General features: G+C 36.5%; 1 protein-coding gene and 1 pseudogene across 8 annotated transcripts; one reads left to right on the top strand and one right to left on the bottom strand.

Annotated features, from left to right (window-relative positions):
* Positions 1–38,543: 38,543 nt before the first annotated feature.
* LOC149851212 (auxin efflux carrier component 2-like) lies at positions 38,544–42,352 on the bottom strand. Of its 8 annotated transcripts, none has more exons than XM_090014193.1 (6): positions 41,125–42,352; positions 40,756–41,053; positions 40,321–40,406; positions 39,760–39,917; positions 38,845–38,921; positions 38,544–38,716 (listed from the first exon to the last, which is right to left on the bottom strand). In XM_090014193.1, the coding sequence occupies exons 1-6, from the start codon at positions 42,350–42,352 to the stop codon at positions 38,650–38,652; spliced, it is 1,914 nt and encodes a 637-aa protein (XP_089870319.1). In that variant the 3' UTR covers positions 38,544–38,649. The 8 variants fall into 8 exon arrangements, with proteins under 8 accessions (XP_089870319.1, XP_089870328.1, XP_089870337.1 ...); XM_090014202.1 differs by having other exon boundaries at positions 40,756–41,050; XM_090014211.1 differs by having other exon boundaries at positions 40,756–41,044.
* A 4,877-nt stretch (positions 42,353–47,229) lies between these two features.
* Positions 47,230–50,027, top strand: LOC149851211 (protein argonaute 9-like; annotated as a pseudogene).
* The last annotated feature ends 22,062 nt before the right edge of the window (positions 50,028–72,089 follow it).

The following is a 72,089-nucleotide window of genomic DNA, read 5'->3' as shown; positions in this document are numbered from 1 at the left end:
TACTTTTTGACACAGGTCAGTGTGGGGCCTCTTTAAGGAGACACCACGTGTCTTCAGTCAGCTTCTTTATTTCATGCCATGTGTCATATATCCACTCCCTTTGTTCTCTCTCACTTTCCACATGGCACTGTAGGGCCACCCTGAGGTGGTGCCACATGGCTATTCCCCATTCCTCCATAATCAAACAAGTTTAAAATTCAAATGAGCCCTGAGGTGGCGCCATCTGAGATGCCTCCTTCTGCAACTGACACATGTCAGTATGGAGCCACCATGAGGTGGCGTCACATGTCTAGCTCTCCCTTCTCCAGGAAAAGTAGAATTCCCCCCCTGAGGTGGCGCCATTTTTGAAAAAGAGCTTTCCACAAAAATAGCTCTGCAGCTTGATTTTAGGAAAAAGCAAAAAAACCAAAATTCAAAAACCCCTGAGGTGGCGCCATATGCTTCCTCTGCTTCTCCACTCTGACACATGGCAGTGTAGAGACACCCTGAGTTGATGCCACATGTCCATCTCTGCTTCCTCCAGAAAAAGCAAAAGTTCAAGATTTCAATCTCCACATTGAGGTGGCGCAAATCTAGAATTTTTCTCTTTAATCTTTATTTTTTAGTTGCTTTACAAAATAATAAAGTGGGCCCACACATAGGTGGTGCCACACTAGAGCTCTCTGCAGAGAAAATCAAGCCAACTCCTTTTCAAAAATTTTTGAACTTTGCTGAGTTATCTTATTTACAAAATTTGCATTTTATTTATTTCAAAAATTCCAAAGTAGCATCCTCTAAGATGGCGCCACATGGAGAGTCCAGATTTATTCTGTTTAAATTTCAAAAATCTCTAGAAAATCTATAAATACCCTAACCCATGCCTCGTTAGAGGGGGAGCTCTTTTTTTTAGATCTGAACTTCAATTTAAATTCCACATTTTTTTTAGCTTCTTTGGTTTTCCTCTGAATTCACGCCCTCTCTGGAGTCCATTCTCAAGGAGCCATCCCGTAGTCGCCCGTCTCTGAGGTTTCAAAACAGCAAAAGAACACAAGGTAAGCTCCCATTCGAGTTGATGCTATTGAAATAATATTTTTGTTTCAATTTACATACTGAATCCCATGGATTTTTCATTTTAAAGAAAGGGTTTGTCCGAATGATGGATCGAACCATTCCCATAAAATGACATATATTAAGTACAATCATGCTTCCTTGATGATTTTCTAGCATTCATGCATTAATTAGATTTAATTCGTGTTTTATTTCGTTAATTTAGCATATTTTAGGAATTAGTTAGATTTTCTTTAGCATTTATTTCAATTTTGTTTAGTTTCTGTAATTCTCTGTTTTTTCAGTCAGTCCACTCGTTATTTTATATTTTTATTTTTATTCAAAAATTACAAAAAAATCATATTACGTGACCATAGATGTCCCTAATAATCTGCAAAAAACACATAATCGTTTGAGTTTATTTGCTTCATTTAAAATTCAAAATGCCAAGTCGGGTTTTGTGACCCGGGAAATGCTCAGGATGTTGGATTCTGACTTATAAAATCAAGATCTCCTTCATGGAATATCTGATTCTCAATTTGAAAAATGCCCTGAACTCAGCATTAAATCTAGTATTTAATCTGATGTTATCAGATTTTTTTAATTTCCTTGTTGTCTGACAAAAATCTGAGAGTTTGAGACATGTGTCAGAGACTAATTTGAGCCTCTAAGACTCTGGATCAGCTTAAGTCGACTGGTTCTCTCTGAATATAGCTCAAAATCCAGATCTATAAAAAGTAAACTTTATGTTCTAAATGTCTCCGGTTTGATTCTGAAATTTTGCAATTTTTAGGATAGTCTTCATGCCAGTTTCATATTTTTTATTTTGGTCTTCTGTTTTAGTACTTGTATATGCTCTTCTGGTTTATGCGTGTAATGTCATATTTTTATTTCTCATCCAGTTACTCAAATGCCAAATACGTACAAATAAAAGTTGTTCATATACATGTCAATAGTCTCACTTTTAATTTTTAGAAATTTTGGTGTTGGATTATTATTTTATATCTATTTTTATATCAGATCTTATTAATTTCAGTCCCGTCAGAACCAAATCTCTGCTACAGAACTCACCGTAGGTCAAATTCTGGGGCTGTAAAAACCAAAGATGTTCATTTTCATGTCTTTTAGGAGCCTACAAAATATCAGACATTTCTATGGTGGATTTCTGCATTATTGCATTAAATGCTACGTTTGGTTCGTACCCCTAGGCAAAATTTGCTTATTTTAGAGTTTTCTTTGAAATTTTCCATTTAGGCCATGTCATTCCATGCATTTTATCATTCTATATTGTTTCTAAGGGTATAGGGGTTCTCTATACCTAATTTGGCATGATTGGAGAACTGTTTGATGACCGGTTTAGCCGTATCATCAAATCAGGGTTCCCGCAGGACCCTAATCCATGCGAAAAACAAGCGAAATTCCTTATTTTGGTCAAATTTCAAATGTTAATTCTGATTTTTACAGTCCCATCATATTTAGTAGCATGTCATCATGCATTTCATCATCGTTTGATTCCATTTTCATTTTAAATCCCCAAACTTTGTCAAAACTCCTTCAAAATCCTAATTTTAAATGTATGACCACAATATTAGGGGTATTTTGGTCATTTTGACCACAATTTCAAATTTCAAACTATTTATTATCGGATTTTCATGCATTTGCATCATTCAAATATCAAAAAAGTATGAAAATCGGGTTTATATCCAGCTAAGTCCAATAATCTCAGGATATTATTGGAAAATCTTGGAAAAACCCACATATTTGAGCTGACCCCATTTTAAGTTTGGCAGGGACATTCAAAGGAAGGAGCCGGAATCTGCAATTTTCGTTCTTTCATTTTATTTAGTGATGTAATAATGTAAATTTTGGAATAAGAGATTTATTTTTCTGCTTAGATTAGGATGCATATCATATAGTTTGAATTTCTGAAATATCCTGATTATGTGATTCATGCATTTTATTTCAAAAATCACTATGGATGTACACGAATGAAACGTGCACCAACTCTTAGGGAGTTGATGAACTCGGTGGAGTCCATATTTACGGCCCTAGTCGGAATATGGACGAGACCCAGATTCAGCATCTTTCTACTAGTCACACCGAGCCTACACTCTTAGGCTATCTTCCAAAATTCACTGCATATCTTCAATATTTATAAAATATTTTAGAATTAACTAAGTAAATTACAAGCATATTTACGGCCATAGTCGAAATATGTGGTAATCTTACATTAGTTTAATTTTAAAATTGCATATTTTCCTGAAAAGATGTTTTCATAAAAAGACATTCATTCATTCAGGAGGTCGATTTCTCAAGATGCTCTGAAAATGTTTTAAAAGATTGATTTTTCCAAGCTAAGTTTTCCCCTGATTTTCCCAGAAAATATTTCTTAACTTAGAATTCATTTCCAAATTTTCACATAAAACTTTTCATCTTTTTCCAGAGTCAAAAATCGATTTTCAATTCCTTAAGGCCAGGATTTCCCAGATTCCCATTTTCTAGGATTCAATTTTCTCTCTCAAGATAGTTTTCTTATGGATCTTCAATCATTTTCCAAAGAAATTTTAAAAGTTGGAGTTTTCCTTACAAGTATTTTCCCTTCAAATGTTTGCCTTTTCTCAAGAATTCTTTTTATTTTCCCAAGATTCTAATTCCTTCATGATTTTCCCAAATCTTTATAAACTTTCTTGAGATTTCAAATCCTTTTTCAGAGTTTTCTTGAGAAATCGATTTCCATCATCTGCCTTAGAAACATTTTCCAACTCCAAAATATTTTTTAAGCATACATCATGTTTTCCCAACTGCATTTTACAAAATTTCATAGCACATGCCTGAATTCTCCATGCATTTAGGATAGAACACGATTTTGATAATTTAGCTAAGTCAAGCACACATTTGATCCTTGGTTTGATTACCCCTGTTAAAGTGGCAGGAACGGTCAAACCTCATACCGACAGATCGAGTCCCATTCCACGGAATATTTCTTGCTATTTTCAAAACGGAGGCGAGTATTTCAAAACAATTTTCAAAACTCTGGTCAAGTTTGACTCGCAGGATCGTTTCCCCTCTCTCCCGCAGGGAAGGGAAAAACTTTGCAACGATAACAGGTTTGGCGACCGTGATGGGACCTATCCTTGTCTGATCAAAAGTGTGCTTGACTTAGTTCAATCATCAAAACTGTGTTCTCAAAATGTCAGCTCTTTTACTTTCTGATATCATGCGAACCTAGGAGCCTAGATTTTGACCTAGTTGGCATTGATTGCATATAGCTTAGGCATGGTTTGGTAGGACTATACTGAGGAGATACTTTCATGCTCACATAGACTTAGGTCTAAACACAACTCTCCTCAATTTAGGAACTGAATGCAAACAATGTATGCTTCTTCAAAAGTTTTCAAAAATTTATCGCTCTAGGACTTAGAGCCCTCTATTTCTTGCATGTGATCATTTTTTCCAAACCCCCCTTTACCTATCTTTACCCGGTCTTCATGTTGCTGGGCTCTCTTCTAGAACCCTAGTTCGGGACAAAGCCTCACAACTGGGCCACTTATTTGGGTTGACACCCCCCTACCACGTACTAAGGGCCATAGTCCGAAGTATATCGGTAGGCGCTCAAGGATGTTGGAAAACCTTACATTAGAACCGGAGTTGAAATTCTATGCCACGTACTTCGGGTCTCCACTCGAGTATATCGGCATAACTGGATTGGACAAAAATGATTTGAACCTAGAGTTAGGATTAGGGTCCTACAGCTGCTTTTCAAAGTGATGCATCTAGAGTCAGCCTTTTAGGGAGTGTTGTATGTGCATGAATGTATGTGCAGGATGTGATTGTATGTACTTTACCTTTCTCAGTTCCTCATATTTCCCATTTTTCCAAAATATTAGACCATTTTTTAAATATACTTATTTTTTCACAAGATATTTCTCTTATTTTATCAAAACCCTGGACGATTTTCTTAAACCATCTGATTTCTCTCAAAACACCAGATGATTTTTCATTCTTCCATTCCACTGGATCTCAAATTTTCCACCTCATTTTTACCCTGCCTGCAATTTTAAAAAATCCTTGTATTTTTCCTAATTCTGATTTCGAGTGTGTCTTTGTCTTCCAGTCTGATGGAATCCAGTCAAATCGATCCTATTTTTCTAGAAGGTCACACATCTCCTACGAGGTGCGACAAGGTCGTCCTAAACATCGAGCTCTTAGCACCGGATCTTTCATTCCCCGGTGGTACTACTCATGGCTCAAAAACTTTTCTCTCATGTTCCCAGACCATTTGAGCGAGTGTGGATTAGAAGTGGCATCAGCTGTCGGAAAGCAGACCATCAATGACAATCTGATCCATGCAATGGCGGAGCGATGGAATCCATGTACATGTACCTTCTGGTTCCCATGGGGAGAGATGACCATTTTAATGGATGAATTTTCGGAGATTATGGGATTACCAGAACCAGCCGGTTAAACAGGAGCTTCGTTAGAGCATCAATTTCTGATCAATGTTAAGGGTTTAAACCCTCGAGATGCCTTAGCTCGTGTGACAGGCCGCCGACCTTGGCCCCTAATCCAGATGGGTGGAAATGAATATGTCAATTTGCTTGAGTTGTATCGTCAGTACGGGACATTCGTCAAAGTCAGTCCACTATCAAGGACAGCCAAAGAAAGAATCCAGAATGCAATGATTTTATGCACTGTAAGATTAGCCCTCTTCCCAGACAGACAAAACTACATGGATATTAGAATAATCCAACTCATGAGAAGATGGGGAAGTCGACAGACCAACCGTCTCTCCATAGCTATGGCAGCACCCGCCTTCTTGTATCGAGGATTGACCCATTTCACACTCGGAGAGTCCATCTTAGTTGAAGGATAGATTTACGTGCTTCAATCATGGTTCTTCCAGCACATTCCAGCCCAAGTAAATTCTTTTAGATACAATGGCCAAGAGCTCCTTCCGATGGCACAGTATCGGTCCATAATCGACAACATTTAGGAAGATGACATCGTGTGGGACTACTTTGATCGACAATTATCCCCTCCCAGATATACGTATGCTTATGGCAAGCGATTCAAGTTGTTGGGACCCTTCTTTTGCACTTACTATCAGCCGGAGCGATGTGTTCGACAGTTCTATCAGAGGCAGCATTGCATCGAGACTCGGCTACTATCAGGAGCTATGGTCGAATTCGACTTCACCTCTGCACAATGGTCTGGGGCATATCATTCCACCCGCTACGGTTGAGATTCCTTTATTACTCCCAAGTTTTTTCCTGGTCCTAAAGTGTCTGCCGATTATCATGAATGGTGGCAAATTGTTTGTCATCCACCTCTTTGTCAAGATCAATAAAATCATTTTTTATCTCTCTTCAATAAAAAATTCCTCTCTTTCTACCATGGTTTGACGACCTCGCCTAGGTAACAAGGCACATTTTTTGTTGTTTATTTCTCTTGCAAAGAATGACAATACCATTGTCGTAATTCCTGCTACGACTCAATCTCTAGTAATGGGATACTTTTTCAAATTGTCTACCATATTTCCAGCAAATATTTCTCCCAAAAAATAAGTTCCCTCAGAATCTAATCAGGTCTTTGCCCTATAGAGAGCATTCACAGCATTTGATGGTTCAAACAAGGTCAAGAAGAAAGACAACACCATCTCAATACTCATCAGCTTTAGAAGAAGAGATGGACTCCCCGCGTTCAGTCAGGAGTCAGGGCCAACAAGAAAATGACGGCATAGATCCCCAGATGTATGTTATGTTCCAGAAAATGATGAAGAAGATGATGAGTGAGCAGGTTGGCACCAGCTCAGACAAAAATCCATTCAGCTAGAGAATCAGAGATCGTGTGGCCAAGAAAGCAACCAAGTCTTCTAAGAAGCATGTTCAAGATACTTCAGACGAAGAAAAATCAGCCAATGATGCCAAGGAAGAATGTGAGTTCATTCAGGAAGCAACTCGCAAACCAAAGGTCCAAGTAATAGAAGACCCACTGCAAGCTCAATTGAAGGAAATGGCTAGGGTAGTTAAGGATTTGCAAGCCCGCGACAAGGGTAAGAAAGTCTTCACAAGTGAAGATTTCTACGATGGCTTAGAAGGAGACAATAATCTGGAGAACCTCCCCAAAAAATTCATCAAATTCGACAGTCCTGGCGACCCGAAAGCTCATCTCGCCATGTTCTTTGCAGAGTGCTCAAGGTTCAAAAGGGACAACAGAGCACTATTTCTATGCTTCCCCCGCAGCTTGGAAGGAGTTGCCGCTAAATGGTATGCTGAGCATATCAATCCCATCGAGCTCAAGAAATTTGATAAAGTTGTAAATCTGTTTATTGAACGCTTTCTGTTCAACACGGAGGTGATCCCAACATTGAGTCATTTCTGCAATCTAAAGCAAAATGAAAGTGAAAAAGTAAAGGACTTCATTCGCAGATGGAGAGAGACCTGCAATAAAATGAGAAGCCCAATTTTAGAGAAGCATGCACTCCAAATTATCATGAACAACTTTCCACAGCCTTTGAGGAGTCTCATTTCTACCTCACCCTCCAAGTCTTTCATTGAACTCATTGAACGAGCCGAATGGCTCAAGATGGGAATGGAGAATGGGGTCTATGAAGGCATTACCATTGCAAGAAATAGTCAAGATGCCAAAAAGAAGGCTCACTTCACTTTTTTAGCCAAATCTTTCAATAATAGCAAAGGCAACAAGAATAATCATGGTAACAGTTTGGAGAGATTCAAAAGGCAAAATGGGAAGGATGTCAATAATGATAAACCTCTCCAATCTAGCCCGCAGCATAAGGAGAAAGACTAGGAAAAACCAAAGCGCAAGGATTGAAACACTTATCAAGAATTCACTCCTCTGGATCAGACACTCGAGAGTATCCTGGAATATATGCTTGCGAAAGACATTGTTTGTTTGCCTAAAGTCGCTGATCCCCCTGCAATTATGGGCAGATTCAAAGAACAGTTTTACAAGTTTCATTGAGCAATAGGGAACGATACGGAAAACTGCTTCGTCCTTAAGAACATTGTTCAAGACTGCATTGACAAAAAGCTCCTCGTTGAAGATGAAAAGGAGGACCAGTCATCCTGACTGAGTTTTCTTCCAATCATTCAGAAGCTGACAATGTCGGCACTTTCTCATTTCTCATCTTGCTTTTATTATTTTAAAAGGATAATGTAATCCCATTTTCTTTCCTTGATTTTAAAGCATCAATAAAATCATCAAACTTTTCAATAGCTTGGCGCCATCTTATTTGTTTGTCCTTCCTTTTCACAATGTGTCTCTTGTGAAGAATCATCTTGAGGACGTCTCTCAGTCAAGAAGCATGTCGCCTTATTCAGCAATTATCCTTCATTTATTCAAAATTTTCCTCCCTAGTTATACTAGGGCATTTTTTTTTGAAAATTTATCTTTACCTCAAAACATCCTGTATGCAGGCAGGGTAAACCAATCTCTCATTTTGCATGTATATGCACCCATTTGCATTAATTTTGCATTTCATTTGCATCAATTTGCACTCATTCTTATTCATTTGCATTAAATTTACATCAAAATTCCCCTTCAAGTTAAGGGATAAACCTGAATCATTTTCCATGATTTCCCCAAAATTCTTCAATTTCTATTCACTCCGTTCAGGATAAGGGGATAATCCTGAAATAAGACAACATACAGCTAACTATGATGGTCCATTTTTCCTTTGTTGATCCGAATTCCGATTCGAGTCTTTCCTCAAGAATTATTTCTGCTCCAAAGATCTGAGTTCCAACTCAGACTTCCTTTTTAAATCCTAACTTTTCTATAATGATCAAATATTCTTTACATGTTCTTAGGTTGAATCCCTATTGAACTGATATTGTTCTCAGTGAACCAATGGTCATTCTTAATTGAATTCATATTGTTCCCAGTGAACCGATGGTCGTTCTTAATTAAACTGATATTGTTCCCAGTGAACCGATGATCGTTCTTAATTGAACTGATATTGTTCCCAGCAAACCAATGATCGTTCTTAATTGAACTGATATTGTTCTCAGCGAACCAATGATTGTTCTTAATCAAACTGATATTGTTCCCAGCGAACCGATGATCGTTCTTAATCAAACTGATATTGTTTCCAACGAACTGATGGTTGTTCTTAATTAAACTGATATTGTTCCTAGCGAACCGATGATCGTTCTTAATTGAAATGATATTGTTCTCAGCGAACCAATGATCGTTCTAAATCGAACTGATATTGTTATCAGCGAATAGATGATCTTTCTTAATTGAACTGATATTGTTTCCAGCGAACCGATGATCGTTCTTAATCGAACTGATATTGTTCTCAGCGAACCGATGATCGTTCTTAATCGAACTGATATTGTTCCCAGCGAACCGATGGTCGTTCTTAATTGAACTGATATTGTTCCCAGCAAACCAATGATCGTTCTTAATTGAATTGATATTGTTCCCAGCGAACCGATGGTCATTCTTAATTGAACTGATATTGTTCTCAGTGAACCGATGGTCACTCTTAATCGAACTGATATTGTTCCCAGCGAACCGATGGTCGTTCTTAATTGAACTGATATTGTTTCTAGTGAACCGATGGTCGTTCTTAATTGAACGGATATTGTTCTGAGGCTGAATCCTTATTGAATGTTCGAGTTGATCTTGTATCAAATACTAAATCCTTTGTTAGTCTAGCATAAATCTTCTCCTTTGGAGAAAGGAGATGATAAATTTTTGTCACAGATGCGTTGAGCTGGACTTCAAATGCTCTCTTTCATCAAGGATTTCAAGAACCTTTTGCCAATCTTTCAATCAATTACTTGTTGATTTCAAAATCTTTATTGCACAAATCTTTGCCTCAAAATACCTTCAGCATTACTTCCAAAAGAGTGAAGCTTTTGTGAAGAAAGATTCAAAAAATTCAAATTCTTTCTATTGGACAACCAAAAGGATGAAGGATAAATCCTTGATATGGCCAGCAAAGAAAATTCAATATTGTCACAAGGCCATGAATGATTGATATTGATCGCAGTTATGGCACATCTTTAAAGACCATTCTTGCAAAAATGAGGCAGTGAAAATATCCTGAGCGCCAGAAAAAGAGAGAATTCACCCAAACCCTATCTCCTTAAATCACCTGAATTGCAATTAAATATTTGCAAAAGGGATCTCTCAATTGTCATCAAGATGAAGACGAATTAAGCGAGTTAGACCCCCGTGGCCAAAGAAGATTTGAATCATCTCTGAGATGAAGGAGTTTGTGACAGATCCTTCCAGGAAAAGTCCAAAGCACTGTCAAGTTGAAGGCAGATGCGATGAACCCCCCGACAATCCCTAAAAGATATTTAATTTCCGCTATCATCAAGAGATCTACAACCAAATGAGCCAATATCGTCAATATAGTCCCTGAGGCAAAGAAGGATCGAAACATCTCCAAGTTGAAGGAGTGTGTAACGTACCCTTCCAAAAGAAAAAGAGAGAGAGAGAGAGGAAAAAGAAAGAGAGTAAAGTCAGGACATCTCCAAAATGAAGGATGATGTAATAAACTTCCCCGAAGCCCAAAAGAGTGCAGAAAGATTAGCATGAGAGAAGCATCCCAAGATATCAAACTGCCAAATCTATCAAGAATCTTCTTTAAACTTGTGAAATTCTATTATCAATATTCTTTTATCAATTGCTTTCATAATATTAAATTCTCTTTTTTCTGTTCATATCAAGGAAATTGATAGCTTCCTTGAAGAAGGTCAATCGCAAGCAATCTAAATTTCGAATCTTGATTCTATGAAGTCAATCTCGTTTGGAGGTAATACTTCAGGTAGAAAAGGAGGAATATTTTTGCAACAATGTGCACCATTTTCAAATACTTTGAATTAACAACAAAATTTTCAACATTTTGACAATATTTTCTAGCTATCCTGGCGTGGAGTGAGAGCTTGATGTTTGTTTTGACACATCCTGACACCAATTTTCAATCCCTCTTTAGGACTTGATAACAGGAGTTTTCAAGATTCCTTCCCTTCTTTGGTATAATCTGAGCGCCCGGGATCTCAGATTCGCATACTTCCCTGTGTCCCCACTGTCCCGCCATAGACAGTCCCATTTCAGTTCGAGGTCGAACCACCACTCATTTTCTCGCAAAAGGCAATTTTAAAAGCTGATTTTAGTCTCAGAAATGAGACACCCAAGATCAATCCCTTTTCAAGGTTTAGGGACCCTATTTTCCTCCTTTTGCAAAACCCCTATCGGATTTATTGTGCAAACTCCGAAGGTTCCATCATGGTCTCTTCCTTCGAGGACTCCATTTCATCATTTTCCGCTCGATCAAGTTAAGGGTATAAACCTGAGCCTCCTTTGAGGAGGTATTTCATTTTCTACCTGATCAGGTTAAGAGTATAAACATGAGCCTCATTTGATGAGGTATTTCTTTTCCGCCCAATCAGGTTAAGGGTAGAAACCTGAGCCTCCTTTGATGAGGTATTTCATTTTCCGCCCGATCAGGTTAAGGGTACAAACCTGAACCTCATTTTGATGAGGTATTTTATTCCCCAATCAGGTTACACCTGAGTTTTGTTCCATACGAGGTATTTCCGTCCCATCCAGGATAAGGGCAAAACTTGAACTTCACTCTCGCAGAGTGAATCTTTCTTCTTCATTCTCCATTTCATAACTACCATCTTAATCATGGCTAATTTTCTCATACCTAGTGAGATCCTTCTAACTGTGGCATTTTATATAGCCCAAATTTGGTGTGTTTTTTTTTTTCCACTAAGCTTGACCACAAGTCGGCTTAGTAGCAAAGAGGGCCATATGTAAACACCCCAAATTTTCACTCATATCCACAACACTTCCACCAAACATTGCAGTCTGTCTTTCAAGATCACTGGAGGGCAAAATGGTCATTTTTTGAGCCTGGAACTTGCAAAAATTTAAATTTCATCTGCAACTCTCAAAATTTATCTGTTTTAGCTCAGATTTTCAAAGTTTCACTCCTGACAAGAAACTGGAATCTCCAATTCCTGGTTCAGGATTGCATTTCATAAGACATGTCTTTGCATATCATTGCATGAGCATTTCATATCACTGCACGGCACAGCATGTCATTTCGAGGTCCAGAACTCTCGATTTTAAAATTTTCAATCCAAATTCGAATTTCAACTCTTTTCAAAATTGATTTCAAAACCCTAGGGCTTCAAAATTGCCAAATTCTCTCATTTAAAACCTAGGACCTTAGATTGAGAAAAGTTTTCTCGGGAAAACGATCTGGATAGTTTTTAATATCAATTTTCAAATTTTCTCAACTGGACCAACTCTGCCTGAAGAAGGGGATGAAGCTTTGAACTTAGCAATTTTATCCCAGATTTTACCCCTTTTATCAGCAATTTCAAAAATTGTCCCATAGGGGCACCTCTTTTCAAAATTTCTGCCATTAGGCCAAGTATTTCTTATTTGCCAGTTAGTCTAGGTTTTTATAAAAAATCCAAAAAAAGGTTTTACTTCCTTGCTTTTATTTCAATAAAGAAGTGATGCAGGGTCCACCCTGAGGTGGCGCCACATAGGCCTTCCTTTTGTAAAACTTGAATTGGCGCCACTAGGCCCTTTCTCTCTCCTTCCATCCTCTAACATGTGTCAGTGTGGGGTCACCCTGAGGTGAAGTTACATGTCCTCCTCCCTGCACCTCCATTAGTTGCCACTTGTCCTCCCTACAACTTCCTCTTTTTACTTTTTGACACAGGTCAGTGTGGGGCCTCTTTAAGGAGACGCCACGTGTCTTCAGTCAGCTTCTTTATTTCATGCCATGTGTCATATGTCCACTCCCTTTGTTCTCTCTCACTTGCCACATGGCACTGTAGGGCCACCCTGAGGTGGTGCCACATGGCTATTCCCCATTCCTCGAGAATCAAACAAGTTTAAAATTCAAATGAGCCTTGAGGTGGTGCCATCTGAGATGCCTCCTTCTGCAACTGACACATGTCAGTATGGAGCCACCATGAGGTGGTGCCACATGTCTAGCTCTCCCTTCTTCAGGAAAAGTAGAATCCCCCCCCCTTGAGGTGGTGCCATTTTTGAAAAAGAGCTTTCCACAAAAATAGCTCTGCAGCTTGATTTTAGGAAAAAGCAAAAAAACCAAAATTCAAAAACCCTTAAGGTGGCGCCATATGCTTCCTCTTCTTCTCCACTCTGACACATGGCAGTGTAGAGATAACCTGAGTTGATGCCACATGTCCATCTCTGCTTCCTCCAGAAAAAGCAAAAGTTCAAGATTTCAATCTCCATATTGAGGTGGCGCAAATCTAGAATTTTCCTCTTTAATCTTTATTTTTTAGTTGCTTTACAAAATAATAAAGTGGGCCCACACATAGGTGGCACCACACTAGAGCTCTCTACAGAGAAAATCAAGCCAACTCCTTTTCAAAAACTTTCAAACTCTGTTGAGGTGTCTTATTTACAAAATTTGCATTTTATTTATTTCAAAATTTTCAAAGTAGCATCCTTTGAGATGGCGCCACATGGAGAGTCCAGATTTATTCTCTTTGAATTTCAAAAATCTCCAGAAAATCTATAAATACCCTATCCCATGCCCAGTTAGAGGGGGAGCTCTTTTTTTTAGATCTGAACTTCAATTTAAATTCCATATTTTTTAAGCTTCTTTGGTTTTCATCTGAATTCACGCCCCCTCTGGAGTCCATTTTCAAGGAGCCATCCCGTAGTCACCCGTCTCTGAGGTTTCAAAATAGCAAAAGAACACAAGGTAAGCTCCCATTCGAGTTGATGCTATTGAAATAATATTCTTGTTTCAATTTACATACTAAATCCCATGGATTTTTCGTTTTAAAGAAAGAGTTCGTCCGAATGATGGATCGAACCATTCCCATAAAACGACATATATTAAGTACAATCATGCTTCCTTGATGATTTTCTAGCATTTGTGCATTAATTAGATTTAATTCATGTTTTATTTCATTAATTTAGCATATTTTAGGAATTAGTTATATTTTCTTTAGCATTTATTTCAATTCTGTTTAGTTTATGTAATTCTCTGTTTTTGTCTGTCAGTCCACTCGTTATTTTATATTTTTATTTTTCTCTAAAAATGCCAAAAAAATCATATTACGTTCCCATATCTGTCCCGGATAATCTGCAAAAAAAATGGAATCGTTTGAGTTTATTTGCTTTGTTCAAAATTCAAAATTCCAAGTCAGGTTTTGTGACCTGGGAAACGCTTAGGATGTTGGATTCTGATTTATAAAATCGATATCTCCTTCATGTAAGATCCGATTCCCGATCCAAAAAATGCCCAAAATTCAAGATTAAGTCTAATATTTAATCTGATTTTATCAGATTTTTATGATTTCTTTGTTATCTGACAAAAATCCTAGAGTTTGAGACACGTGTCAGAGCCTAATTTGAGCCTCTAAGACTCTGGATCAACTTTAGTCGACTGGTTATCTCGGAATATGCTGCAAATATGAATCTAAAAAAAGTGAACTTTATGCTCTAAATGTCCCCGGTTTGATTCTGAAATTTTGCAATTTTTAAGACAGTCTTCATGCCAGTTTCATATTTTTTATTTTGGTCTCTTGTTTTGGTATTTATATCTGCTCTTTTGGTTTATGCGTGTAATGCCATATTTTTATTTCTCATTCAGTTACACAAATGCCAAATGCATACTAATAAAAGTTGTTCATATGCATGTCAGTAGTCTCTTTTTTAATTTTCATAAATTTTGGTGGTCTATTATTATTTTTTATCTATTTTTATATCAGATCTTATTAATTTCAGTCCCGTCAGAACCAAATCTCTGCTACCGAACTCACCGTAGGTCAAATCCCGGGGCTGTAAAAGCCAAAGATGTTCATTTTCATGTCCTTTAAGAGCCTACAAAATATCAAACATTTATACGGTGGATTTCTGCATTATTACATTAAATGCTACGTTTGGTTCGTACCCCTAGGCGAATATTGCTTATTTTAGAGTTTTCTTTGAAATTTTGTATTTAAACCATGTCATTCCATGCATTTTATCATTCTATACTATTCCTAATGGGATAGGGGTGCTCTCTACCAAATTTGGCCTGATTTGAAAACCGTTTGATGACCGGTTTAGCCGTATCATCAAATGAGGGTTCCTACGGGACCCTGATTCAGGCGAAAAACAAGCAAAATTCGTTATTTTGGCCAAATTTCAAATGTTAATTCTGATTTTTACAGTCCCATCATATTTAGTAGCATGTCATCATGCATTTCATCATTGTTTTATTCCATTTGCATTTTAAAATCTTCAAACTTTGTCAAAACTCCTTCAAAAACCCTGATTTTAAATGTATGACCACAATATTAGGGGTATTTTGGTCATTTTGACCACAATTTCGAATTTCAAACTATTTATTATCGAATTTTCATGCATTTGCATCATTCAAATATCAAGAAAGTATGAAAATCGGGTTTATATCCAGCTAAGTCCAATAATTTTAGGATATTATTGGAAAATATTGGAAAAACCCACATATTTGAGCTAACCCCATTTTAAGTTTGGCAGGGACATTCAAAGGAAGGAGCCGGAATCTACAATTTTTGTTCTTTCATTTTATTTAGTGATGTAATAATGTAAATTTTGGAATAAGAGATTTATTTTTCTGCTTAGATTAGGATGCATATCATATAGTTTGAATTTCTGAAATATCCTGATTATGTGATTCATGCATTTTATTTCAAAAATCATTATGGATGTACACGAATGAAACGTGCACCAACTCTTAGGGAGTTGATGAACTCGGTGGAGTCCATATTTACGGCCCTAGTCGGAATATGGACGAGACCCAGATTCAGCATCTTTCTACTACTTACACCGAGCCTACACTCTTAGGCTATCTTCCAAAATTCACTGCATATCTTCAATATTTATAAAATATTTTAGAATTAACTAAGTAAATTACAAGCATATTTACGGCCATAGTCGGAATATGTGGTAATCTTACATTAGTTTAATTTTAAAATTGCATATTTTCTTGAAAAGATGTTTTCATAAAAAGACATTCATTCATTCAGGATAGTTCACATCATGAAATCATGTGCATTTTTGTAAAAACTCCATTTCAAGGAGGTCGATTTCTCAAGATGCTCTGAAAATGTTTTAAAAGATTGATTTTCCTAAGCTAAGTTTTCCCCTGATTTTCCCAGAAAATATTTCTTAACTTAGAATTCATTTCCAAATTTTCACATGAAACTTTCCATCTTTTTCCAGAGTCAAAAATCAATTTTCAATTCCTTAAAGCCAGGATTTCCCTGATTCCCATTTCCTAGAATTCAATTTTCTCTCTCAAGATAGTTTTCCTATGGATCTTCAATCATTTTCCAAAGAAAATTTTAAAAGTTGGAGTTTTCTTGACAAGTATTTTCCCTTCAAATGTTTGCCTTTTCTCAAAAATTCTTTTTATTTTCCCAAGATTCTAATTCCTTCATGATTTTCCCAAATCTTTATAAACTTTTTTGAGATTTCAAATCCTTTTATCAGAGTTTTCTTGAGAAATTGATTTCCATCATCTGCCTTAGAAATATTTTCCAACTCCAAAATATTTTCTAAGCATACATCATGTTTTCTCAACTACATTTTACAAAATTTCATAGCACATGCCTGAATACTCCGTGCATTTAGGATAGAACACGATTTTGATAATTTAGCTAAGTCAAACACACATTTGATCCTTGGTTCGATTACCTCTGTTAAAGGTGGCAGGAACGGTCGAACCTCGTACCGACAGGTCGAGTCACATTTCACGGAATATTTTCCGCTATTTTCAAAATGGAGGCAAGTATTTCAAAACTCTGGTCAAGTTTGACTTGCAGGATCGTTTCCCCTCTCTCCCGCAGGGAAGGGAAAAATTTTGCGACGATAACACTTAATATGTCGATTACTCAGTATAGCGATTATGAAGATACCATTATTTGTACTTGCGTTTTCTAAATCATATAGCGATTACTGGTTTGAGGTTTATTATTTATAGCATTTCGTGTGATAGTGATTACTTAGTTTAGCGATTAATAGGTATAGCGATTATACAGTTACCATGATTTGTACTTCCTGTGATAGCAATTATAGTGATTATTAGTTTTGAGTTTATTATGTATAGCGATTACTAGTTTTGAGTTGCAAGAAACATAACATAACATTAGTATAGGGTTTAGGATCTGACAGGCTACTGATGTTATGCTACGTGTCATTCATTTACACATACTAACATCGTGTCGATGATACTAGCAAATGAAATGATGTATTTTAATTAATGTGTAATATAATTTATTTATTTGTTAATAAACTTTCATTGCGTGATTTTTGAAAACTGGCAGGTTGTGAAATGACGTGAACAATAAATGAATGAATCATTGTGTTCAATAAAGCATACAAGACGTTTCCTTTAATAGCATGGAACATGCAATGTTTCATTTAAAGAAGAAAAGGAGTCTTTCCTATAACCTGCTTCATGAGCAACGAACAGAAAGACTGATGTTTCCTCTAACCTCCTTCTAAGCGCAAGCTGTATCGATGTCGAAGAAGGACGCTACGATTCAGTCAAACATCCACAAAAAAGGGTACCTTCGATTTCTATAACATGCTTCGACCTTTTTACGTCGTTTACAGTTCGTTTACTGAATATAATGATACAGTTATTTTACTGAATATTCAGCTAATTTTAGTGCAGTATCTACAAAACAAGGTGCCAAAAAACTCAACAAAGTGCTCGAAGAGAACATCGACCGGATGCGAGATGGATTTGCAAAGGGACACACTATCAGTAATTTTGTACGTATAAAACCACTATCAGTTATACATTAACGTATGCCATGGGTATGTATATTAACAAATGCACATTTGTTCTAAACAGACTATACACGATTTCGTCATGTATATTCAAAGCAAGGGAAGAACCATGTTGGTCTGCGTCGTCACCCCTTATTTTATGGTATATCGGTTATCTGATATGTTTATTTTCTCATTTTATTTACTAATGTACCTTCGTGTTTTAAACTTACTATTATTACTGTTTCGTTCAACAGAGTATTATCCACCGAATGCTATACGCAGCTGGATTTCTAACGGAATACAATACTGGGGTGACGATGACCAAATGACAGACTTTTTTTCAAGTGAAAGGGTTTGTGACCATATCGATTTGTAAGATGTTAAATCTATTTAAGATCCTGTTTTGATTCTTAATATCGATTTTAAGCTATCAATAGAAATTTGCATATCGATTTAAGATATTATTTTGATTCTTAATATTGATTTCTATGTTAATTCTAAATATTGATTTTTAAGGCATTGTTTAGATTCTTAATATCGATTTCTATGCTGGTTCTTAATATTGATTTAGGATATTGTTTTGATTCTCAATATCAATTTAAGATATTGCTCTGAATCTTAATGTCGATTTTTATGCTGATTATTAATATCGATTTGAGATATTGTTTTGATTCTTAATATTGATTTCTTTGTTGATTCTTAATATCTATTTTTAAGCTATCAATAGGAATTTTCATAGTGATTTAAGATGTTGTTTTGATTCAATGTTGATTCCTAATATCGATTTAAGATATTGGTTTGATTCTGCATATCAATTTATATGATGATTCTTAACATCGATTTTTATAGTATCAGTACGCATTTTCATATCTATTTTTTAAGATATTTTATAATTGATTGCAGATATTGATTTCTACATTGTGGCAATCAAAAAACCATTGGGTCTTATACGTGTTGGATGTACGAGAACGAAAATTATGGCTATACAACTCCTTGGACTATGACATTGGTGTAGACCGTGACATTGTGCATTTGGTAAGTTTCTATTTTTAAGATTACTATATCTTGTACCGTGGCCTAGAATTTACTTGCTTTTGCATAAACCACAGGTTGGATTTTTCAAAGACATGTTGGGTGTCGACATTATCCCGTGGAGGCATCACGTCGCAGAGAATGCTCCTTTATAAAATAATGGCGTCGATCGTGGTATCTTTGTAATGAAGTATATTGAAGCAATATACTATGGACGAGCACCAGAATTCACCATTGTATGTTGTACACTTAAACATTATTTATTAACCTATATTATTGATTACTACATTTTTATATTGTTCTCATTTTTGTTTTTTTTTTCATGAAGATATACCTGGATTCCGCAAAGAACTATGCGAGGAATTGAAGGATTTTCTAGTTGAAGATACAAAAACCCAGACTACAAGATTACCGAGAAACCTATGAAGGACATGAGGCCCCCAGGAGTAAGAGGAAGTCATTTTAAATGTCTACATGTTCTCATTGATAACGTGAAGATGATTATGTTCTACTGCTGAGAGAGAGAGAGAGAGAGCAATTTTTTGTTCAACTTTCAATTTTCAATTTTTTTATGTACAGACATTTGTAACAAATTTTGTAAGACTGTGTAAAAAATTCACATTGATCCATAAATCAAAATCACGAACCTGGCACACATGTGTTGAACACGCAAATCACCACCTCAAGTGCCCAAATTGCAACAATGTAAATTCCGCAACAATTTAAGATATTATAACAATTTTTGTGAGATATTGTACAAATTGTTAATATCGATTTATAATATATTATGCTGAATTGTCGTATAAGGTTTGTAAGACATTATGTGTTTTCTAATGTCGATTTATGAGATATTGTTTGGTTGTTAATATCAATTTATAATATATTGTGCTCAATTGTTGTATATCGATGTGTAAGATATTATAACGTATGAAGGCTGTGTACTATCATGATTTGCTTTTACGGGCTATGTCTATGTCAATGATATTTCCTAATCGCTTTTACGAGCTATGTTTATGTCAACGAAGGGCAAACATTACAAGCCTTTGTTCACCGCATACATCGCTAATTTCTTTTATGATTTTCATTCACGTAGGGTGAGCATCACAACGATTTATGAACAATACATGTCTCTAATCGCTTATTAGATTTTCATTGATGAAGGGCAAACATTATAAGCCTTTGTACATCATATACATCGCTAATCCCTTTTGCGATTTGTAAGATATTATGTGTTTTCGAGTATCAGTTTATGAGATATGGTTTTGTTTGTTAATATCGATTTGTAAGCTATTATGTTGAATTTTCGTATATCGATTTATAATATATTATGCTCAATTGTTGTATATCGATGTGTAAGATATTATAACATTACAACATAGAATTATCTATTTACAACAAAGAATTATAACATTATAACACAGAATTATTTATTTACAATAAAGAATTATAACATTACAACACAGAATTATCTATTTACAACAAAGAATTATAGAATTACAACAAAGAATTATCGATTTACAATAAAGAATTATAGAACTACAACAAAGAATTATAGAATACTAAACATTACAATGATTTGTAAGATATGAAAGATAAATACTACAATTATTTTGAAGTTGAAGAATCCACACATGATTTCTGTGTTGCGTTGCTCACTTTTGAATTGAACAGAGCTTGTCATGAAACAAAACAATATCAGACACTACATTAAGTTCAAAAAGAAATGCTAACATCCTTGCAAAATTGTTACATATCAAAAGACTTGTCATACTCATGCCATCGTTCCACTCAAACAGGTCGGATGGATTGCAGGTTACAACATTGTAGTGCACGTTTGTATGGTTTTACTGCATGTTAGAAATTACACAAGTTAGATATTGATAGGTTGCATGTAATACAATTTACATATGAAGTAATATACTGTATTACATACATGTTCATGCGAAAGGCTTGGTTGCATAGAGGTTGGTTGTTTCTTAGACATTTTCTTGCCAACCAATTCAGTGCACCCTTTGTCCTCCGATGACTGCGATCAGAGGCAGGTTTCCTTTTGATACCCTTCACTAGGTGAATATTTCCATTATAATCTACAACGTTTACTCCTGACTTGTCGAAGATGATGTTTACGCTTGGCCCAACTTCTCACAAGAGTCAGGGAAAACGTGATTTTCACCTACGTTGTTTGATCCTGTTTTCTTAGATTGGTCTTCACGAGCTGCGAGGGACTCATGGTAAATTAACTGCACTTTGTTTAAGTAATTCCCTTGACACGTTTCTCATACATACATAGGCTTCTTCGCTTTTTGATGTCAAATCTGCAACATGCATAAGTGACCTACATAGTTATTGGTAATGGGAGGCTATCTGACACTTCTCATCAACACAAGATGTACTGACATTATTTATCTCTAGCAGTTCAATCTTTGCTTGTCTCGTCCATCTTCGCACTATATATGACTCAGGTATTTCTTGTATTTTCTCTTGATTAAGTGCCTTTAATGCATGACAACATAAAATACCTTTCAATTCAAACATTTTGCATGTACATTCAACTGTTTTGTTATCAACATTGTACGTAACATGTGTTTCTTGCCTTTTTGGATACTCTTCGTCATCCTATACAACATGGTATTTGTGCACATTCTCATATTACATACGTCCTTCTATGTTGCAATTCATGATCTGTATAACCTCCTTCTTAGTCCATTCAAATACAATTAGTGTATACAGATCTACTGATCGCGTCAATATTTTCATGCCCAAAGTTACACGGTGGGTATTGAAGCATTTCATATCTTGTTCAAGCTCATTTTTTCTAAGACCGTCTACAAATAATTTATATTGTTCCATGAAACGAAACATTGTTAAACATGAATACAATATTTTTTTCAGTGTGGCATGCATAGATTCAACTCTTTGTGTGCTTATCATACATGCACAAAAGTATTGTCTTCCATATGTCAATGTCCACTTCTCTTTGTCTGCATATAAATGTTGTAACCACACACAGTCTTCAAGGTCATACATCTAAATCATTTGCTCCCAATCAGACATAAATGTGACCTCATCTATGCTCTCAAGCGCACACTGTCTAAACTTTTTATCAAACCTTGTCTTCTGATTAAAAATATGTCATATGTTCTTTGCTGCATTTTGAAAGATATGTCATAAACATAGGCGATGATGTGCATATGGCCATACATGAGACACTGCAGCTGCAATTGCATGATCACCATCTGTAAGTATAGCTCCAGGGTGCTTCCCATTCATTGTCTGTGTAAATACTCTGAACAACCACTCAAATGTTTTCTTGGTCTGGTCATACAAAAAAGCGCTGCCTAATATGTAACTTTGTGAGTGATGGTTCACTCCGACAAACTGCGCAAATGGTCATTGTTCTGTATTAATCTTCATAGTCGTATAAATAAGCACATCATTGAAGCATTCATAATCCACTCTTGATTTTGAATCTGCCCAAAACAGATTCACAGCATACTCATCTTCATCCAGTTGCATTGCACTAAAGAAACCAAGGTCAATGTTTGATTTTTTTTGTAGGTAATCAATCAAAGAACACATCCCTCCATTCTTCATGTTTTCTGACCTCTTCATTCTCAAGTGGTTTCTTAGATCCATAGGTGTGAATGGTACATTCTCGCGACCACCATCTACGTGCATGCAAAAGTTGTATGTCTTTCTTGGTGCAATGCTTGCAGTATCAGCTATTTCAGCAATTGCAGCATGCGTTGCAGTTACTTTACGATGTGACCTTAACATAGGAGTCATAAATGAAGCGACTAATTCATGGTTATGATCATTTATTAAAGTATGAACTACATATTTCCCATTCGGAAGTCTTCTTAACACCATTCTCGCTGGACAGCCGCATCTTGAATCTGGCTTGCTCCTTGTTGGATTTTCACTTGACTTTTTCCAACCTTGCTTTGAACAAACATATGCCTTTCTCACCACAACACCCTGTGCATTTTTTGCCCAAGAATACCTTCTAACACTGAAGCCAATTTTTAAGGCATAACCATTATAAAATTTGTATGCAACTTCCTCATTATTAAACCGCATTCCCTCTATGGGAATAGAGTCAAGTGTACTATCATATAAACTTGAGGTGTTTGCACCTTTGTCAAGTACACTATCATGATCGTCTACCTCATTATCGAATTGCAATTCGTCTGCTGGAATATTCAAGTCAAGATTGAATCCAATGCCTGCACCCTTCTTATCATGTGCATCATTAGTGCACATATTCAATTCTTCAGGTGTGTCGATAGTACGGATGTCTGTTGCTCCATGATTTTCTAATGATTGAGATACGTCATCTTCACTGCAACTAGTTGATATGTTCAACACTGTCATGTGCAAAATATCAATTTGCGTTAGCCAGCGCATATGTTTACTACGATTTATTCAAGATGCATATAACAATGGCTACCGATTAGTTAAGCATAATAGCTTACAAATCGATATTAATAAACAACACCATATCTAACAAATCGATACTCAAAAATACATAATATCTTACAAATTAATATACGACAATTCAACATAATATATTACAAATCGATAGTAACAAACAAAACAATATCTCACAAATCCACAATAGAAAATACATAATATTTTACAAATCGATATATGACAATTCAGCATAATATATTACAAATCGATATTAAAAAACAAAACAATATCTGACAAATCGACAATAGAAAACACATAATATCTTATAAATCAATATATGGCAATTCAGCATAATATATTACAAATCGATATTAACAAACAAAACAATATCTCAAAAATCATTACTAGAAAACACATAATAGCTTATAAATCGATATACGGCAATTCATCATAATATTTTAAATCGATATCAACAAACAAAATAATATTTCATAAATCGATATAAGACAATTCAGTATAACATATTACAAACAAAACAATATCTCACAAATCGATATACATATTACTACAACCGCAATTTGTGTTATATTGCATATACTGAGTGAATGGACGATACCGGATGGGGTAGAGGCCCTTGCTCGCATTTGTAACCAAGCATTCTTCTCAACAGGTCCCAGCGTCTTACAAATGTCTTCAAGTTTCCAACCATTGAAACGATAAAATCTACCTGGAATAATAAAATAACGCCTTAACGACACTCACGATGACATATGTTATTCAACAATAGCACAATGACATGGAAAGGTACTCACGATGCTTTAATGGCACTTGTTGAAATGTTTGTGCTTCATTGCTTTTTTTCATACTGCCTAACGAAAATAAAGAAGAAGAGAAGACTGTAAAAAGAGATGGCCGACAAATCCCCCTTGACGCCCACCAATGATCGAACCAGTCGTTTGATTTATAGTTATCTCCACGAGGTAGGAATGAACCAGGAAAAGTTTTCTATCTAACAAGTGCCTTTTTTTGCTTCTCCCTCTCCTCCTCCTCCTCATCCTTCTTTTGCCTTTGTTTTTAGCGTGCGCTACAACAAAGGTGGAATGTGCAAATGTATATACGGGGAGCGGGAGGACATTTTCGTTCAACGCATATCTATCTTACGGAAGGACATTTCCGTCAAAAGCATATCTACCTTTTTTATATGTTATTTTATTATAAAGTCATCATGGGCAACATTGGCATATGAATTATCGTGGGTCCCAAGATATTCCTCTATACACATAGGAACACGCGAATTTGTGCTTCGGGGAGAACACACAACACCCTCCCATATATAACCCTGTTAGGGTGCCATGTTCTTTTAAGTGGGTTTCTACCTACCGTGGACCAGCTTCTTGCTTTACTGCAAAATCTCTGTACTAGCTCTCCTTTTAGTCACTATGAAGGTATTCTGCTTTTTTCTTTTTTTTTAAGGATAATCCAAGCAAAAAAACCCATCACCGATCGCACATTGGCTAGCCCCAGATTAGTTACCACAGGTGCACACTGGTGTACACACAAAATATTGATCTTAGGATGCGTAATATAGTATGATCTGTTACACAATGCGTTTAAGGGTCATTCCTTGGTGCATTGGTAAAGTACCTAAGTTGTGTGCATGAATCCAATTTGGAAGGGAATTCCTTTTCTTTCTCTTTTTTGCTTAGCATTGCATTGTGCAACCTGCTTGTTTCCTCTTATACTCCAAATCTGAGAACACCAAAAAAAACTAGCCACAACCAAGCATAGTGACAAAAGTTAAAAACGGCAAAATCTCGAGAGTCAAAAACTTTAGAGATCTTGAAAATTTTCATAAATCTCCCATTTTTTTGGCAAAATCTCGGCAATAAAAGATAAATAAAAAATATAAAAAATAAATTTTATAGAAAAATATAAATAAAACACATTTAAAAATAAAAACCTTGTGATAAATATCAGTAAAAATGGTAAATGTTGGGATATTTGTCACGGAAATGAAAATCTCAGGAGAAATTGTTGTTTTAAACTTTCAGGCATTTTCTCACGATATTATCGCAAGATTTTTATAAATCTCAAGATATTTGTTACAGAGCAACCAAGTACTTACATCGCATCCTCACAACCAAATTAAAAAATAAATAAATCTTGAAAAGTTATTGCATGCATATATTTCTAGTTCACATGGTTGAGTTACTCATAGAGCTGGAAAACCAAATGAGTTGCTCATGCCACGACTTATAAAGAGATCGTTTGAACTCGTGAAATTAGCTCCACAAGCCGAATAAGTTTAGAGTTACAAATCTTATTACTTAGAACAATGAAACTGTTACGGGCTAACTTTTGTTAAGTATTGTCTAGAGTCTATTTTGCTTTGGTTGAGTCTTGATGTAAGTATCGAGTCACTTGTAACTTTCTCCTTGTCACCCTTGCACGGTGGTTCAAGTTGATCAATACCCTTAAGGGTTAGTCCGTAGATCTGAATTGTAATGAGCCTGCACGCAAAATTATGAATGAATGCAAATGTGTTGAGTTTTCTTTTGTTCACCCTCGTTGTGATTACTTTCAAATGTTTGCAATTCTCTCTTTTTTCGCTCTCTTGCACTCTGAGTTATCTAAGCTTCCGCAAGCGACAAGCGAGCGACTAGAAGGCTTGTGGCGGTAAGGAAGGATTGTCGCGCTGCACTGGCCTATTCAAGAAATAAGCCCATGACAGAAACAATGTATTTATTTTGTAAACGAGTCAGTTTGAGCTTGACTAAGTAGGTGTATAGGCTAAGCTTATGTTTTTCAAATTTAAAAAATATAATTTTTTGTAAATGAGTCAACTAGTGCTCACCTCGTTTAACTTGGCCTTGCTATGAACTTAAGTTGAGGTTTTTTCACCACAAAAACTAGCCAAGCTTGAACATCCTCTGTTCAGTATAATGGGCTCATTTACCACCCCTAAGAAGGAAACTAGGGGTATTTTGTTCAGCCAATTAGTGGGGAAGGACCCTTGAATCTTGTATTTCTCATGAAAAAGCATGTCTTTTTGAATTAGGAAAATTAGGTTCATACATCTATGGGATCACTTGGACAAAAAATATTAAAAAAGAAGAAAAAGTTTTCAAGTCTTTTGCACATACAGACGATTGTAGCGAGATCCGACTCAGAGTGTCAACGGGTTTGGTTTACCCAGATCCGACTCGGACCAAACCCTATAGGGTTCGGGTATGGTGACAAATGACAAGACCCGATTAAGACTCGGGTCTTGACCCAAAGGTCCGATTAATACATAGATCCGGGTATAATTTGTAAAATTTTATACCAGACCTGGGTCCGACCCAAGTTCCGATTAAGACCCACAAATTTTCAATGTAAAAATAATAAAAATATTATTTTACCAGGTTTGGTTCATGTAATTTTTATTGGGTCTGGGTATGGTTTCTCTTATAGTAGACCATATTAGACCCGTGTTCAAACCCGATACCATACACGAAAATCTGGTCAAAGTCTGGTTCTACCTGAGTCTGAACCAAACCTGACCGGTTGACACCCCTAGGGCTGGGAAACAAGACGAGGAGCTCATAGTTTAACCAATGTTCTAAGAAAAATCTCTCAGACCCTGAATCCATCAGGTGGTTGTGATTCAGGGTTTAATCGATTTGAATCAGCCAACTTTTAATCATAGAATGACGTGTTAAAAATATTAAAAATTATTTTGACTTATTTAAGTTTTCTTTTCAAAATTAGCCAGTTCAGGTCAATTTCGTTTTGATTTTTTGCCCATACGGCCAATTCGCAATGATGCTAACAACATAACTCGTGTTTGATTCTTAAACAACTTGTTTAAACTCGTGAAATAGGCTTGTCAAGCTAAATATGAATAATGAATATTTGTCTCCGCTGGACTCATTAACTAGTAATAAATATATTTTACATACATGTCATATCATAGAGGGGCATAGTGTTTGGCTTTCAAGCAATAAGTTTAGAGTTCAACTCATTGTTTACAGCTTTGAAACAATGCATGCATTTTGTAAATGCACCGGTTTGAGCTTGGTCCACTAGGTTTAGAGTTTAAATTTGTATTATTTGTAATTTTAAAAAGTGCAATTTTTTTTTGTAAATGAGATAGCTCGAGCTTGGGTCATTTAACTTGGGCTCTCCGTGAGCTCGAGCTCAGCTCCGATCGCCACAAGAACGAATCAAGCATGAACCCCAGCTGTTCGATTTTGTTTCAGCTCATTTTGCCAGCCGTATTTAGGAGTGAGAATGGATTGGATTCAGTTGGACATGAAATTCAATGAATTATTTATGGGTATGTATTCAAACGTGTATTTTGGAGTTGGACACTTTTTTGTCTCAGATTTATATTTCTATCTGTATATTGGAGTCTGGATGAAATCCAATCCTTTAGTTCATTTTCATATGTAAAATGTGTGCTTTTAACCTGTTTTTACCAGATCCAATAGTGTCATACAAGATTTCAGATTTGGATTCATGTCTACTTATTGCATCAATTTCGAATGTTGTCAATTGTTGTAACACCTTGATCCGGGTCCTCTTGAGTCTAGGTTGGTACGTATTACTTCTTAAAGAGAAGAATTCAAAGTGAACATAGAATAACCATGGCATAATTTTTTTTTTTAAATTACATTATAGTTTCATAATCACAAGCCCTCTCAGCTACATCATTCATGCATATAAAGAGTTCAATAAAACAAAAACACAAACAATAGCAACTCCAATTGGTTTATCACCTAAAACCTATAATTGTAATTATTAAAAAGGAAGTGAGTCTACAACTCAATAAAAAATATTTATAAGCAACTGAAAACTTTCACTTACAACAGTAGTGAGCTCTAAGCCCCTAGTCTTAGTTTAGTTCTACACTAAATAATACACATGTTTGTTTCAATTAAAAAAATTGCATTAATCTTCTCAAAACTCATAGCTAGCATCAACTCGATACTAACTACTATACTAAATTGGCTATAACAATAATAGTCTATTTTGGGTGTAGCAACCTGTATAGAATACCCCAAATTCTACGGTGTTGGCCAAACTACGAACCATTCTTTGTGATTTCACAAAAGTCACGAGGCACTGCAGTGAAAAAGGACACGCCGATAGCAAGTCAGGGAGTCAGACTAGAGAGTTATATCTACTCTCCAAGGTTCGTAGTTCATGCTACATCCTTGTCTGCCTAGAGTCTCAATAGTTGTGTGAAACATAATTTCTAGGATGTATTAAGCAACTCATTGTTTTCTCATATGAACTACCTCGAGTTCACTATTTTCTCTATAACTTAGCTAAGTTTCTCAAGTTCTTCCTAAGGTTCTGATATTTACCAAAAGATCTAAGTATGCAAACGATGTAGTGGCACTATATCAATAAATTATCGGTGACCTAAGCTTATGGAGGCTCACTCTGACGGCCATCAGGTAGTGCTTTTTAGCCATCGCTTCTTTTGGGATTTATGAGGTTAAATTTAACATGCTAATTTGACTTAAACTTTTACTAACCTAACTGAAAGAAGAGGCTCCAAGGACTTTACTCAAGTACTCAATTTTGTTCTCATGCATGTAGTTCTACATTCTCTGTATGTATTTTTATCTAAAATATCATAGTTCTTTATCATGCAATTTATATTGAGAACTTATAAATACATAAAATCATTTTTGGCATTACAACAAACTCATATGCATTGATTTTATCTCTCATGTAACATGAAACACATTATGATTTTATGTAAATTAACTCATGCAAATAATAAACAAACTATGTATTATTAATTAAACATGTTTATAATATCCCTTACCTTGGATGCAAGTACTGAGCTTCTAACCTGCATCGAGTCACTCATTGAGGTATTAAGATATGTTCAGCATATAAAACTTACTTAATTGTTAAATGACATTTCTTATACCTTGTAAAATTATCAAACTACCCTTACCAAGAATGGTCTACCGATATTCATTTTTTGATGGTGTTTGTTTGACTATGGAAATAGGACAGTTAGATTCTTCTCTATGTCCTGAATCCAACAAACCAAATTTCATATGATTCCGAGCTCAGAGTTAAGGGTTATCCTCATTTTACCAAAGTAGAAGGGTAAAATGGTTATTTCACTGCTCGAACGGGTTTGGATCCTTTAAATCTAAAGTTCTCACTGACCTAACCCAGCACCAGTCTGGTCTAGGTTTAATCCAAATCAAACCTTTCTGAATTCAGTTCTCGATTCTTCAACTTAGATCTAAATCTACTCTACTACGGATCCCAAACTAGATAGAAATCTAGTTTTAGTTTTGTATACTGGATCCAGATCTGTAATGACCAATCTAAACCCTGGTTCACTCTAGGTTTGGTACAAAAATAGAATCAAACCGATCAAGTTTGGGTTTGGATATGAACTAGATCCAAACCTGCTCCATTTTGGTTTGGACCTACTTGATCCAAATCTGATAATTAGATCCAAACCTAATCCGATCTTGATTTGGTCCTGTTGGATCCAGTCTATGATGGGAAATCGAGACAATCATTGTCTCATATTCCTCCAAAACTATATATATTATGAATGGTCCAAAAACTCACCTAGACCGAGTTGGTTTGGGTGTAAACTCAATTGACCCAGTCTGGGTTGCACCTAGGCTGAGGTCCATGCTGAATCAGTCTGATCAACTCGGATCGAGTTGGTCCTAAATCCCAAAAACTGAGACAGAGCCAGGCTCTGTCTCGTTTGTTTCATTGACCAAACTCGATCTGGGTTACACCTAGATCGATTCGGTCTGTCCCACTACCCGAGATAGAGAGCTTAGCTCACTGTCCTGACTCTCTTATGACCCAGACTCGGTCTGGGTGAACCCTGCATCAAGCTGAGAAAGTGAGCCTAAAGCTTATTGTCTAGCCTCCTCCTTGACCTGACTCAGTCTGAGTGATCCCAAACTGAGTTAGTTCTACAAATGAATCAGGACACAGAGCTCTCGCTCTCTGTCTCACTTCCCTCAGGCCTAACTCGGTCTGAGCACAAGCCCAGACTGAGTCGGTCTGAGAAAAAATGCAAAGACAGAGAGCAAGTGCTCTTTGCCTTACTGCAAATGACCGAACTTGTTTTGAAAATGATCTAAACCTGACTCGATCTTGATTTGGTATATATATATTTTGAACGAAGCAAAGAGTTTTAAATCACTTTGAGTGATAGGGATCAACCACCATTTATACGCTTAGTATACCGTAGTTATATATAGTAAAAGCAGGAGTATGTATATATAACAATCTCATGACAAAGTAAAGTACGTAAAGGAGGGTCCGATGAATGAAACCACTCATTGGGCTACTTAAAGTGCGTAAAGTAGGAGCTTGTGCACATAATAGCGCGACGGCAAAGTAAAGCGCGTAAAGAAAGGCCTATGAATGAAACCACACATCGAGCTAAGTAAAATACGTAAAGCAATGTATATATATATATATAGTAAATAGAAAAGTAGTCGTAAGGATACACGCGAGGACATCGAAGCAAGCTTGCGGTGGCTTAGAGGGTGTAAACCAAGGACTAAGACTCTATGACACATAATTTACCATAAATAACAAGAGATAGTCATAAGGACACGAGCGTGAACACCGAAGCAAGATTGTGATGCTCTAAAGGGCTTGAACCAAGAACTATGACCGGATATTATTTTAGAAAGGAGTACGGTAAGAAAAATCTCATCATGCATGATAGTTAAATAACTTGAAAAAGAGAGAGCGACGTGCAAACCTACCAAAATTCTGGCTGCGGTGGCTTAGTGCACGTAGACACTCATAAGTCATGGTCGGTATGTTCTTACATCCAGTACGGTCACAACCAAGAGTGTCTCGTGCAGAACTTATCGGCGCAACGAAACAAAGAGGTATAGGCTAAAAATGAATTATACCTAGTTTATGTTCAACTAGGTTTAAACCTATCTCATGTGGGATAAACTAGGTCGGATGGGTTGGACCTAGTCAAGAAAAAGATAGAGGAGGTCATGCTGTCAAAGCCAAGGAGTCTTGACCCAATTAGGTTCAGTCTAGATCAGGTGAGTTCAAGCTCACCTCAAGTGGGGGAACGATTTTTTGAAAGGGGGTGGGGGGTATTTATTGGCATATAGATGTGGGCCCCACCCCATGGATAAGTGTGCCCCCTTCTTGCTATTTTGTTCCCACCTTTATAGGTATGGGCAACTATGTCCCTTGTGGGACCCAGCTAGATATTTATATGAGATATTTATGTGAGACCTATAAGATGTTTTTATGAGATATTTTATATGAAGCCTATGAAATATTTTTGTAGGGACCGTGCATTTTCAAGCTTTCATCAATATTTTTTGCAAAAAAAGTGAGTATATCATTCTCTTCGTCTCAATGAGACAAAAAGAATTGGCTCTACAAAATTCTCTAATTTTGCCCAGTGAATGACATATGGCCGCCTTACTGTTTGAGCATATATCCTTGAGAACATATACATCCTAAGTATATTTGGCTCTACAAAATTTCTTCATTTTATATTTCAGGTTAACACAATAAATTTACAAAAAAATACCTCTTATTTTTTTTTCAAAAAATTACTGGAAAATTGCAGATCTTACATATTACCCCCTTAAAAGAATTTTGTCCTCAAAATTCTGTTGTGGGTATTTTGTGAATAACTCAGGATATTTCTCATGTATATTAGATTCAGGTTCCCAGGTGTAATCGCCTATTCCATAGTGTTGTCATCTCGCTTTAATGAGTGAGATGACCTTTGATCTAAGCACTTATTCTTGACGGTTTATAATATTTTTCTAGTAGTTTTCTATTCAACATAGTTTCTACGTGTCAAGGGTATTCGAGTTTCTTGATAAAGTCGTCATTTGTGAGTTATTCGGTTGATATAGCATAGACACGACCACCATGGGTTTCTGCTCTGTCTTTGGTGGTGGCGGCCGCTGGAACGAGGGATGTTGCTGCAGTTGTTGGGAGGGTCCTCCAGATCCCGTATTTCTCTGTTGATCGTCTAAGGCCTTCTTGTGACATTCTCTTATAAGATAGCCCTGTTTGTTGTAATATAAGGAACCACCTCTATCGCGGTGACAATCTTGTTCAGGGTGACATGCACTACACTTCAGACAACTAAAATTGGACATTTGGTAAGGCTGAATGGCTCCTTCCATCTATGGTAGCCTTTTGGTCGATGAAGCGGAGTTCTTCCCTCGAAACTCCCTCTTATGAAAAGGTGGTCATGACTCTTGCCCATCAGGGAATGTCCTCTTGTTGTTCTCGTCACTTGCAACTGGGTTTTTTCCTGCATTCCTCTTGGATCACTCCTAGTTCATATTTATCTTTAAAGTTATCTCTACGGTAGCTTGGAATGTTTGGGGCATGCTCATTATGATGTGAGACCGCAACCCATGGATGTATTTGTCGGCTCTCTTCTGGTCAGTCTCGAACAATTTGGAGTAGTACTGCTCGAGGCTTTGGAATTTGGTAGTATAGTTGATAAAACTCATACTACCTTGTTCCAATTCTAGAAACTATATTTTTTCTGGTTTCTAGAGTGTATGGGAAAGCAGTTATCCAAGAAGGGCCTTCGAAAATCACTCCAATGAATGATCTCATATTTGAAAAACTGGATTAACTTGGTGGTGTCCCACCACTTTCGTGAGTTGTCCTTCAATCAGTATGTGCCAAAATTAGTTTTTTGTTCCTTTTGCACTCCCAGCACTTGAAACACACACTCAATTTTCTTGATCCAGCTTTATGCGAGTTCTGGGCCAGCTTTACCAATGAAGACCAGCGAGTTTAACATGAGGAATTTCTCGTAAGTGATTCTTCCAACATTCTCATGATGAGGTAGGACTGGTTCCTACTTTGTCTCACGAATGACTGTGACTAGATTATTGAGGGTTTCCAAAAAAAACCTTGAGTGTTAGACTCATCACTCAGCATGGTTCTCTTAGTCGTAGGAGTCATCCGTCTATTCACACATAATTAACATGATTTAATTTTTTTTATTGTATCTAAGAAAACAAAAATTTACTTTGTACATATATTGCAAAGCACACAAATACACATTAGCATAACTCCTTGAGTTGTGAGTTACCATCTATATTTGACACAATATTTTTTTGAGGATAGAATTTTGCAAGTAATACTTACAGTATGATTTCGAGGATAGAATTTCGCAAGTAATACTTACAGTACGATATCATGACAGATCTCGAACTAAGTTTCTCAGACTCAAGTTTTGATACAAATTCTGTAACGCCCTAGATTTTCAAAATAAAACTGTCCAAATTTTATGAATTTTTCTTTCTTTCTTTGCAACGAAATTGAAAATGACTTTAACAACGAAAATAGATAGCAGTTAGTGGTCGGTTTTAGAAAATGCCAAGCAAGTCACTGGTATGTGGCCAATCCTTTATTGTCTACCAAAATATTTTATTTAAGTAAACAAAAATGAGTTATTTATTACAAACAGTATTGTTTGGTAAATTAGTACTAGATAAACTAGGTTTGTAAATAAAATGTCCAACATAGTTTGAAGAAACCCTGAATCTTGATATCGCCCTGCTCCACATATTATATCACAGGTTTAGTACCTTTATCCCCCATAAAATGGGCTCAAAACCATTCTTGGTCTGATAGAAAAACATTCCAATTGTAGCAAGCATAATACTTTGAAGACATAACAAGTCACTTCAAAGCCACAATTGAAAATATCATAGCTCAAGTTTTCACGACTTAGTGTATCAATATCTCATGGATTGAAGTAGGAGCTCCTCGAGCCTAGCTTAGTCAATCGGATACAATTTGGGCCCTTCGTCCAATTGGTCCAATAGTATACCAAGATTAGTACCTTACACAAGGTAATGCATGAGTAACACTAATATATATTCATTTATTCATTTATCGTTGCACTTATAACTAATGAATTGTTTTGATAATTATGAGTTCACCCCTTGGTATGCAGGAGAACTTAACTTCGATATCAAATGAAGTCGTCTAGGTATTTATTATGCTATGTATTTTTGTATGCCTAGAAACCTGAGTAACTCTGTTTGTAGCGGAGCGACGATTTTCATGTCGGGATAAACCCCACTAGGTTGTTTTGGATACATTCTTTTACTGCAATAGTGGGGTTGAATCCCTAGATCATAGAGATAACCTAGCCTACTAACCATCGAGTGACTGCGAGACTGCTTGAACTCTTCGGTTCATAAGATAATGTATGTCACTCGAGGTAGTACCATCATCATTTGCCTCGATGAGTGTAAAGTCCTGAAGGGATTTGACAACATAATCTTTCTTGTTAGAATGTCAAGTACCACATAGGCAATCCAGTGCATTCTACATTAAGGGAATATGAACCCAACCCCAATCAATTTTTTGAAGTATGAGTCAGTTCTTGTGTAGACAGAGACTACTTTTATGTTTTATTTATATGCTTGCAAACATTGCTCTTGATGTTTATGTCCTTCACGAGCATTTCACCCCTTGCGAGTGGATAACCAACTCTGGCACAATGACGCTTACGAGTATTATTCTTGTACAGTGTTTTATAGAGACATGCATAATCAAGGATCACTTTGGATCGACTGCTCAGTGTATTTAGTCGCAACGAGCATTAACCTAACAAGGCACAACAACTACTCTTTCACAGTGACCCTTACAAGTACAATGCCCTTGAAGGCAAAAATAGAATGAGTCATCCCAGTAGGGTTCCAACAACGAGGGCATCATCATGCCATCCATACTAGCTTAGGTGAGTATTTTGCAAAAAACAATTCGCAACATCTTCCTTGTTTAATGGAAAAAATGTGATGTCTTTTTTAGCTCGGAGAGCATCTTGTCAGAAATTTTGGCAGCATCTCTCTTATTTAACGGGAAAATTGCTACATTCATTTTTTGATAGATGTGAACCGGTGTGCATACTTTGTATCTCCCATAATTTATTGAAAACCTAGGCCTTAGTTAGTTCTTACGTTGATGACTTAGATGTTTACGTAAATGCGATTTTGTGCAAATCTGAAACCTTTTCAATAGGGGTTTATTCGTCAAATGATGTTTTAAATGAGGCAAGGCATTTGAATCACTTTGGGTGATAGAGATCAGTAACCATTTGTATGCTTATTATAGTGCAATTATATTTAGTAAAGGCAGGAGCTTGTACACATAACAACGTGATAGCAAAATAAGATGCGTAAAGCAGGGATCAATGAATGAAACCATGAATCGGGCTAAGTAAAGTGTGTAAAGCAGGAGCTTGTGCATCTAATAGCTCAACAATAAAGTAAAGTGCATAAAGCAAGGTTCGATGAATGAAACCACACATCGGAAAAAGTAAAATAAGTAAAGCAACATATATCTATCTATCTATATATATATTGTAAATGGAGAAGTAGTTACAAGAATACGCACATGGACAATGAAGAATGTTTGCAATGGCCTAGAGGCCGTAAATTGCACATGCATGAATACTGAAGCAAGTTTACGTTGCTCTAGAGGGCGTGAACCAAGGACTAGGACCAGATATTATTTTAAAAAGGTGTACGATAAGAAAAATCTCACCGTACATGACAGTTAATCCAACAAATAACTTGGAAGAAAAATAATGATGTGCAAATCTACCTAAATTTTGGCAGTCGTAGCTCAGCACAACGTAGAGGCACTCCTAAGTTATGGTTGACACATCCTTACGTTTGATACGGTCACAAACAAGAGCGTCTTATGCAGAACTTGTCGGTGTAACGAAATGAAGAGGTATAGGCCAAAAATGAATTGGACCCAATTTGGGTCCAACTACCTCAGATGAGTTAGACTAGGTCGGATGGGTTGGACCTAGTCAAGAAAAAGATAGAGGAGGTTAAGTTGTCAAGGCCAAGGGGTCTTGACCCAACTAGGTCCAGTCTAAGTCAAGTGAGTCTATGCTCACCTTATGTTGGCTTGGTCTAGGTCAAGTGAGCTTAACCTAGGTTAAGACAAAAAACAAAAGAAGAGAGAGAAAAGTTAACCTGGTAGGTCAAGTGGACTTGATCCAAGTAGACTCAGGTTAGGTCAAGCAGGTCCAAGTTCACTTCTAGTATGCTTGGTCCAGGATAGAACCAAGAGATTGAGGAAAGATGAGAGAGAAGAGAGAGGCTAGAGAGAGAAAGTCGAGAGAGAAGGGGGAGGACTATTTTTCTAAAGGGGGTGGGGGTATTTATAATCATATGGGTGTGGGCCCCACTCCATGGATAAGTATACCCCCTTCTTTCTATTTTGTCCCCACCTTTATGGATATGGGCAACTACGTCCCTTGTGGGGTCCACCTAGATATTTTTATGAGATATTTATGTGAGTCTATAAGATATTTTGTGAGATATTTTATGCAAAGCTTATGAGATATTTTTGTAGGGCCTGCACATTTTTGGGGTTTTGTCGATATTTTTCATGAAAAAAGTGAGTATGTCATTTTTTTCATTTCAACGAGACGAAGCGTATTGGCTCTACGAATTTTTTTAATTTTTTTCTGTGAGTGAGATATGGTTCTCTGACTATTTCAACGTATATCTCCGAGGATATGTATGTCATAAGTATAATTAGCTCTGCAAAAAAAATTTATTTTGCATTTTAGGTTAATACGATAAATTTATATAAAAATACATTTTATTTTTATTCAAAAATTTACTAAAATATTATGGATCTTACATCTGGGCTTGCCCAGATGGAGTCAGCCCTCTCCCAAATCGATGGTGTCGGCAACCCGTTGTAGTTGTCGGCCATCTTCGGTGCCGGCAACCACCGGGGTTGTCGGTGCCATGAATCTCAATACATGAAAACAAAAATGAAAGATGGAAAAAGAAAACATGAGAGGAAGGGAGGCTTACCTCTTGGCGACACCCCCTAGGCCGGATAATCGTCCGATCATCCTCTCTCCTCTTTTTTCTTCTCCCTAACACTCTCTTTCTCTCCAACTCTTTTTTCAGCCTTTACGCCTTCACGCAGACAACTATTGAGGTAGGGGGCTTGTGGGCCTCTATACATAGAGTCCCACCTGCAACTCCCCCCCCCCCCTTCCCTCCATTAATGGAGACCTCTCCACCTCCCCACCACTGCATTCGTGGGGAGAGGGAGAGGCTTCTCCCTTAATGTCCGATGAATGGGGAGTTTCCCCCTCTTCCTCCCCCAAGAACGTGGGGAAGAGGGAGGGACTCGCCTCTGCCTCATTAATTTGGGTGGGCACGAGCCCACCCTGATTAGGGCGATACAATTGCTTAAAAATCAGAAGATTCAGATTCGAATCAACTATGATCCTGCTGGCCGACCTATTTGCACCACTAATTGACATAGAATTCAATTGCTGCCCTTGGATTTTTATTGCCCTTTGACTAGTGATGCATAATTAGAGTTGGACATTGGTCCAGCCGCACCCATATTTATGCCCAACCCAGACCTTGAACCACCGAAAGCTCAACCCGACTCTTGTTGGATTCGGGCTGAGCTGTGAACTAATTATCAGGCTGGGTTTGGTTCAGCCCAAGTCAGGCCCTTTAAGCCCGATTATAGAAAACAGGCTGGGCAGGGTTGGAATCCATTGAAATAGTGTTTTAGCCCTGCCCATATCCCAACCTGCTTACTAAGCGAGCTATGTCAGGGCCGAGAGTACTATCAGGCTTCAGGCTACATAGGGCAGCCCAAAACCAGCCCATCTCGAGAAGGGGTTGTGTACCTTGGAATAGAACAGCCTTTTTTAAACCAAAAGCATCACCTTGAACCAATCCTAAGATCAAGGACGATACCAAAATCTCTGGACCCCAAATAGAAAATATTTTGAATATGAATCCAGTTGAGTCTGTGCCTGGATCCACCTTGGATTTTGACCCACATCCAAATAGTTGGCCTTCTAGAAGCTAGAACAAACGCACCCAAGAAATTTATGACCGCAGTGAAGTAATTTCCAAATTTGTTTCTATTAGGCAGCGAATAAAGCACGTACATCAAGAAATCACAGTTTGGCCAGAAAATATATTTTTTTACTACCACCAACAGTTATCGTCATGACAATTTTTAAAAAAGGGATAATAAATGGATGGATATCTTTTTTGCCCTCTTGGCTCCTAGTGACCTAAATCACATGCATGACTAATAAAAAGCATTGGTATTAAATGACTTCCAAATTTAAAAATGTCTTGACATTGTGTCTTGCTTCCCTTTTACCCAAGCAAATCACATGCAAGCCCCATATGGGGAAAGAAAAGGAAAAAAGAAAATTACCCGAGACTTGTGTTCTCTCTAGATCTCTCCTAGTTCTTAGTTTTTTTGCATGCATTGGTTAGATATAATTTCTTTCCTTCCTTTGGACGGCCCTTTTTTTTCTTTCTCTCTCCTTATCTGCAACTGTCTTCTCTCTTATAGACCAAGTAGGATGTAGTAGACTATGGTTATAGGTAACGCTATCAGCATGCCAAAAATGACCCTGAATTTCAAAGAAGAAGAAATGTTTCAGAATTTTAGTGTCACGTAGGTCTATGATCCTGAGAGTGATTTCTCCGTGTAAATATAATAAAAAAAGAAACGGATACAAGAAGAAGAAATATTTCTCACGCAGTACTAAGTATGTCTGGATGGAGATTGTATTCTTTTGCAAACACAAATGGAACGATTCCTTGAGGGAGAGAAGCCTGTTGATCGATCCAAAACATGTATAATTAGCCTCATTTTCACACATATATAAGCAAGAGAGAGAGAGCATGTAGACAAAAATGAGTGAAAATTGCACTCAAGGGCTCGGCCTTCCTGGCTAGGGCAACCATCCGTGGTTTGTCACCTGATATACAATGATCGCGGTTGAAAGCCCACAGGGTGCATCCCTTGCACGAGGGCTAAGCTAAGCTGGGTGTGCTCCTCAGTGTGGGCAGAGGGGACCTCAAAGATTTTACGAGCCTGAGGCCTAACAATGTGCGGTCGGTGATGAAGAGCTTTCCCTCAGCCTTGCCAAAGCGAAAAAGGGAGAAAATTTGTGCATGTGTGTGCAAGAAGGGGTTTACGTGTGTATGCATGTGTCCCTTTGTGATAGGGGATCTAGGGATCACTTAAGTGCTCAGCTATGTGATAGCTAATCACATGACAGCATTTCATGTGGAGCTTGAAATCTGTTGCCGTGGGCTTTTGTTGGGTCATGTTATTCGCTAGTATCACATAGCCGGGCACTTAACCGCTTATTGGTTCTGAACTTGTGCCTTTGTTGGGTGGACAGAGAGATTTTCGACAAAAAACGGGAGAAAATTTGTGCGGATTTTTGGGTGCAGAGAGAGAGTGGGGGGGGGGGGGGGGGGGGGAAATGTGAGAGAGAGAGAGATTACTTTAATGTGAAAGGAAAAGAAGGATGAGTGTGGGCGCGCGTGTATATGCATGTTTGCCTGTTCATGTCTGTATATATATATATATATATATATATATATATATATATATATAGAGAGAGAGAGAGAGAGAGAGAGAGAGAGAGAGAGAGAGAGAGACCTGAACAATGGCAACATGCAGAAGGACTCCCCTGATGCCGATGGAGATTGAAGTGGCTGCCATGACAGCCGGGCCAGTAAGAAACCTGACAGCCATCGCAAAGGCAGCAACTGATTTCCCACACGCTATGATCCTCGGCTGTAATGCCATGAATATGCCTGTTCATTCACATACACAAACAACCTCACCTAATTATTTGTCTCTATTGATGACCAACTACAGTTTTGGTACAAACTACGCAGCAGAAAATCAACCACTCAAAAGGCAAAAAGAAAATTATCTATTCATATCTGACTCATGATTGAAAACAACAGATTTGACCTTTTCAGTATGATAGAGGTACCCTTCATTCATTCATTCATTTTGGTTCTCTAGCGTTTTCCCCATCTCATATTTTGATGATATGTAGAGAGAAAACCTTCAAGAAAGAATCTCTATATTGTTTGAGGGGCATTTCGTCATTCTAAATTTTAAGAAAATTAACAGCCTTCTCGACATCTTGTTCAATTCTCTCTCTCTCTCTCTCTCTCTCTCTCTCTCTCTCTCTCTCTCGGTTCATACCTAGACTGAACATAGCCATTCCTAGGCCTGCATCAGAAAGTATTGAAATGGATCCTTGTACGATTGTTGGCATTTTAATGTGCCACCTGCAACATAAAAACAAAAAGCCATTATATTATTGTTCAGCTCTCTCTCATGCTGCCATACACTACAAAACAATATGGAGAACCATACACACAAGTAATTATTGAAATATCATTATCATTAATCCAAAGCGGTGAATGTAATGAATGGCAAAGAAATTTTTCAGTTCATGCTCTTGTTATTGCATTAATCTAAGTCATTAATTTACCTGAAAGAAACAAGTGACCAAGTTAAACCACAAGTAATTAGTGAAATATCATTATCATTAATCCAAAGCGGTGAATATAATGAATGGCAAAGAAATTTCTGGTCATGCTCTTGTTATTGCATTAATATAAGTCATTAATTTACCTGAAAGAAACAAGTGACCAAATTAAACCAAATAGGCTGGAGTAGGTGTTTGGGTTCCTCATGAGTTTCCTCCACACCATAATGAGAATCAATCTTGTCATCACACTTGCTGGAGGCAACTGTGTATTTTTAACCTTTTCCAGCCCAATCTCTGGGTTCTTCTGCAGATCATCACCATCCGTCATCTTTGCATGAGGGCTGCAACCCCCTTCAATTTCCAAATCTCTTTGCAAACCGTTCTCTCCCTCCGCGTCCATCTTCCCCCCAGTGCCATAATTTTCTCCAGAATCTTGCACTACTGAACTCATTATACAAAACCAACAAACACCAAGTTACAAGAATACAGATTCCAAAAGTTTTACAATAGACAAATGCTGAAAAAAAGTGAATCTTCTTTTAGTTGAATACCTTTTGATTTTGAGTCCAGAGCCCCAAAATCAGTAGACACACCTCTGTTCACTGCATGGTGAAGATTTGCTTCAGAAACAGGGGATGCACTCGAGCTCCAAACAAACATATGGAGCTCCTTAGGCGCTGCTTCACTAGATTTCCTGTTTGGAGACCTCACTTGGAAATCACTGGACATCTTTTTCCTACCACCACTGACAAACTCATTGCTCTTGCTCCTACCTCCGCTCTCTTGAGATCGATGCTTCCCAAATCTCATCATGTCCTCTTCAAAATTCGATGTCCTCGGTGTAGGCCCCTTTGAGGAGTTCACGGAGTATATATCACTAGACTGGAAGTTGGATTGCCTAGGACTCTGTAGAAACCCAGTGTTTCCTGGGGGCATCTTCAACATGTTGTAGAAATCTGTGTGGTTGAAGCTTGACCCTCTTGGTGTGGGCTCTCTTGATGTTTGGACAGAATAGATCTCCACCCCTGTGAGATTTGAGGCTCTTGGTGTCATTGAACTGAGCCCATGGTGATGATGATGCCTGTAGGAAGAGAGTGCAGACCTTGAGGATGAGGACTTCCTAACAGTGACATGAAGCTTACCATCCTCCCCAATCTCTGCATCTGCCTGAAGGGCATCCCTCCCATCCAAGGACATCACATCAGACTCCACTTTGAAAGAGGTGATTGATCCTGCTGTCTCTGGGAATTGCTCAATGATGAGTATCTTGGCACCCCTGTACTCAAACATGAACAGCATGAGGGTGTACCATATGATGCTCTGCATCACCACAACCTGAACCATGAGGCTAGCAGAGAAATCACCATACATGCCTCTCATTAGTGGGATACCCATGACCAGGGTGTTGGGCAAAGTGGAAAGAGAGAAGATAGTGATCATCCACTCAAGGCTGCCATTCTTGCCAAACCATACCCACAGGCTCAAGGCCACCAAGATGACCACTTTCTGAAGGGAGTCAGCAGCAATGAATTTGAAGTCCATGGCGTAAGGATCGTTGGAAGATATGAAGTGGAAGGAGAGGAGGGGAACGGCGAAGACAGCGACAAACCTGTTTATGCCTGAGCATTGATCAGGGGTAAAGATCTTCCACCATTTTACAGAACCATAGGCCAAGAACATGGCTACATAGAGAGGCACCACTGCAGCAAAGACATTGTAGATGTCCCCCCCAGTAATCATGTTTCCCTCTAAGTTACAGAGAGAGAGCGAGAGAGATTACAGGGAAATTTACTAGAATCTCTGGTTTTTCAGAGACTAATGCATGGAGAGAGAGAGAGAGATGTACAGGAAAATTTTTACTAGAATCTCTGCTTTCTCAGAGACTAGTGCATGGACCAAGGATAAGAGGAAAATAATTAGGTCTTTGGTAGAGATGAAGGGAAGAAGTGGCGTAAGTTGGCACTCCTATATGGGGCTTGCTTTGCTCTGAGAGCAACAATATTTTCATAAAATAATAAAATATGAGGTGGCTCTTTCCTTCCCCAAGTTTATTATGTCAATGTTAAAAAACATGAATGTCCTTTTTAAAATGATGGAAAGAGATCACAGACGTGTATCTTGACATGATACAGACGCATTGGTGTCTTTTCATAGTGTCTTTTGACGGTTTATTGAGTTTTGAATGTTTGACCTGTGCATGATTGAATCATGATAATATCATAATGACAATTATAATGCTCATGGAATCATGCATGCCCTATATACAAAGAGGAATCATTTCATATATATATATATATATATATATATATATAGAGAGAGAGAGAGAGAGAGAGAGATTTGGTAAGGTCCTGGTCCTTACACGCAGCCATCGGCCTACCTCAGTAGGTATCAAGTCCTATCTCACTAGGTTTCAAGTTAATGGTACTATGGCAATCAATCAGAAGAGATAAAGAGGAACTGTGGAAATTTCTCTTTCAGTTCTACACATGGCTGAACATTTTTTGGGTCCGTCATGTTGGAACACAACAGTGATTTATGCAACATGCAACTCTGCTCCTTAATTTGATATTCTCTGAACTCCATTGTGTTCGATTGAAGTTCTAGTCCAGTCAAAATTGAGGCTGTGGTTGCTCTCATTGTTAGGATAAACTATGGAATATCCCTTGGTACATGGTAAAACACTGCCTTTTAACCTGGGGTTTTACACCAATGAACTCGGTGAGCGGGGGGGGTTAAAAGAAAACATTTCCTGTATTTTTTTTCTCCAAAACCAACTCTCTCTCTCTCTCTCTCTCTCTCTATATATATATATATATATATATATATATATATATATATATATATAGGCCTGCCTAGACAGTGAAAGCTCATGACAGATCTAAACTTTGCCTATGGTCGATAATTCGCCTCGTTTAAGATCTTTCGCCAATAAAGTGAGCAGAAGTTACAGGAAACTAGCATTATATATTTTAACGTTTGTAACACTTAAAGTCTGTTTGGTTATTTGAAATAATTAAATTAGAACTAATCAGTGTGGTTTTTTATAACGTTGCATAGTCGAGCTTCGTCTACAACAGAAGGCCGCCTTCAGCTTGCGTAATGATGATGTGGCCACACTTTCTAAACAATTGCTCACTAGCCGTTGCAATTCTTGAAAAAAGCAAGCTTATGCAACTTGCACTGCACGATGACTTAGAGGATGAGATCTTTTCCCAAGTTGAGCTTATAAAAATCCACATGGATTTTAGTTAAGTCAACCCATCTGAAAATCTAACGGACCATGCAAATTGTACCAAATTACAGTCACTTGCTCAATGGTATGCTGAAGTTCACACAGCCCTCTCTCTGTCTCACTCGCTCTCTTGGATGGAAACGGATTGCCTTGAGAGTTGTAGATAAAAGACCTATGAAGACTCAGCATATATACGTTAGTATTCCTTAAAATAGATTTGACATGAGCTTAGCATAACTAAATATGGACCGTTAAAGGCGAATGATGAGCTTACCCTTCTATATGCACCCGTGAAATAAATCATCACACATACAATCCAAACAGTTGGAAAAGAATCAATAGATTTTTGTCTTGGGAGCGATCCATGCATCCTTCCGGAACTCAGCATACAACCCTCCGTTCTTATGCTCCCTCCAAGTGTGTTTGTTCTCCATTTCTTCCTTAACAGTAAATGGCAAGTCTTTGGGAAATATCTACAATGAGAAGAAAAAAGAAGGCATCAAGAGACCTTTCTAGACTAATCTTAGACACTAAGGGTATGTTTGATGGTTTGTCCAAGATTGGACAAAATGAACAAAAAAGACAAAACAAAACATTGGTTTTATTTGTTCCGTAACAACTGTTCTAAGTCCAACGTTTGTTTGGACTATACTCGGATGTTATGTTCCAAATGACCATTGTTTGATGACGATGTGCGGACAACTTGGATAGTTATGAATAATCGGTCAAATTACTTGGTTTTGAATATTTTGTCTGCCCACAATTCACCCTTTCCTTCTCCTCTCCCTTGATTCCACCCCAAAAGTTTCACCTTCTCTAGCCCCCAATCTACCACAAGCCCTTCGTCTATTGCCTCCCTTGGAAACCTCCTCCCCACAACCAAAACTAGGCTTATTTCAACCACCACTAGGACTGCTGCCACCGCCAGCTTCACCATTCAGACGGCACTCTTCGGCTACAGCCACCAAAATCCCCGTCTTGTCGAGAAATTCACCGAGTTCCACCAAGTTTCCATGGGCCACCATCACCGGAACTATGGCTGCCTGTGTCATACTATTACTCGTCGGGTTAGTCCTCTGGTCGTTGCGGAGTAGAGCTCGACGAAACCAGCGCTACCAAGACGATGATGCATTTCTGTGATTAGGGATGATTCAAGCATTTCTCCGGCCTACTCAGGCAAACTGGGGGTGCTGCAGCCGAAAAGAGTGGTGTTGTCTCCGACAACCTTGTGGATATGGAGGTATATGTTCAGTTACTGGGAGCTCACCGACGCGACCAGCGGGTTCATGGCGCATAACCTGATCGAAGAGGGCGGGTTCTGGTTTGTCAATAGGAGGCGATTGCCTGATGGGTAGGAAGTCGCCGTGAAGAGGCTAAAGGAGACTGGATCATGGCAGGCAAAGAGGCAGTTCCAGGCATAGGTGGAGATAATCAGCAGGGTGCACCACCTGAACCTGGTGTCCCTGCTGAGCTACTGCATTTGCAAGGAACAGAGGCTTCTGGTCTCTGAGTTTGTTCCCAAGGGCACCCTCGAGCAGCACCTCCATGGCAGGCACTCCTCCCTCGATCTTTTCTTTATTTTTTTTGGTCTGCCTCTACTCGTCCGCCAGCTGCACACAAGAGGGGTCGGGCACGCCCCGTCAAGAAACAATAAAATATCTTCTTTCTGTTCCTGTAATTTTTGTAAGGTAGGGGGTAGGACAATTTTAACATGTTTTTATGAATGCGGCGGACAATGTTCCGCGCGTTCACCGCATCCAATGTTTGCTACAAAGCCTATTTTTTTGGCCTTTTTGTCTCGCGCATCGCGTAGGATGCACCATCAAACACCTAAGGAAATGTTTGGTTGCTCCTTTAAATAATGATTCTGAATCCACATAAATTAGAAAGTACTCACAGGTTACCTTTTTTATGTTTGATTGAGACCCCCATGTGATTCTTAATCACGTGGTCCTGAATTATATTGATTCTTAATCATTCTTAAAAGAGCAACCAAATGTGCCCTAAGATCTTTTCTCAAACCTGCCCCCATCTCGTATCAAGAAATAGATAAATAGACACGATTAGGGGGCACATACCAACAGGAAATAACAAGTTAATGTATGTTGCTCTTTACTGTAAATCCTAGTAACAAATAACATGATTTTATCACAATATTTTTAAATCCAGATATAATCATGAAAAATACCACAATATTGTTGCAGCACCTATGTTAACTCTCACTTTTGTTTCACTAGTGCAAAAGATGCGCCAATGAAAGTGTTTTTTCATAGGTGAATGTAAATTGTGCTTGTAAAAGCTTTGCCGAGGCTTTACGCAAACACTGTGCCAGTAACACTGAAATTTCTTGTAGTGCAGAAAGTCATAAGTGTGTAAATCTCATTAATTGGACCCTAGAGATGTGTCGAACATAGTTTGCATGTTAAGGAACAAGTTTTGAATGTATTTTTCAATGTAAGAATATGCTTTTTTCAAATAAAAAATGATCGTATTGTACAACAACAATGATGCATTTCCCAAAATATCTTATAATTTTTAAAATCTTTCCAATTTCTAAATTCACAAATTTTCGGCTTTGAAAGAACCTTTTAACCTTTGTACAAGCGAATTTCTTCTAGATATGTGAATTTTCTTTCAAATATGAGAATATGTGAATTTTCTCTCAAATATGAGAATATTTGAATTTTCTCCAAAATATACAAATTTTCTCCTAAATATGCAAATTTTCTATCAAATATGTAAATTTTCTCTCAAATATGAGAATATGCAAATTTCCTCCCAAATATATATTTTTTTCTCTTAAACATGTAAATTTCTTCATAAATATGTGATTTCCCTCCCAAATTTGCAACTCATGATTGTGAATTGTACTATATTTGTGATTGTCCTCCAGCCTGTGCCATTTTTTTATGAATGTTCGCATATGTGTAAGGACATAAACAAATGTGAGAGTATTTAGTAAAAGGAGGTTTGTTCATTTTAAGAACATTCACTACAAGAAAAATGTTAATTATCGATGAAAATTTATGACGGAAATAATCTGTCGCAAATTTGTGATGAATTAGCTAGAGAAAACTAGTCATCCCTAAAATTGGAATTAGTTGAAGAATTAAGGATGAAAACATTCTGTCTCAAACGTCGTCGCTAATTAGCGACGGATTCACGATGGAAACATTTTGTCTCAAACTCCATCGCAACTTCACGACGGATGAGCGACAAAAAATTTTTCGTCGCTACTTTGCGGTAGCGTTTGAGACGGAATGTTTTTGTCGCTACTTTTTGATATAAAACGGTTGCCTAGGGCACAAAATTCTCTCTCTTTCTGATTACCCTCAAATCGGCTTCTTCGTCTGAACGCCGACCTCCTCTTTCCTTCCCTGTTCAAATGTTGGCCAACAACCGACCTCCCCGCGCCGTCGTCGTGGCCTCTCACCTCACCTTCTTCTCCTCCTTCCTTCCCCATTCGTGGCATCGTTGGAGCTGTGCCATCGTTGACACCTCTGCTGGTCGACGTTCCTCTTCCCTTCTCCCCTTCTCCGTTCGCATTCGGCCGGAGCCGGATGCCATTGCCGTCAACCATTGCTGGAGTCGCATCGTCGCCGACCCCCTGCTAGCCGAAGGGCACCACCTTCTTCTCCTCCTAATGTTCTCAGCCGACTGCCCTCTCTGCGTCTACACCTCCTTCCTTCTCTGTTTACCAATCGTCTGGAGCCACACCGTCGTCGTGACCACCACCGCCTCTTCCTCTGTTTCCTTTCCCTGCCTCGCACGCAGTCGCCGCATTCCCCTTTTCGTTCAAGCACTGACCGAAAGTGGTGTCGTGACTCGTTGTCGTCGCCTGGGTCTCCCATCACCACCCTCATTCCTACCTTGTTCGGGTATCTATCACTGAAGGAAAATCCCTCGTCAAAATTTTGCCTTCTCCAAAGGTATAACTTTGTTAGACTTGCTTCATCCTTTATAATATAAATTAGCATCTTATGGTGCTTACTGCCCAGTTGTTTTCTATTTTTCTTTGAGGCTTTATTAAAGCTTGTTTTTGGCAATGGGGAGTCATTTGCACCACGAAATGGATGGTGGAACTTTAATCAGAAGGTACCTATTTTCATTTATTTGCATATATGAGTCTCTTTGTTGTTCTCTGCTGGATCTTCTAGTCTGAAGTGAATATAGTTCTGATTAGCAACTTCTATGTACAGCAAATGCTTAAACCTATCAGTATTGAACGTTGGGCAATCATCAATTTTTCTGCAAGATGTGATACAAGTCATCTTGCTAGGGAGTTTGCTAATACTGGCAGGAGCAAGGGCATTATAAGTTTTTGGAATATCTTTCTATTACTTTCATTTTCATCTTGTCTTCAATTTTTATGTTATAGCTTGTTTCATTAATACTAACACTCTTATTATCAGAATATTAAACCACCATTCGCCACATTCAAAGAGTATTCTGAGTTTCGGAATGCTCCACCTGCCATCAGAGCGGAAAAATGTTTGATCAGATAAAATCAAAACTACCTAGACCTCCACAGTTCCTTCTTTGTGTTTTAGCTAAGAGGAAAAACTCATATGTCTATGGTATCATTTCTTAATGCAATTCTTGAGAATCTTACCCTTGCCAATTTTATAAATATGTACATGCAGATAAGTGTGGTTATTTTCTTTGATTTAGGGTCATGAAAGAGGAAAAATCTCTCTGAATTGGGTATTGTGACCCAGTGTATGGCACCTTCCCATAAAATCAATGATCAATATCTCACTAATATATTACTGAAGATCAATTCTAAGGTACTTCATTGTTTGCAATTTTTTTGTTTTATTATCTTATTATCTCTAGCATTTTGCTAAAATGCCTTTTGAATTTTGTGTGCTTTAAAATCAGCTTGGTGGGATTAATTCCTTGCTTGCTATCGAGAAATCACCATCTGTTCCAATAATCTCTTCATCACCAACCATAATTTTTGGAATGGATGTCTCATGAATCACCTGGTCAGTCTGATATGCCATCAATTGCTGCGATAATGTGCTCTCTCAGTGGTACCTAATCTTTAATTACATCATTTTCTTTTTTAAACTCTCATATTGTAGAAATGTATATTATATATAGGTATATTTCATTATCTGTGTACGTTTTCCTCACTAATTGATGTTTATATAACAATTTTTTATTGGTTTTCACTTGTATCTTTTTATGTGTTCAACATAGCAGGTTGTGAGCTCTCATGATTGGCCCTTAATTTCTCGGTACCGGACATCTGTTAGGACAAAATCTCCTAAAGTAGAAATGGTAGATTCTCTCTTCAAGCTTACTACCGACAACAAAACTGATGGGGGATTTATCAGGTTGAGTCAAATATTTCATGATTTTACAACCAACACATTGTTTATGACTAATCGGTGTATAAGTTGTTAGCTTGGTTCTTTGTGATTAGTTTTTAGATATTCAATTGCTTTTTAGAGAGCCAAGGGGTGTTTGGTTTAGGCCATTGAAATGATTTTTTTATGAAACGTGTGACGTTTACCATTTTTTTCCACTTGTTCATTTGCTAAGATCTTGCCTACTTACATCTTTCTTTTGTCTAAAATAAAACTTGGGTGGGATATGTTGTGTTCAATCTAATTTTTTAATCAATATAATGTTGCAAATTTTTCCTAAAGTGTGCAGCCAAACGGCTGCCAATACTTTATGTCTTGGTTATGTTGCTTGGAGGTTACTATAGTGTATTCCTGAATTCAGTTTCATTGCTTGTTTATTTGCAGAGAATTTTGATTGACTTCTATCAGAGTGCCACGCAAAGGAAGCCTGAGAAGATAATTTTTCGGTGCAGTTGTGCTACTTTTTTAATCATTAGGCAAAATGTAATGGTTAATAGTTATACTTATAACTTCATTCCATTTCATTTTGTTGACAATCAGGGATGGTGTGAGTGAATTTCTGTTCAATGAAGTCTTAAATATTGAATTGGAACAGATAATCAACGTCAGTTTTATGTGTTTTTTTATTACTATAAAAGTTGTACATGAGACCAATTGCTAGTTTGCTCGGTAACCATTTTTGCAGGCATGTGATTTTCTTGAATCTGGCTACAGACCCAAGATCACTGTCATTATTGCACAGAAGAACCATCACATAAAGCTTTTCCAGAATGGACCTGACAATGTGTCGCCTGGTAGGCGTCTTTAACAAATGCTTTCTGCAACATGCTTAATTAGTCCCAAATGCTCACCATCTTTGCCATAGGTATTGTTGTCGACACCAAGATCTGTCATAGCTAATGTGTTTCATATTTAATTTTTTGTTATAGTCATGTGTACTAACTTTCTAAAATTATTTGTAGGCTTTGAATCGCTTCGCGACTGCGAAGGAGGAACAGGACGCGAGGCTAGTGTGGCAGAAGGTGATTGTCAGTCAATTTGCCGACATGTTTCACAATATGCAGACTGCAATAATAAAAGCAGCTGGTGGGATAGATGATTCACTGCAGTGGAAGGGCCATGACCCTTCTACTACCAGGACAGATTATTGGGATGCAATGTGCGACAAGTGGGCGAGCCATGAATTTCAAAACCGCTCAGCAAAGGCTGCATAGAACCCAGCAAAGATGCTTGATGCCCATCTACACACAGGTGGTTCTAGGACTTTTAGGAGCCACCAAAAGAAAATGGTAACTCATCAATATATATATATATATATATATATATATATATATATATATATATATTATCAAATTTATAAGTATTTTTGCATACTTTCTAATTGATTTTTTTATCATTTAACCTTGCAGGAAGCCGAAAAAAGGAGTTCATGTGCCTTACGAGGATGTGTTTGTTGAAACACATAAAAGTAAGAGCATGGGAGAGATCATATCAGAGAAGGCGAAAACGACAACAGTATATATTTATTGTATTAATAAACATTGTAATATACAAATTACCATGAATTACATTATCATAAATATGGTAATTCTTAATTATTAATTCATACTGTAATCATTACTTTGTAGGAGTCATACGAGCAACAGATGGTAGAGCGATATGGTGATGACTTCACTCAGCATTCGCCTTTTGATCATGTAGCATGGGTGACTGCAACCGGTGAACCCAAAAAAGGTTGTGTGTTCGGGTTTGGGAGTAATATAAACACCACAACAGTTGTTTCCTTTTCCAGCCAGGGATCTCAGAGTTCTCCTGCCAACATCAACTCTCAGTGTTCGATTGACCATGCTATTTCTTGGGATGGTGTCTGTCAGCTTCTTCAGGACACAATGCATGACTTTTTACATGAAGTCATTCCCAACCTTATCCATAATAAGTTGTGCACCTTTTTTTGGGACAGGAAAACTTCGTTTGCCTTCAACATGAGCTCTGGTGCTCGTCAGGTATGTATAACGTTTATTTCAATGCATATCTAAAGTTTCATGTGATTAGTTTTATGTCGTTAGATTTCAATACGTATATGCCTATAATATTTCATTGTGTCATTAGTTTTTAGGGACTCTACATGTATCATTTATTGGCCCTTGAATTTTGTTAATGTCCTTCACTTTATTGCTAGTCTATGTGTCATTCAGTCATGTTACTTTGATTGCCTTAGATTAGGTGCATTGCATATAATTTATGTCATTATATTTTGTTTATCAATATTAACATTTTGGTTCTCTTGTAGGATGCTGGAGATAATCAGCGTAGAGGAGCTGATGGAGGCATAGATAAAGCGGCAAATTGAGACAATGAAGAGGATGATGCTCCAAATCTTGGCGAGGAGTAACTTCATGTGTTGAATTTGTTTCACGTACTTGTTGTTTCAAACAAAACTCTTTGTATATGTTCACCTACTTGTTAAATTTGTTTCACTTATAACTTGTGTTAAATTTGTTTCACCTACTTTGTATATATATTTTTTATGTGTACTTTGTCTTTTATACACAGGTTATATAAATTGTATAACGAGAATTTTTTTCTCGATATTTATATTTCAAACAAAATCATTTTATTTTTTTAAAATTTTGCGATGGATTAGCGATGGATATTATTTGTCTCAAAAACTTAATCAGACGGTGTTTTGAGATGGAATATAATCCATCGCTAATCCGTCACTAAATTGGTGATGGAATTTAGAGATGGATATGTATTCGTCGTTAAATGTTCGTGATAGATTAGTGACATATATATATATATATATATATATATCGCAAAACCAAATTAGTGCTTATTTAGCGACGAACTCATGACGAATCATGACATTCGCTAATCCATCACAAATTAGCGATGAAAGTAGCAACAGATCAGTTATGTCGCTAATTAGCAATCAAGAAATTACGACGGACACTATCCATCGCTAAGCCATCGTCAATCCATCGCTAAACGGATTAGCAACGGATTTGCGATGGATTAGCGTCGGATAGCATCCGTCGCTAATCTGCAGAATTCTTGTAGTGATTCACAATGAGAAAGTACAATCATTATATATATAGTGAGTGGTAGCTGCCTAACACTCACCTGGCGAGATGCCAGTGGACTCACATGCACTTTTGAGGCATTGCTAAAGGCGTTAGCGACACTTTAAGGTTTTTACCTTTAATGGCACTTTTGCAAATACCACACATGAGACCCTTTGCTTGACATGTCTTGACATTCATAAATATATTATGACATTTGCAACCATGAGTTGCAAAGGTTCTCAAAATGTGTGAACCTCGTTTTACTAAAATTACATAAGTGGCACAAGTAAGATGACATTCAAAGATACATGTTTATATGTCTTGTTTTATTATATTTTTAGGATGAATATCGCATATTTAAGAAAAAAATCACATATTTAGAGAAAAATTGCATATTTAGAAAGAAATTTACATATTTAGAAAATCGCATATTTAGAAAGAAATTCGCATATTTGGGAGAAAATTTGTGTATTCTCATTTTTTCGAGAAAGTTCTCATATCTGGAGAAAATTTACTTATGTGAAGGGTAAAAAGGTTTTTTTTAGAATAAAAAATTTATGAATTTGGACATCAGGTGGATTTTGAAAATTGTAGGGCATTTCAAGAAACATGTCATTTCTATCATACAATTTGTCTATTTTCCATTTTTCTAAGTGGTGTGTGGTGTATCTTAGATTTTTGAGAAAAACCTAATTACGCAAGGCAATCATATGTCCAAAACATGTTTCCCACTAAATAAACTTTGTTAGTCATTTCTATAGGACTTGATTCACAAGAATAGTCAAGAAAAAACTTATGGCATATCCACAAATCTTAATTTTTGGATTTTCTTAGAGAGGATAACCTTGTGAATTTTTAAAAAAATTATTTTTTCTTGGGAAAAATTGCATAAATTCAAAATATATAAGAAAGTATGTAAAAATATAATGAAATAACACAAAATAGATAAAAACAATTTTTTTTTGGCGCAAACACGATGCTACTAAAAAGATTGTTTTTCATGTGTAAGTTCTTCATTGGCACTCGACTTGCACCAATAAAAACTTTTACTGGCGCACTTATTTACTGCAAAAGCAAAAGTGGCAAATATAAATTTATATATATATATATATATATATTGAAGAAATAAAACTAAAACACAACATTTAAACAAGGAAATGGTAACCTCAGAAGCAATTTTTATTTCACAAAAAACCTTCCTGGTAGTATCGATACTTGAAGAAATAGCCAATAACTTCATTTGAAGTCTTGAACATCTTAAACAAAACTTTGGTTTTGAGAAAAGTTACCATTATGCAATGTATTTGTGTGACGCTCCAAAATTTCTAACTGATGAAATTTAGGAAAATTTAAAAATTTTGTAGTCAATCCCTTTTTCAGAGTTAAAATGATAGCTTCAGCGTAATAGCAGTTCGAAAAGTCCAAGTTAGTGAACCACGGGTAGGTTTCAGGCAAAATTTCTATGAAACAGATTGGGTCCCCAAATGTCTCAGATTTAGGCCTGCATTTCTATGCAATCATTCAAAACCATAAAGATTCAAACAATGATTTGGATATAAATTGTTGTATACAAAAGTCCTTATATAAAATATTAAAATATGCTCAAGAGCGAACAATAGAGAAAATGTATTCTTGATATCGTTGTGTCATCACACCATCGCTTGCAGCAGCAATCTACTCATCACTTGGATCCCATAAAATGAGTGAGACTCATGAAATCCTAGTAGATACAACAATGTTATATAATTGTACAAGACTAATACAAGTATTTATCAAAGTTTAAAACATTGTATCTCATGCAATTGAGCAAACCACAAATTTGTATAAGTGGAATGTCTTTTTTTAAGCAGTGTATGCATCATACCTTTGTTTCGATAATTACCTACCTGTGGGTAATCACAGGATAAAATCGTGGAAACAATAGAGACTATTTGAGGGTTTATTATTTTATGTAAATTGATGATCTAAATGACTAGCTGAGTCTGATCCAAAGGTGATGGTATAGTAACCGAGATATAATTCTCTAGAAGCATAAATAAATGGAGGATGCATCATAACTTTTGCAGAAGTTGTGGGATCTGCCACCTAGAATAATAATTGGTAGCCATGTCCCCTAACTTCGATGATTGAGGATGCCAAGTCATTGTCACTCGAGGAGCATAGTTGTTAACAACATTGTCCATCAGAGCTTGTACCTCTGATCCTCTCTCTTGATAGAACTCAAAGTTGAATGGTTTATCGGGTCTTCTTTTATTAAAGCAACTCATTCAACATACTCTGGTCTTTTAAACTAAAATTAGCATCTTGCCTGTGAAGATGATCCTAGTATTTGAATATAATTTTCTTTCTATAATATTGTGCATTGTTGCACCAAGAGGTTTGTTATAAACTTCTATTCATTCATCAGTGTACGAGCATGTCTTGCATGTCTGATAGTACCAATGCAATGAGAATCAGCCTGATTTTCAAAAGAGAACTAACTGAAAAAAATATAAATTTATGATTTCTCAAACCTCAAGACAGGGCATATCCGTGTCATTCCAGATGTAAAATGAAAAGACTTGACATAAGTATGACTGAAGTATACGTAGTCGCAGACGTTTGTCCAAAGAGTAGACTCAGTTGCAAATATATGAATCATGACAGTCACAACTTTTTAAAGTTCAAACCTGGTAGGAACAATGTTTCAAAAAATGCTCCAATATTTGAAAAATGTTTGATGCATACAAATGTAGGATCTTTGATGCATGCGAGCATGGGAGTGTTATTTAATTTGTGAAATAAGCAGCGCATGTAGATGCCTAATATCTTGTACATGCAGACATAAAACACTTGTTTTATTTTATGAAACATCAGAGGCATAGAGACTTAGAGTCTCGTATTTAACCCTTTTGGAATTAAATCAAAGCAAAAATACGTAAAATTGTGAACTTTAAATAAATGCTAGCATAATTTAAAGTAAGCACGAATACGCAAAACTACACACTCTAAATAAATGTGTGCATAATTTAAACAAAGCATGAGTTATCACAGAACCGCGTACTCTAAGTAAAACATACTTATATATGTATATATATATGTAGACATATAACAAAGCAACGTCCATCAAAAGGCCATCATAAATAAAGTAGAAGTATGCAAAATTGCTTACTTTAAATAAGTGTACACGTAATTTATAATAGAGTTGGAGTACACCAAACTGCGTACTCTCTCTCTCTCTCTCTCATATATATATATATATATATATATATATATATATATATATATATATATATATATATATATATATATATATATATATATATATAACTACACATATAAAAAAGCATCATACGCCAAAAGGTCATCATAAATACACAGCAGTACGCAAAATTGCATACTTGAAATAAATGCATAATTTAGATAAAGTCAAAGTATACAAAACTGCATACTTCAAGTAAACACATGCATATATATGTATAATAATGATATTATATATATATTTGATGTAAATGTCAATACATATATTAGAAGTGTTCAATCATCATTATCGTATGTATTTTTCCTACCTCAGAGATAGTTCAAACTTTTGACGATTCTAAGCGTAGGCGCTATTTTGCTCTGCCTCAATTTTCATGCTAAAGGTATGAAATGTCATAAGTTGCACTGATATGAAGCGCTTAAAAGGGTTTTTATCAAACTGTGAAAAGAACAAAGGTTAACTCTCATTTTTGGCAAAAAAGGTGGCTATTGCGTCACTAGGGTCGAACTCGAACCTTGTTCGAGCCATTTGGAGAGAATCGGGTTCATCAAGGCTTAACCCAAGTTGGCTCAGTTTAAGATCACAAGAGGATGCATGATTTAGGGCTCAACTGAGGTGGGCTCGGTTGAGCTCGAGCAAAGCTCATAAAAAATATCCTAGAAAAGAAAATGGATGATATGGCTCGACTAGGGCTCAAATGAGTCAGACTCGCTTGGCCTCAAGCTGAGCTCTGTATAGGTGAGACAAAGGGCCTGGATTAGTTGGCTCAGCCAAGCCAGGTGTAAAACCCACAAATTTTTGATATTTTATGAAATAACATTGAATTAAGGCTAAAATATTATTGGAGATTAAGATGAGAATTTATTTATAATTCAAACATTCATCAGTATTTAGAATAAATTTCCAGTGGAGAATTTATTCTGAATCAGGGTTTCGATTTTTAATGAGGTTTGAATTTGAATTCGGATTTAATAAATATGTCTCAAATATTATAATTAGATTTGAGTTTGATTCAAATCTAAGTTAAGACTTGATCGAATGTTAATTCAAGTTTGAAAAAATATAATAAATTGTATTTTTGAAACTACGATTTTAAATTTAGTTCAAAAGTAATACATGTGATTCTTCAGGGTATTTTTAATTAATACATAATAACTTTTTATGAGAAATAAGTGTAAAAATATGAATTAGCTTAAGAGAAATTATAAGAAATATTGTATGAAAGAGTTGATTTGAGTTGATTTTTATAAAATTCGCATTCATAATCGAATTTATGAAAAAGAACAAAATTTAATAAAATAACCAGTAAATTTCACCAAAATAAAGTTGAATAGGATTTTAGACGAATTTAGGATAACTCAATATATATGTAATGTAAATTCAATAAAATTGAATTTAGTTTCATGAGCTTGAAATCTAATGTACAAAAAAATAAAATAAAATATTCAAAACGACACTTGTCCTGCCGACCCTGGTAGAGATCACTTTCGAAGTTTGTTTATGAGAAAACATCATTTTTAGAAAATAAATTAAGCAGTCTAGATAATGATAACTTACATTGAATATAGAGTATGTAAGACTTAGACAAAATATTCTAAGTGTAGTAAAAAATACCTTATAGAGTTCAAATTTGTCAGAAATTATTTTTGAGAAATTTGAATTTTTACTCTAAAGGGATACTTAAAATAAAGAATTTAAATATATAGGAGTTCGAATTTTCATAGATGAAATTTAATTATATTAAGTTTAGTTTGAACTTCATTTGTTGACATTTCATGCAAATTCACATTTATAATTTGAAAAGGATTTCATTTGAATTTGATTTGAATTAAACTGGAATTTCACTTAATGAAATGGAATTCAAAATTTAACAAAATTTAATAAATTGATAGGAGTCCATAGGTGGTACTCCAATATATAGGTTTAAATATATATATATATATATATATATATATATATATATATATATATATATATATATATATATATATATATATATATATAAAGCTTTAAAATCAAATTAGAATTCAAGTTACCAAAAAAAATTAAAAAGAAGAGGAAAAGTCAAAAGTTTTTAAAAAAAAACAAGCCCCATAAGAGGCGGCGTTAATTCTAGAGAGTTCCATTAGGTTATGGGCTGGACCAAGAAGGAAAGAAGAAAAGAGTAAAAAAATAAAATAAAATAAAATAAAACTCTAACTTTGACTAGTCAACTTACTTACTTGGCAAGCAAATTGAGAAGATAAGGAGAGAAAGGTTATGGAAACTATCCTAAACCTAAGATCAAGGGCTAGGATTAGTTCCAGCCCTTGATCCAACCCTACCAATATAAATAGAGGAGGGGTTCACGCCCGCCCCTTATTTTTCCTTCTAATTTTTCTAAAACCTCTTTGTCTTCACCAAAGAAATCCCTCTTCTCCTTCCCTCTTCCCCACACCAAAACCTTTGTGTCTCCACCTTTAGCTTAGCAAGGGCGGTATCCACGATCATGTGTAGAGCGTAAGGAGGGTGTGGGTGAGGTCATTGTTTGTGTTGAACAGCCGATTCATGGTAGAAGAATGAGTTACGTGCGTAGGATCAATTTTTTGCCAAGGTAGGGAGTTAGATTCTTTACACAAAATTCAGAATTCATGGGTATGAATTCCTTTGATTTTTCATAAGTAGAAATCCTAAACCATGCCTCCCACATATAGGTTTCGGTTAGGGTTATTCATTTATGTGATAGAAAGAGGTTTTCGAAAGAAAACCCCTTTAAAAATTATTTTCTCTCAAAACTGATTTCTTTAGAAAATAAAATCGTAAAAACTGTAAAATATGCATGTTACTTTGGTTGTTTTTCTGAATATTTTGATTTGAATTAGTAGACTATGTTTATATTGAAATTATGTAAAAAATTAAATGATTTCTACGGTTGTTTTCATGAGAAAATAAATGTTTTGTATTTCAGGTTTCTTAGAAAAAATTTTGGTTTCATATTTTTGGCCTCACACCCGATCGGTAAATCACTTGTATCTTCCTCGTCCAGAGAAGTTTTAATGAGAGGATTATTGCGTTGGAAAGATAACAAAATTTTTCATCTACTTTGCAGTTTTGGGCTCTGTTCATGTGTAAACACCTCAAATTTTCACCCCCATCCAGTGTTTATATATTTCATGTGCCATTGCATATCATTACATGCATTCAACATACCATTTCATTGCATTGCATATCATTGCATGTCATTACATCTCATTTTCGAGATCCAGCACTCCTATTTTCAAAATATTTAATCCAGATTCGAGTTTTAAAATTTTTCTTTCAAAATCAATTTTAAAACTTGGGTTTTTAATCAGTATTCTGTCATTTGTCAACCCCCATGACCTCATATTTTGAAATGTTTTCTCAGAAAACAATCTGGATTCGTTTTAAACTCAATTTTCAACTGATTTCAATTCTCAGATGAGACCCATTTAGGTGGTGTCGCTTCTGAATTCCTTCATTTATCAAAAATTTTAGAGTCCTAGTTGGATTAGGACTCTGTATTTTCATCTATTTGAATCTTTTTTAACCTTTTTAAAACACCATTCTGATTTTAAACCAGTTATGGTCATATCCCTTGTCCATTTCCTCCATTTTAGCCAAAATCTTAGAGTTCTAGTTGGATTAGGACTCTTTTTTCAGAGTCCTAGTCGGATCAAAACTCTACTTTTTACTACCTTTTCTACCTGTTTTGGAGAAAACCTTTCAAAATCTTCCGTTTTGGCCAAAATCCTAGAGTCCTAGTTGGATTAGGACTCTTCTTCAAGAATCCCAGTCGGATTAGGACTCTTCTTCATAGTTCCAATCAGATTACGACTCTGTCTTTTGTCACTATTTTTACCCATTTTTAACCAAATCTTTCAAAATGAGCCAAAAACTCAGAGTTTTGGTTAAAACAGGACTCTGTTCAGAGAGTCCTAATTGGATCAGGACTCTGATCCTGATTTCAAATTTGAAAGAATCTTTCAAAAATCTTTCCATCTATCAAAACTATTACACTTTTATCAAAGAATTTGAAAATTCTGGGATTTTATAGAATCAGGACTCTACCCTAGAGTCTTGATCAAATCAGGACTCTATACAAAGTTTGTTTTCTCACTCCATTTTCACTGATTTTCAAAATTTCTATTTAAATTTCATCATTTGCTTATCAAAAAACCAAAAATTCTTAGAGTTTTGATCGAATCAGGACTCTTTCTCAGATTCCTAATCAGATCAAGACTCTAAACCAAAACTTCAATTTTATCCTGTTTTTAACTATTTTTCAAAATTCTCTCATTTGTTTTCTCAGAAAATCCAAAAATCTGAGAGTCCTAGTTCAATTAGGACTATGTCCTCAGAGTCTCAGTTGAATCAGAACTCTGTTTTATTTCAATATTTGTTATCGTTTTCACTGTTTTCACAAGTTTTTTCATCTATTTTTCATAAAATACCAAAAAAATCTAGAGTTTCAATCTGATCAGGACTCCGTCCCAGAGTCCTAATTCAGTCGGGAGTCTGTTCTAGAGTATGTTGTTGCTTCCATTTTTACTCTTTTTTATTTGTTTTTCAAAAATTAGGTTATTTTGTGGAGTCCCAGTTGATTCAGAACTCTATTTCAGAGTTTTGGTTGAGTTAGGACTCTAACCCTGATTGTTTTTTCTACCTTATTTTACCATTTTTTTTTATAAAATCTTTCAAAAACTCCTTCATTTGGCTTTTAAAATCCAAATTCTCAGAGTCCTAAAAATTCAGGACTCTAGTCCAAAGTTCCAGTTTGCTTAGAACTCTATTTTCAAAACTTTGAATTTCAACTATGATTTTAACCCCTTTTCAAAATCATTTTCAGTCTTTGTTTCAAGTTTTTCAAAACTTTCGATGTGGGGCACACTTAGTTGGCACCATATCTAGAGGAGTTCTGACCCAGTCAGAACTCTGTGTCATTTCAAATCTTTCAATCTCAAGATCTACTTTTGAATCTCTTTTGAAAACCCTCTCATTTTCAAATTTTAAAATCATTTTTGAAAATTCAAGTGGGGCCCACTCGGGGTGGCGCCACATTTGAAGAAGTCAAGGTTAGACTAGGGTTAGTCAATATCATAGTTAGGTCAGAGGTTTAGAGGAGTCAAAAGCAATTTTGAAAATCCATTTTATTTAAGTTTTAAACCATTGGTTTTTAAAGGTTTTAAATTCAACTTTTAAAAACCAAATGTAGGTCCATACTAGGTGGTGCCACATTTGGACTTTCTAGGGTTTAATTAGGTGTTAATTAGGGATTAATTAGAGTTCATTTAGGTTAGAATCCTCTAAGAAATTTTTTTGTCCTTAGTGGATTTCTTAGAAAGAGTCCTGAAAAAAAGAAAAACCTCTTAATTAACCCTAATTAAGTGACTTTTTCAAAACCTATAAAAGGGAGACTTCAAGAGGTCAAAAGGAAGCTCTTTTTCTCTCCCAATTTTGTGGCCTCTCTCTCCTCTCCAGACCTTCTTCCTTCTTCCATTGCAGCTGCAATCTCAAGGTAAAGTTTTTTATAAATTTTTTACTTTATTTAATATTTTTTTATGTTTTTAATATGGATTTAACCATTGGTATCATCTCTTTCATGATTTTAACCATGAATTCAACCACAAGAACCTCAAGCTCCATCCAAGAAGATGATATAACCCTATTCCATACTGTTTTTCAATATTCTAATCCATTAGAATCATTTATGCTATTGTTTTTCATGTTTTTAACCAAAGAAACATGAGATTTATCCGTTAAATGAATTAAATCCCTGTTTTCAAAGGTAAAAAAAAAACCAGCCATGAATTCCCTTTGTTTTATTTATTTTTTATCATATTAATGTTCATTGCATGTGTTTTAATATTAAATTTAATTTTGTTTTGCTGTTTAGGTGTTTTTTATTGTTTTTCATTGTTAAATCATGTTTTTTTAATATTTTATTGGATCTTCATGTGTTTTGATTCTAGATCTGTGAAAAGCATGTTATTTTCTATTTAAATATTTGTTAGAAATTGCTGATTTTTTTATATGTGATACAAGGATATGTTATTGATTCTCTGTAAAAAACTCAGATGCTTTGGGATTCGAGAACCTTGTTAAAAAAATACAAAGTCAAATCGGGATTTCTGTTGATTAAAATCGTTGTTCAAATTCAAGTATAACTTGCAGTTGTGTTATTTCTTTCATCTGATTTCTGATTTGAGACCTGTAAAGTGTAATAGCTTAGAGTTAATGTCAGCTATTTACTGTAAAATTTTCATAATTTTTTGCTTCGGTTTGGTATTTTTCCTCTATCAGAAAGTCGGATCCATCTTTTAAAATTTGTTATAATTTATTAAAACCCTAATCTGACTTGTGCTGATCATAGATCTCAAACCGCAGATCTGATTCATGATCTGTAAAAAGAGAAGTTTATTATTTTTCTGTCTACTATTCACTTCTCAAATTTCAGAATTTTTTGATGAAGTATGCTATTTTTAATCAGAAACACATGTTTTTATCAATTTTATATTCATTAAATTTAAGTACAGATTGCCGGAATAATATCTCCCTAACCGGAGATGATTTTTCTGATATGTAAAAAAGAGATTCTTTGTTTTTCTGTCTAGTTGATCTTTGTAAAATTTTAGAATTTTTCATGGTAGATCGACCCCTGATTCGGGTCTAACACTGAAACTGGTACGTGAATAGATTAAATTGCAAAACAGGGTGCCCGAAGGATCCCGAAACACTGCCAAAATCATGATTTTTGTGATATTTTTGGTTTTTTATGCATAAGTTCATGATTTTAGGGTTTGTTCATGTTTATAATCATGTTAGGATGCTTCATGGTTGATTTTATGTTTATTTGATTTTATTTAAACCCTAAATCCCAAGTTTTCACCAAAATTTATTTTAAAAAACCCTTATTTCAAGGCTATAGTCTTTCTATTTGGAGTAACTTGGTCATTTGACCTTAATTTCGAAATTCTAAACTTTGGTTTTCTCATTTTTAATCATATCATATCATCTTTGGTTCACTTTATCCTTATTTGAATTTCAAAAGTTGTATTTTACAAAATATCTTTCTGAAAACCCTGATTTCAAGGCCATAGTCTTGCTATCATGGGTATTTTGGTCATTTTGACCCCAATTTCGAAATTTTCAAATCCCATTTTCATATTTCTTCAATTTTATTTCTTATTTTATTATGGGGAATCATGGAAAAAGGCTTATATCTAGCAAAATTTAGTAATTTCTAGATATTACTGGATAAATCTAGAAAAACCGACATTTCTTCACTAACAAGTTTGCTAGTTTTGCAGGGATATTGAAGACTTTATTTTCCTATATTTAAATTAAATTAGTGATGTAAATTAAATGTAAACTTTGGAATAAGAATTTCAATTTCTGCATAGAATTGGATGCATTACATATAGTTTGATTCTGCAAATTTTAATATCTGATGAATGTCTCGTTCATGCATATTTTTTTTACAAATTCACTATGGTTTACACGAATGGCACGTGCACAAGCTCTTATGGAGTTGACAAACTCGGTGGAATTCGTATTTATGGTCATAGTCAGAATACGAATGAGACTCAGATTTTTTATCTTCGTATTAGCCACATTCAGCCTACACTCTTAGGCTAACTTCAAAATGCACTGCATTTCTCAAAAATACAAAAGGATTTTCTCAATTCCTCAAAATCAATTCTTTTAAATCTATATTCATTCATTTCATTCTATTGCAAATTCCAATTCCTTCCCAGAGAAATCGATTCTCAAAAGTTTTTAAGTCTTATTCAGAATTTGATTTTCTCAAAACTTTGAGCTTTTAAATGGTATTTTAAGTATTTTTCAAAGTTCAAAATTCAATTTTCCAAGTTATATCTTCAATTTCCAAGTTTGAATTCAGGGAAATCAAATTTTCCAAAGTTACTTAAAATTCCTCAGAAATTGATTTTCACAAAACACTTGGATTCTTCAGAAATCGATTTTCATTTTCCTCAGAAATATTCTTTCACCATGATTCATGATTTTCCAAGTGACATATTTTCCAAGAATTTTCTAAGTATTTCAAATATTCAAAGCAAACATCATGTTTTCAAATCTGCATTTTCAGAAAATTCATAGCACATGCCTGATTCTTTGTGCATTTAGGAAATAGAACATGATTTAGACAAGTTGAGCAAAGCTAAGCACACTTTTGATCTTTGGTTCGATTACCCCTTGTAAATGCGCCAAGAACGATTGAACCTCGTACCGACAAACGAGTCCCATTCCTCGGAATTATCCTGCATTTTAAAAACGACGACAAGTTATTTTCAAAATCTTTTTCAAAGGTCAGTTTGACTTGCAAAAGTAAAATTTTGCGATGATAACAGGTTTGGCGACCGTGATGGGACCTGTCTTCGCCTGATCAATTGTGTGCTTGACTTAGTTCAAATTTTCAAAATCGTGTTCCATGAAATGTCAGCTTTTATTTCATGATATCATGTAAACCTAGGAGCCTAGACTTGAATCCAGCTGACATGAATTGCATATAGACTAAGTATGGTTTGGTAGGACCATATTGAGGAGATATTATTCATATTCACATAGACCTAGGTCTTATACAACACTCCTCAATCTAGGATTTATATTGAAAACAATGTTTGCTTCTTCAAATTTTCAAAATCTCTATCTCTTTAGGTCTTAAAGCCCTCTGTTTACTTGCATGTGCTCATGTTTTCAAAAACTACCCCACCTACTTTTACCCGGTCTTCACGTTGCTGGGTTTTCTTCCAGAACCATAGTTCAGAACAAAGCCTCACAACTGGGCCACCTATTTGGGTTAACGCCCCCCTGCCACGTACCAAGGGCCATAGTCCAACGTATATCGGCAGACGCTCAAGGATGTTGGAAAACTTGAACTTAGAACCGGAGAAATTGATTTTATGTCACGTACATCGAGCCTCGGCTCGAGTATATAGGCATAGCATGATTGAACACAGATGATCTGAACCTTAGAGTTAGGATTAAGGTCCTACAGCTATTTTAAATTGGGTGCATCTAGAGTCAGATTTTAGGGAATGTTGTATGTGCATGATTGTTTGTACAGGATGTGATTGAATATGTTGTAGTCATTTCCTCTTTACTTTTCCATATTTTCCCCAGTTTTTCCAAAATATTGGACGATTTTTCAAATACCTCATTTTCTAATTTATGAACTATTTCTTTGTATTTTATTCAAACCCTGGACGATTTTTCAAATTCACCTTTATTTTCCTTAAAACTCTAGGTGATTTTCCATCCTTTCGTTCTTCTGGATCTCGAATTTCTTGCTTCATTTTTTTATCCTGCCTGCATCTTTTTCAAAATCCTTATATTTTTTTAAGTTTTATTTCAATTTTTCATGTTTTTCAGTCTGATGGCATACAATCAACTTGATTCAGTCTTTCCTGAGGGTCACATCTCCTACAAGGTGTGACAAGGTCTTCCTGAACATCGAGTCCTCAACACCAGATCCTTCATTCCCTGGTGGTAATATTCATGTCTCAAGAACTTCTCTCGTATGTTTCCGGACCATTTGAGCGATTGTGGGTTAGAACTGGCATCTGCAGTGGGGAAACAGATAATCAATGGCAATTTGATCCACGCACTGGCAGTGCGGTGGAACCCGAGTACTAGTACCTTTTGGTTCCCATGGGGGGAAATGACTTTATTGATGGACGAATTCTCGGAGATTATGGGATTACCTGAACCAGCTGGTCAGCCTGGAGATCCATTAGAGAAACAGTTTTTTATCAATGTCAAGGGTCTGGATCCCCGAGACGCTTTAGCCCGCATGACAGGACGCAAGTCTTGGCCATTGATCAAGGAGAATGGAAATAAATATGTGAATCTGCTCTAAATCTACAGGCAATATGGGGCATTTGTAGAAGTCAATTTCTTATCTCGAACAGCTCGAGAGAGAATCCAACATGCGATGGTTCTATGCAATATGGGACTGGCTCTTCTTCCAGATGGACGAAATTACATGGATATCAAGATAGTTCAACTTCTGTGAAGGTGGGGAAGTCAACAGACCAGCCGCCTCTCTATAGCCATGGCCGCACTCGCTTTTCTGTACCGAGGGTTGACCCGTTTTATGCTTGAAGAATCAATTCTCGTCGAAGGGTGCACCTATGCATTGCAATCTTGGTTCCTCCGACATGTGCCAGCTCGAGCCAGTTTATTCAGATACAATAGTGAAAAGCTTCTGACAGTTGCGCGATACCGGTTCTTGATCGACAACCTTCAGGAGGAAGAAGTTGTATGGGACCATTTTGATCGTCAGGAATCACCTCCCAGATATACTTATGCATATGGCAAGTGATTCAGGCTACTTGGCCCATTCTTCTGCGCATACTACCATCCAGAGCGGTGTGTCAGGCAGTTCTCTCAGAGACAGAAGCATAGAAATTCGTCTATTATCAGGGATCTTGCCAGAGTTCGATCTCACATCAGATCAGTGGTCTGGAGCATACCATTCTGCCAGACATGGCTGAGATTCTTTTGTTACTCTCACTATTTTTTCTGGTCCTCGAGTGTCCTCTGATTATCAAGAGTGGTGGAAAATTGTTTGTTCCCCTCCCCATTGTCAAGTGTATTATTAATAAAATCATGTTTTTCCTTTAATACAATTCCTTTAATTTTCATCTTGGTTTGACAACCTCACCTAGGTAACAAGGCATATTTTCAGTTGTTTATTTTGCAAAGAATAGCAGCACAATTGTCGTGACTCCAGCGATGACTCAGTCCTTAGTAATGGGATATCCTTCCAATTATCAATCGAAATATCCAGCAAATATTTCTTATTCAAAACTATTTTCAGCAGCTAATCCTCAGTTTCGCCCTGCAGAGAGTATTTGCACCCTTATATGGTTCAGAAAAGGTCTAGCAGAAAAATTACACTGGTTCAGCGTATCAGTTACTCGCCAAGCCTCAGAACAGGAAATGGCCTCTTCAAGATCTATCAGAAACAAAAATCAACAGGGCAATGATGATGTTGATCCCCAGATGTATGTCATGTTTCAAAAGATGATGATCAAGATGCTAGCAAAACAAGCTGAAGCCAATACAGAGCAGACCCAGGGCAAGCAGAAGGCAAAAGGTCAGGTAGTCAAAAAGGTTTTAAAGCTACCCAAGAAGCATGCTCAGAATACTGATACGACAGATGAAGAGGAAACAGTAGAAGACACTGATGAGGAGTATGAAGTCCTGCAAGCATTTCAAAGATCCCCTCATAGACAAGGGACAACCTATAAATTGAAAAATCAAACAATGGATGATCCAGTCCAAATACAGCTGAAGGAAATGGCCAAGATGATTAAAGATTTGCAAGCCCGTGACAAGGGCAAGAAAGTCTTCAGGAGCAAAGACTTCTATGATGGCATCACCCCCGACAGGAATAATCAAGATTCAGAAAAGAAGACAAATTTCACCTTCTTCGCCGATGCCAACTGCAGCGATTGCAAAGATAACAAGGGAGATCATACAAGTCATAAAGAAAAGTCTTTGAAGCAGAGTGAAAAATTGAGTCAACAGAAAGAGAAGAAAAAGCACGACAACTGGAGTTTTAAACGTGACCTTACTCCTCTAGGTCAGTCACGTGAAGAAATCCTTGAGTATATGTTGGTCAAGGAGATGATTAAGCTCCCAAGAGTCGATGATCCTCCTATCAATAGGGGAAGATTTAAAGATCAATTCTGCAAGTTTCATCGGGCCATGGGGCATGATATCGAGTACTGCTTTGTTCTCAAGAATATTATTCAAGACTATATCGATAAAAATATCATTGTGGAAGGCAAAGAAAAGGATAAATCAGCCAGCTCATCAGCACCCTAAGAGCGACAAGGCCAACACTCTTTCATTCTTGCATTTTGCTTTTGTCATTTTATATGGATGGTATGGTCCCATCTCTTTCATCAATAAAATTATAAATATTTCTCATAGCTTGGCGTCATCTTTTGTATTTTTCCTTCTTTACCAAATATCTTTTTACAAGGAGTAACCTCTTTTAGAGTGCCTCCTGAATCCATCAAGAAGCACATCGTCAATCTTTCCATTGTTAGCTTTAGAGAACGTTCCTCAAATATCAATTATTTATCATTTTGTCCAATATCTTACTCCCCCATTATACTGGGGCATTATTTTGAAAATTGTCTTCAAAACATCCTGTATGCAGGAAGGATCAAACAAATATCATATTTTGCATACATATGCACCCATTTACTTCATTTTGCATTCATTTGCATGCATTCATTTGCATTTGCATTTGCATACATCAATTTACATCAGTCCAACACCTATTCAGGATAAGGGATAAATCCTGAGGCCCCGACAGTCGTTCAAGTCATCGTGAGGGTGAAGATAAAAAATCTCCCATCACAATCAATTGATAATCTTTTAGACATCAGCTCTTGTGCTGGTAATGTTTTAAAAAAAAATCCAGTGCTCGTACTGGTAACCTTTTAAAATCTAGTGCTCGTGCTGGTACTCTTATAAAATTTAATGCTCATACTAGTTGAACTAGTCCTAAATGTCATCTTTACACTTATCAACTTTTCTTTCCTTCAAATGTCTTGAATTGGTCTAGAAGATTCGAGTTTCGATTCAAATCTTCTTTCAAATCCAATTCAGAATTGGTCTAGAAAATTTGAGTTCTGACTCGAATTTTCTTTCAAATCCAGTTCATCTAATTTTCTTTCCTCCGGATTCGAGAATTGGTCTAGAAGATTCGAGTTTTGATTCCAATCTTCTTCCAAATCCAATTCAGAATTGGTCTAGAAAATCTGAGTTCCGACTCAAATTTTTTTCTAAATCCAGTTCATCTAATTTTCTTTCCTTCAAATGTCTTGAATTGGTCTAGAAGATCTGAGTTCCGACTCAAATTTTCTTCCAAATCCAATTCAAAATTGGTCTAGAAAATTCGAGTTCCGACTCAAATTTTCTTCCAAATCCAATTCATCTAGTTTTTTTCCTTCAAATGTCTTGAATTGGTCTAGAAGATTCGAGTTCCGATTCGAATCTTCTTCCAAATCCAATTCAGAATTGGTCTAGAAAATTCGAGTTCTGACTCAAATTTCCTTCCAAATCCAATTCGCTTAGCTTTCCTTTAAAAGTTTGAACTTCTACTCAAACTTTCCTGCAAATTTTGCAATTGGTCTAGAAGATCTGAGTTCCGACCCGAATTCTCTTTCAAAATCCAATTCATCTAGTCTTTCCTTGAAGATTTAAATTCTGATTCAAAGCTTCTGACCGAATCCAGTTTTCCACCGGTCCGGTTAAATCCAATTTTCAAATTGGTCCTTTTATGAAATCAAATCTCGCCTTGGTTGCTTTACCAAATCTTGTATTTGTATTGATAATCTTTCTAAAATCCAGTGCTCGTACTGGTAATCTTTTAAAATCCGATGCTCGTACTGGTACTCTTTTAAAATCCGGTGCTCGTACTGGTATCCTTTTAAAACTCAGTACTCGTACTGGAGACCTTTCAAAATCCAGTGCTCATACTGGTAACCTTTCAAAATCCAGTGCTCGTACTCGTAATCTTTTAAAATCTGGTGCTCGTACTGGTAATTTTTTAAAATCTATTGCTCGTACTGGTAATCTTTTAAAATTCAGTGTTCGTACTGGTAACCTTTCAAAATTCAGTGCTCGTACTGGTAACCTTTAAAAATTCAGTGCTCGTACTGGTAATCTTTTACAATTCAGTGCTCATGCTGGTGATCTTTTAAAATCCAGTGCTCGTACTGGTACTTTGTCAAAATTCGGTCTTCATACTGATCGCAACATAAATCTCACATTGAGGTTCAGACTCAATGTTAATCTTCAGATCTGCGAACCAAACAATCTTTATCAGACGTTTGAGTCATCCCATTTTGTCAATCTGATCTTTAGGTCACCAATCTTGTCAGACCTCTGGGGTTATCAAATTCTATCAAAGTTGATCATGTTTGTCTGACCTTCGAGTCGTATTCGTAATCATAGTCTTTCAAAATTCGACATTTATGTCGAGTTTGTCTGCCAATTAGTTCAAAACAAATTATCAATCTTTTCTCTTGCGAAGGACCCTTTTTCCAGGGAGAGTTCGAGGGAGCTCGTTTTTTTCACATGTCTTTATTGTTTGTTCGTTGAACCCCTTTTTCTAGGGAGAGTTTGAAGGGACTCGTGCTTCATGAACAGTTTGCAAAACAATCTTTATTGTCACACAAGGAACCCTTTTCTAGGGAGAGTTTCGACGGAAGCTCGTCCTCCTTGTAACCCTAAATGTCTTTTGTTAGGCCACCCCCGTCATCGAGGACCCTTTTTTCAGGGAGAGTGTGATGGACTCGTTCCTCTATGATATCCTTCCAATTCTTGTTAGCGGCCCCCTTTCCATAAGAGAAGCCTAGAAGTAGGGAGTTTTGACGAAAACTTTATTTCTCTTTGAAAGTTCATTTTGCAAACACCTCCTCTTCAGGGAAGAGAGGAGTATCTTTTTATTACCCGTTCAGGTAAGGGTCAAGCCTGAGTCTCTCCTTTGGGGAAATGAGAGAAGAATCTAGCCACGGATGTGTCATTCAAACCTCAAGTGATTTCTTTCACCAAGGATTCCAAGAATATTTTGCCAATTTGTTATAAAAAATAGTTGTTGATTCCAAAAATCTTTTATTGTATAAAAAGAATTACCTCAAATTACTTTCAGTATTACTTCCAAAAAGAGTGAAGCTTTTGCAAAGAAGGATTCAAAATCCAAATTCTTTCTATTGGCCAACCAAATGGATGAAGAATAAATCCTCGATATGGCCAGCAAAGAAAATTTGATGTTGTCGTAAAGCCATAAGTGATTGATATTGATCGAAGCTATGACACATTTTTAAAGATCATTCTTGTAAAGATAAGGCAGTTGAAATATCCTGGGTGATATAGAAAAATCCGCTCAATTTCTATTTCCCCTCAATCACCCAAACTGCAATTAAATATCTGCAAAAGGGATCTCTCAATTATCGTCAAGATGAAGACGAATTATGCGAGTTAGACCCCCGGGGCCAAAGAAGATTTAGATCATCTCCGAGATGAAGGAGTTTGTGACGGATCCTTCCAGAGAAAGTTCAGATCACCATCAAGATGAAGGCAACTGCGATGAGCCTCCTGACAAACCCTAAAAGATATTTAATTTCAGCTATCATCAAGAGACCATCAGCCAATGAACCATTATCGTCAATATAATCCCTGAGACAAAGGAGGATCCGAACATCTCCAAGATGAAGAAGTTTGTGACGTACCCTTCTAAAAAGAGAGAGAAAAGCCAGGACATCTCCAAAATGAAGGAAGATGTAATAAATTTCCCAGAAACCCAAAAAGAGCTTAAATTCTGTAAAAAAAAAGTACAGAAAGATCATCATGAGAAAAGAATCCCAGGATATCAAACTGCCGAATCTACCAAGAATCTTTTTTAATTTTGTGAAATTCTTTTATCAATATCCTTCCACCAATTGCTTTCACAATATCAAGAATACTCTCTTTTCCATTCATATCAAGGAAATTGATAGCTTCCTTGAAAGAAAGTCAATTGCAAGCAATTTGAATTCGAATCTTGATTCTACGAAGTCATGTTCAGTTGGAGGTAATACTTCAGGTAGAAAAGAGGGAATATTTTTCATATAAATATACTTATATTTCAATCATCTTTCAATCAAATACAATTTTTTTTTATCTTATTGGCAATCTTTTCAAGTTATCCTGACATGAAGTGAGAGCTTGATGTCTATTTTGATGTATCCAGGCGTTGTTGTTATCCCTTTTAGGATCAGATGATGGGAGTTGTCCAAGATCCTTCCCTTCTTGTTTTGATCTGAGCGTCTGGGCTCTCAGATTTGCACACTTCCTTGTGTTCTCCACTGTCCCACCATAGACAGTTCCCGTTCAGGGTAAGGGTTAAACTTGAATTTTTCTGCAAAAGGGCATCTATTTTAAAAGCCAACTAGTCTCAGTAATGCGACATCCAAGATCAATCCCTTTTGAAGCTTTAGGGAACCCCCTTTCTTCCTTTTGCAAACCCTTCTCGGATTTATTGTGCAAAATTCGAAGGTCCCATCATGGTTTCTTCATTTGAGGATTCCGTTTATTGTTCCTTTTCAGGTTAAGGGTTAAGCCTGAACCTCATTTTTCCATGAGGTATCGTCCCCTTTCAGGTTAAGGGTTAAGCCTGAGCCTCGTTTTTCCACGAGGTATCGTCCCCTTTTAGGTTAAGGGTTAAGCCTGAACCTCATTTTTCTATGAGGTATCATCCCCTTTCAGGTTAAGGGTTAAGCCTGAACCTCATTTTTCCATGAGGTATCATCCTCTTTCAGGTTAAGAGTTAAGCCTGAACCTCGTTTTTTCACGAGGTATCGTCCTCTTTCAGGTTAAGGGTTAAGCCTGAACCTCATTTTTCTATGAGGTATCGTCCTCTTTCAGATTAAGGGTTAAGCCTGAGCCTCATTTTTTCATGAGGTATCGTCCCTTTCAGGTTAAGGGTTAAGCCTGAACCCTTTTTTTTCACAAGGTATCTTTCGTCCCATCCAGGTTAAGG

Source organism: Nuphar pumila, chromosome 1 (genome assembly GCF_984573655.1).
Source record: "Nuphar pumila chromosome 1, dmNupPumi1.hap1.1, whole genome shotgun sequence".
Lineage (NCBI taxonomy): Eukaryota > Viridiplantae > Streptophyta > Magnoliopsida > Nymphaeales > Nymphaeaceae > Nuphar > Nuphar pumila.
The sequence above is the reverse complement of the archived record's forward strand: the minus strand, read 5'-3'. Positions and strand labels throughout refer to the sequence as shown.

What these genes read in the sequence shown, in the direction of transcription:
- LOC149851212 (XM_090014193.1), bottom strand. Translation starts at nt 42,352, where the DNA reads ATGATTACTGGGGGGGACATCTACAATGTCTTTGCTGCAGTGGTGCCT. An exon ending in TGGTCACTTGTTTCTTTCAG is followed by an intron (nt 40,407 to 40,755) that starts GTAAATTAATGA and finishes TTTATGTTGCAG; the next exon opens with GTGGCACATTAAAATGCCAA. An exon ending in CCAGACATACTTAGTACTGC is followed by an intron (nt 38,717 to 38,844) that starts GTGAGAAATATT and finishes TTTGAAATTCAG; the next exon opens with GGTCATTTTTGGCATGCTGA.